Genomic DNA, 68,269 nt, shown 5'->3' on the forward strand with positions numbered 1-68,269 from the left:
TGTGGCAGTAGTAAAAATCTCACAGTGGGAATTTCCTCTCTTTATACCTGCTGCTGTTCACCACCAACCCTGACCGGCTGAAAAAACATCATTTCATAGGAGGTTGCCAAATTTTGCTGATTTTGCTGAAGCAAATTGGCTTATGTAATTTTGATCTCTTTACAAAGCTAAAAATACAAAAAAGGGAATGGAAGGGAGGTGATGAGAGAATCATGTTGAGAGCTTTAAATATATAGAATAGAACTAAGAGCAATACTTGTATTTAGTAGTTGGAAGAACCTTTCGGATCATAAGAAAGAAAGAGAGAGATAAAGATTTAAATTCAATTCTTTTCTTTTCCTATTATGCAGGACTGCAGCATCAACAACCAGCAATTGAGAGAAGAGATACATCATTAAACTTATTTATAGCATTAACTACTTTGCATTCATCCACACAAGTGAAACTGTAAAAAGAAGAAAAAATTATAAAGGGAGTGTGTGGTTCTTTCATTAGCTTGTCTGTAATGTTGGATTGGTCCATAAATTAATGTGTAAAAGAGGACAGGAAAAAAAAGAATTCAAAGCTTTGCCATTGTAATTACAGCTCTTTAAATATCAAAAGACACAAAGAAAGATTCCTTTTGAAAAGAGTACCGATTCTCTTGGCAAGCCACTATTAAATACTTGCATAAATCTACAGTCTGTATCCTGCAAGTTGAGGTGACATTGCTATCATGGCTTACAGGTCTTTTCATGTGACTACTGGTGCACTTCAGTATTATTTATATATTTCAGCAGAACACCTTGATAAGATACCTTCCTTCTGTCAAGGGTCAAGTGCTAAGAAGTAGCAACTGAGAAAGCTAGTGAGAAAAAGGGCCTTGATCAAAGGTCAACTAATTGACTTGGGCTGTTCCAGACACAGACTCTGAACCCAGCCACCCAGGTGAAGTTTCATCACAGATTTACCAGCAGACTATGTGCAAGTACTGTGTCACAGCAGCAGATGTGTGACTGCATCCTTCTGTCTTCCAGCTCACTCAGTATTTGGCCCCAGAAAGCCACCAAAGCTACCAGACAAAATATATTAGTAAAATACCCTCTAATATGCAGAGTGGATTACACAGCATTGCCATTTCTAAACGAAATGCCACAGAGCTCAGCTTTAAGCCTCAATTTGCTCCCTGCTAGGAAATTTTTCTCCACAGTCTCACCAGCAAGTATCTGCCTTTTGAAGGGCACCACAGATAACAGATCTCATGCTTGACACCTGTCAGGATAAACCAGTGTCCTTCGGTCCTATACATTTCACAGATTGAAAACTTCCTCAGGTCCAGTCCCATATGAGAGCAGTAGCTGCAGATATTTTCCAACAAGGCAAAATCCCACACTCTGCGGGGTTTCATAGTCCAAAATAATCATGCACTGCACCTGAAATAATTCAGAAGCAGGTTTTTTATTAAGCTGAGCAACTGCTTCCACAAGGTTGAGGTCAATATGTGTGTGAGCAGCTTCAGCTTCTAAGGGTTTTTCAAGAGGCTCGTTGTTTCCTCAGGCTGCAGCATCACAGCTCTGAGGCTGCCCAGAAGTTGCCCTGTTGATGCTCAATAGGCACAGACAGGTCCCGTGTGGAGCACAGCAGCACTAAGTCTCGGTAATAGCACAACTTGTCTTCTGATTTGACACTTTCAAACAGAACTCAGGACACAGCTCATCAAATACACAACGGAAGGAGAGAGTGCTTTGGTGAAACACAGCAACTTTTCCTCAGCTTCTAGTAACATAGGGCAATGCCCAGAAACGGACACTTTCAAGAAAATTTTTATGAAGTTGGGGAACCTGGGTGCTTGCCTCATCTTGGTCCTCAAGCATGCAGTTAGGGTAAACCAGAAGAAGCACCATCCCTTCTCACTTCCAGGTATATTTTTTTAAAAAGGTAATTCCGCTGCACAGAAGGGAGGGAAGTATAGTGTGACCCAGTTGGTCCCCCAATGGGAATGACCTAGACTACAGGAGGGAAACAGAAAAGGACCACCTTAGCCTTCATTGCTGAGACATGGCAGAAACATAGACCCCAGAAGTAGTGTGGGGCATACCACAGAGAGCTTCTTCCCATACTCAGGTCTTGCAGGTGAAACAGCTAATTACTAAGTGCAACAAATTTACAAAGCCAGCTACCCAGTTTGGGCACTATCTCTGTCAATGGTTCATATTTGAAGAAAACCAGATTTAAGATTCAGTGGGAAGAAAAGCAGCTGCTGTCACGAATGTCCTAACCATCAAAAATGCCCAGTACTTTTTGCATTAACTTGCTTGCTACTGATGGAGAGAAAGTTCAAGAGTAGACCCTCGAGGTACACTGTATTGCCTGCTTCTAAGACTGACTCGACATCGCTTAGTACAACCTATGCACATTCTTCTTTGCAAGCTAACAAGCCAATTAATTATGAAAGGCAACAGGTTTTGGCCTAAAGCCAAATTACAATGGTGTCATTAGTCTCTGCTTTGTAACCAAATCAAGAGTCCTGCCTGGATTACATTCTCCGAACTCTTCAGTTCAATGACACTGTGCTACAGGACTCCAAGTAGGTGCTGAAGTTTACATGCAAATAATCGCAGGCACAATGATAGCAATAATCATCCCATATTTGTAAAGGATTTTTCACCTTTAAGTATCCAGAATCTCTTTGTAAAAATGTGATCTCAAACAAACAAGCCTATCCTGTGCATCTACCACCTGAAGACAGAGACCTCAACTAGGCTAATACACAAACTTTAGCCCGGAGGCTGCCTATCCACCAGCAACTCTCCAACTCCTAATCAGACTGTTCATGCTCTCAGTATTGCCCCCCATCTTTGAATGCCCTTACCTTGGGTTTTGTGCAGATTATCCCTAAGGATTGATTGCTTACGAATTTAATTTCAAGCAATAGTATTTTTAGAAAACAGGGGAAGGCTGTATACATGACAAATATCTTGTTTCAATGAAGATTCTAATTTAAAGTACATTATTTAGACTAAAGAAGCACATCTGTTGGGCATACAATATACATTTTAAAACTATATGTATGCAGGGAGAAAAAACAAAATCGATAAACTCTGAAGCAGAGAAGATTTTAAGCAAAATGGTGATCCCCTAAAGATTTTGCCCAATAAGGTTGCACTTCTACCACAATACTTTTAGGTTTCCCTCCTGAGGTATCTTCACTTTCCACCTCATTTCATCACACAGCACTGCTGTGCTACCCCCTGGAGTCACTCACTGAATTGCTGAGCAGGCTGAAGAAGCTGCCATGAGTATCCCAATCCATTGATGAGCCATGCATGGCCCAGTGATAAGAGTGAGCTGGCTGCAGCAAGCCAAGCAAATTGCTTTATTCATAAATTGTAAAGGCTCTGTCTGAATTTCATTGAGTATTATTACAAAGCGTCATAGTTTAAGCTAGCAGGATCAATGGCTCATCTAATCTCATTTCTGTATAATGTGAAACAATGGGAATTCACCCTGTGACTTCTGTGTTGCTATTGCCGCTTCTGATAAAATATTATACAAACATATCTGGGAAACCAATAGAAAACACCTGAGATGTCTATCTACGTTAAAGTTTTATTACTTCTGGGATCTCAAAAGGCTTAGGAAACATCACTGAACATTGTTTCATACGTACTCATGAAAGGGTAACAGAATAAAACCAGGTCAAACAACACTGAATATTAAATTCAATGTAAAGTATGTAAAAAAAAAATAAATACAGGAGGTGTTGGAAGAATTATTAAAAGAGAAAGAACAGATAACTGTACTTGTGAATGTGGGTTTTTTGGTGAGATTTTTTTTCGGGTAGTTTGTTGGTTTTTTTAACTGGCACACAAAATCTTTTTACATCCAAGGAAAGACATAATTAATTTCCTTCTTTTTTTTCTGACTAAATTTGGAGCAGCTGAGAGGTTGGTTATTTCTAACCATCTTTAAAAATGGACTTACAATGTTGCCATCTGTTGGCATATGACAGATACAGCATCCCACGATTGCAGACAGCCACAAAGATGCAGAAAATTAAAGGGACAGATGTGAGAAATACATACCCTCATTTGGTTGCAGTGTTCACATCTGTTCTCCTCAAAGATTTTTCAATCATATAAATCTGTCCTTAGAAGCTAGTACCTTGAAATGTTATGGCATTTCTGGTAATCATAAAAAGCATATTCTAGTAGAGTTTACTGCATCACTGGATTCATAAAAAACCAGTTTCCATCAACAGGACACAAAGTACATAGCAACATTACTTATCTGCTTAGCGTCCCTCTCCTTCACAAATCATGAGCAAAAGGGTAGGTGACTATTGCAACTGTGTCAGAATTTCAAGCACACAATTTCAACAGGTATCTGCAGATAGCGTATGTTTACACACCACCTTGAAAGGAAATCAGTGTCTCCTTCTAATAGTCACTGTACCCTGCCCTGTCACTATGAGGATCAGAGATCATCACCCCTATCCTGCTGGTGTAAGGGCATTTCTTATCACTGAAACGGTTGCCTGCCATTGCAAGCACATGTGTGTTCATTTGCAATGTCACTCGTTTCTTTTTACAGTGCTTTTGACAGGCTGGCTGCTAATGCTTCCATCAACTGTAGGGATTTTTCCCTCTCCTTGCTTCCACGTCCCAGCCCCTCTACTCATGTAGCACCAGACCCTCTCCAGCCCCCTGGCTATATTTGATGGTGAGACCTCACCGCTCCTCACAGGCAGGAGATGAAATAACCACAAAACCAGGCAGACAGTTTGTTACTCCTTCCTCTCCTACCTTCACCTTCTACCTGTTCCCCCTCTCTTGCTTTGGATTTGAACTTTGCATATCATTTTCATCCAACAAAGATGAGAAAGCACATTACCCACCCCCCTTATTCTGTTAATTGGAGTGGGGGCTAAGGGTGTCTGCATGTTTGTGAGACACACACACATGCTTCTATGGACAAACTTGCACCTCCTTTTTTATTCACAGGCAGATTTTAATGGGGAATAAAGAAATTATGTTCAAATTCTTATTTCACCTTGGGTGCAGTGAAATAATTTGCACTTTAAGTACAACATACCTCCTTCTCTGTAATACACTACATAAATTCTCTCTCAAAATGGCAGTGCCATCAAAAATTAAAAGGCATAGTACAAAGCAAACAATATTGGAGCTACATAAGCATGCTGATAATTCACGTGAACAGTTTTCAGTATTTACAGAAAGCATTGACTGATACAGTTCGCTGGCCCCATGAGCACTATGTTAAATCATTAAAGCGTGAGTAGCCTTTATTTGTATTGCAATAATATTCTGCATTCCCAGCCTAGAACCCTGGTGTGCTCAGTGCTGTACAAACAACCACCAAATCATGATCTGCATTTGAGCATGATTTTTTTTTTTCCTTTAAAAAACGATTTAATCTTTGACAACTCCTCATTTTTTCTACATATTTTCAGTTATTTTGAAGCATAAATTGACTTGCAGGCTACCAAGTCGAAGTCAGAATTCCTCCACACAAGTCCTGCAACAAACATTGAAATAAGTTGAAAATACTAACTATCACGTATTTCAGAAAGACCAGTAACCTATATAAATTTCACAATACATAAGCAATTACATGCTTGGCTTTAGCTGATAAGAGATATGTGATATGCTGATGAAAGATATGTGGCAACAAGACTGTTTGGTGCCTTTTGCTCCCCAGGAAAATGAGTGTGAAAACGTAATGGAAAAACTTTTCCCCCAAAAAAATTCTTAATTTAAGACCAAAGCAATTTTTTGTAGCAGCTGGTACTTACCACTGTCTCTCTAAACATGATAGAAGTTTAAAAGCAACAACAGAAGTAACGACAGCTTCTTAAGTTTCAGATGCCAGTATGTACTAGGACTAGTGGTTCAATACATCCCTCTGTGGATTGCCCTCGGTTTAAATATTGTGGCCACACAGCAGTGTCATAATTTGTATTGCCATAAGAAGCAAACCCAGGGGATAAAGACAAGACAGCAAAACTAAGTAAAATTAAGGCTATCATGTCTAATGTAGTGTCTCTCAGAAGTATTTTGTCTCATATTTAATTATACTGTCCTGGTTTCAGCTGTGATAATTTTCTTCTTAGTAGCTAGAGTAGTGCTGTGTTTTAGATTCATTATGGTATTTGTATGAGAAGAATGCTGATAATACACTGATGTTTTCAGTTGTTGCTAAGAGATCAAGGACTTTCCAACTCCTTATGTTCTGCCCTTATGCAGTTATACAAGAAGCTGGGAGGGAGCACAACCAGAGCACTGGACACAAATTGTCCAATGAAATACTCCATATCATGTAATGTCATGCTCACTATATAAAGGAGGGTTAGCCAGGAAGGAGGGGGCATTCACTCTTGCTTCCAGGATTGCAATTGCAGGACCTTGGTATCTTGGGATTGCTAGCTGGGAACAGGCTGGGTATCAGGTGGTGGGTGGTAAACAATTGCATTGTGCACTACCTGTCTGTACTTTTTATTATTGTTATTGTTTTATTCTATTTTAATTATTAAACTAGTTTTATCTCAACCTATGAGTCTCACTTTACCTTTCCATTTTTCTACATCATTCCCTGGGCAGGGGAAGGTGAGCAAACGGCTGCATAGTGTTTGGCTGTCGGCCAGATAAATTATATTTATATCTTACTACAATTCAGTCAGAAAATGGGGATAGCCTAGGATATATTACAGAGAAATGTGCACTTGCAATATGTGAATTTTTCAAGCACCTTTTCCTTGCAGATAGAATCAAACATATCACCTGTGTCATCTTCTACAGAAGGTAAAAAGAATACTAGTCATCTCAGTCACCTCCTACTTGAATTCATTGATAACACCACTCACTGCTTCCCTCCCTACATAGCCAATCATTTTTCCAGTTCCTAAAATCATCTTCTTGCAAATATATGATCACACTCATTCAGTGCTTACCTCACTGACTTTCTGCTGAAATTCTTGTTCCCTCATTTAAACATCTTCATTAATTTCCCCTCTCTGGTTGCTTTATTCTTTTCTTTTGCCTCTTTCTGCACTCCTGGTAATAAATTCAAAAGTTCATCTACAGAATGAAAATTTATCCACTATTTTCATGTTTTCATCCATACCAATAATTCTGTGCAAGATCTCCCATTTGAGTCAATTACTTATTCAACAGCCTGCCTCTCAAATTCCTTCTCAAGTGAAGTTTTTTTTCACAATTAACTCTAGGACTATGATACTACATGTTTGTTTTCTTCACTCAAACACCTAGCTGTGGTAGAGATTAGTATCAGCTAAATTTAGCCAACAGAACAAAAAGCCTACACTGGAAGTCTAGATGCAGTACTGCAGTAGGCTAGAGACTAGTCATTTTAAACTTCTTTACACAACAAAAATTAAAAAGCCTCTGGGAGTTATTTCTATATTCTTAAGACCCAAGTCATGACTGGAGACAACCTGCCTCTTTCCCTCCATCAACTAGGAAGAAAATTCCTGACACAGGTGTAGTGAAGTTGAGCTGACAAATTCAAGAGCTTTTGAGAAATGCTTGGTGCACTTAAGAAATAAGGTGTTATATAAAAGAGAGTCATCATGATATCAGACCTCAGCTGCACTACAAAGATGAGCAGAAGCAACAACTGAATTTATGAAGCACCCTATTCTGTCAGTCTTGTGTCTCACTTACTGTGTCAGGGGCATAAGCAGAGAAACACTCGAATTTCTGAATCCTGAAAAGCCTCAAGCACAAAAAAAGTACTGTGATGCCTGGCACTTGCAAAATTAAAACAGTTCTGGCCTTGCAATTTTAATATTTTTAATTAACATCCAAAAAAAAAAAAATCAATAAACTTTTAGACTGCAGGTATATTTAGGTTTAGAAAGCAGCTGAGCTGAGTAGGGGGTTTCAATGTGAGGCCAAAATACTTTCTGGCATCTGTATGTTGACAGGCATGACTGATCACCAGAGCACACTAGGGAAATGAGAACTTCCCTCCAGTCCTGAACTGGAGAAAGCTGTGGAATCAGGATCACATCACAGGAGATGAATGCAAGACCCATACCCACTCATACAAACAAGGAGTTAGCAGCATATTATATCACCTTCCAATAAAGTCACTCCTGATAAATGCAACGATGCATCCTTAGAAATCAAAAGTTATCAAAACAGGTTGATTTCAAATCCTGCGTCATGATGTAAACAGATTTTTTTTTTTAAAGACAATTTATGAATCAGACAATATTTGCCTGGCCATTTCTAAAAGTAAAAACACTTAAAGGTGTTCAATGATCCTGTGTTACTAGGGAAAGGCTGTGTAATAAGTATTTCTGTTTTTTGTATTAGCATCCATTTTCACTAATGCCCAAGATGGTATCATTTCACACACTAGAAAGTAATTGCCGAAAACATGCTTTCAAGAATGTTTTTCTTGTATCAATTGATCAGAAAATGCTGATGAGATTAATCAATTTATGCAGACCAAGGAGAAATATGTTCATAATCCCCTCGCAGCTGGAAGAAACTTAGTACACAACAAGCCTGCAAAGAGTTGTAGCAAGACCCTTTAATTTTTTTTGATGGTTATTTTCAAACACCCCTACAACACTGCCATCTGCTGGCAAACAGAAAATACAAGTTTTAGTTTGGGTTTTTTTTTTAAAAAAAAAAAAAAAAAAAAAAAAAAAAAAGAGTAGTGTTTAATCCCGAAGTTATAAGGCTGGAAAAGGAAGCACAGCTGGAAATAAAGGACTTGCAGGGTCCAAGGATGCAGCAAAGAACCTGCCTTCACCATATTGCTGGAGACACCCCAAGCTTAGAAAGCACATCACCTTCTGCCAGAGGCATCAGCAGCACTGAGAAATATTACTGCTCCCTCTTTAAAAGTATTCTCCTTACCATAAGAAAAATCAAGTCTTAAATATTCCTTCATCAAAGGCAACGACAAAGCTCCTATTGACTATTACCGGAGCTACAGGTGACATTTAAACAGCACTGACCTGTTGGATAATACTTTTTTTTTTCTTTTTTTTTTTTTTTTTTTTAATGGTTAAGATAGGCAATCCAAAGAAGAAACTCAAAGTACAATGCAAAGTCAATACATCACAACACCTACTTCCTCTCTAGTCAGTTTAGGTTTTCCATGGAATGCAGAGGAGTCTCTGGTGACAGGCACAGCAATACATGACAAAGACCTTAACAGACTTTCCTGATAGCTTTTTCAGTGCTAAAGTGCCACATAATTTACACAAAACATTTATAGTGCAAGTGCTTTATGATTTGCCCTGGCCAAAGGGTGTGTCAGTTGATCAACAGAGATTGAAACACCAGCAGTGAGCTTTTCTATACATTTCTTTCAGATTAACAGACAAGAAGGAAAAACATTCAGTTCTGAAAACCCAGTTATTGCCCCCAAAACAGAGCATCCTTCACAGCTCTAGAACAGATTAGAATTTAACAATTAAAAAATTAGGGTTTAGATAGGATAGAAAATTATTAATAATAATAATTATTATTATTATTCTTGTTAGCAAACAATTTAAGGCCAACTCTGTGACTCTCTTTTGGGAAGGGATGTAGATTTTGTGATTTAATGAGTCTTTGGGATTTTTCAATAAAACAAGATTGTACCTTAGGAAACAAACAACCACCCCAAAACTTTTAATCTGTAAAATGACACATCTACATTATTCATATCATAACAGGATCTAGGAGACTTGGTCATGGACCAGGACACCTTTTAGTAGCAAAACAATATAAAAACCTTTAGAAACAAACAAACAAAAAAATCCTTGCCTTACCACGCAGGGTTTCTAAGGTAACAGAAGAAGAAATACAATGAAGTCACAAATGGTGATTCCATCCATCAGCTGGCCAGTGATTCATCTGATAGCAATGTCAAGAAGTTTCTCTGAGCTGCCTTGGGTTCACATCACAGAATGCAGCAAGTTGTCCCCATGCCTTGCCATGGACAGTAGACACTACTTATGGATGATTACTGTAAACTAGGAAGCTGTATGAAAATCAGCTGAACCACAGCTTATGTCAGGGGAAGTACAAGGAGGTGAGATGCTGCTGGTCAGCATCAGCCTTTTTGGACACATGACCTAACAATCCTTATAAAGGCACAGAGAAGATGAAGATTTTGAAGAAGGGTACAAAGTTGGTAGCATGAAAAAGAATGATGGTATTTATATGAAAAAATAAAACATAGAAAGAAATTGGCATCTTAGGCTATTTCAGAGGAAGAAATTGGCATATTCACAGTGGAAGAAAGAAGGTGGGTAGGCTGGGAAGGAACTGTGAAATGAAGCTTGTGTCTGATGTGCTGAAGTAGTGATGGAGTCTAAGAAATGTCCTGAAAAAAGAAGTCTTTTCAGCTGTGTCTTGCATATTTGAATAGAGTGAGGCTGCAGCTCCCGTGCCCAGATAGATCTTATAATAACTGACATAGAAAATTAGAAAAATTTTACCTGTGTAATCGGACTGAATAGACTACCTCTCTCAGAAATACCAGAAAAATCTGCAACAATTGGCAGTAATGCAAAAGAGGCAAAGATGACAGCCAAAAATATACCTTCTTTTATAGGTCTGAATGAAGTAAGAAAGCAAAGTTGCCTTCAGAGATAAAAAAAGGAGTGTGGATGTGTGAATATATAACAGAAAGGAAATTTTGTCTTCTTTTAATATATTACATGTTTGCCTTATATGTGTGTTTGTGTGTGTGTATAAAATAAAACATGTTTGCTTTTATACAAATATAAAGGGTATAAATAGAGACCCTTTGGGGACAAGTTAATGACCGGGCATTCTGGGCATTCCTGATGAGATATCACAAAGATGGAATGAAGGGGGTTTTTTGAGTGGGAAGAAGGTAGTTTGACAATGGAGAGTAAGATTGCGAGTGTAGAAATAATTGTAACCTCTGACAAACACAATTCAACTAAGACACCATTTAAAAAAAAAAAAAAAACAAAAAAAAAGGAGAGAGAATAGAGGAATAAAAGTTAAAAACAGACTGAATTTCCAAATTACATGAAGTTAAAGTCAGTATTATCACTGCTAAGAACTAGAAATAAATCATCAGGCGCTCATGAGAGTCAGTTACAGTGAGTAAAAGGGAAAGAAGCAAAATAGAAAATGTCCTAGTACAGAACTGAAAAATAAAAAGCAAAACCAATAGCAGGTAGAACTTTCAGTGATCTTGGAGGAGCAAAAGTGAGAAAAAACCCCAAGAGCTGAAATCAATACTGATAGATTGACAGTCATAGAGCTAGCAAGGGAGACATACCTGATGAGCTTTGCTAGAGAAGATAGTGTGATGGCTGGAAAGAGGAAATGAAGCAGTGAAGACAGAGGGCAGTTTGCTAAAGAGTAAGTTAGGTGAATGATCTCTCAAGGGAGGTTTGAAACAAGATTGTAGATCAAACTAAAATGTAAGAGAAAGAAAGCATGCAGCCAATAGAATGGGTATTTGGTATGGAAATTAAATCTGAAATATTAATTCCCATTCAAGTCAGAGGAAAGCATATCTGCGGCTTAGTTTTTTGGCCTATGATCTAGGCAGTCTCAAGAAATCAAACCATCTCTTTGTCCAGGAGCCTAGCCTCCATGATCAAATATTAAAGCAGGTGTGTTATGGAATATAACTATATAGAAGGAGCATCAGAGAGAAGTAAACAAGCAATATGGCCTTGAGCAGAGATCTTGCAAATGAGGGAAGAAAAATATCAGTATTTTCTTTCAGTTCGGGTCTGGAGTCAATCCTGAATTTGAATTAAGTGTCAAGATCAAACATGAGTGTAGCTAATTATTTAAAGATATGATGCTTTGGAGGAAAGCCTTGTTTTTTTGGTAATTTGTGACTTTTAATCTTTTTTTTTTATTACACTTTCTTTTGAATAATATTTTAAGCAGTGCATCCTCTAAAGTTCCCATGAGCTCAAATTCGAGTGTGGTAAATAACATGCTTTAGAACTCAGAAATAATCTTCCAGACTCCAAATACTACAAACCTGAAAATGTTGGAATACTTTTTCCTCCTTTGTTCAGTTTTTTTTTTCCTTCTGATAACCTTGGGGAACCATTTTGGATGTAACAGAAAATACTGTATCTCACTTGTTGTTGACTCATGCCCCTAAGCTCTATGCCCAATAGTAAAACAAGCACAAAATTACACTTTGTATTTTGAAAGTGTAATAAATGCTACAAATGTTTATTTAAGTATAATTTTTCCTAATTTCCTTATCAGTGTCAGAGAAAGTGTAGCTTTTTTGGTTAATTATTTATTTCTAATGCAGTTCAGAAGGATTAGCTCACTCTTCAAACTGTAAAGCACTGACATTCCCATTCAGAACATGGCTAACCTAAGGCTAAAACAGTTGAGTAATAATGTGACATCAAATCTAATATAGAAACTGCATCTCATGATGCTTGAGCTTCTACTCTGTCCATTGGACTATATAAGCTCACATCAAATGCAATAGACTGCGGCCCTTCCATCCCACTTTTCAAATAGTGCTTTACTATTCTAGTAAAATGTCCCTGGATCAAGCATTTAGAAAGCAGACATCCCAACTGCACATCAGTATTCTTTTTCAAGTAAGTAACATGAGACATCAATCACACATATGATAACAGTAAGTAACATCTGATGCATGATAAACAATAGTAACTGGTTTAAGACCTATTATTTGTAGTTAGAGAAAGTAAACAAATTTCTGAAAGCAGAAAGTCTCATAGTGTGTTTGGCCAATAGGAAAATCTTTTAACTTAGATGAGAACTTTATTTCCTGCTCTTTTTTTTTTTATATATATATATCTATCTATCTACAAATGGTCATAAAATGATCCAGTTTTTTGAAACTCAAGACTTCTCTGAAGACAGAATGAATCAAATTAAATCAAACTTGACTATAACCAAATATTTCAATACTGAAACTAGTAGCAGCCTCTGGGAAAAGTAAACAAACCCAAACTTCATGTAACTGCATCTGGAATTGAGGTAGCATTCAGCCTTATAGAATCACAGAATGGTTTGGTTTGGAAGGGACCTTAAAAATCATCTAGTTCCATGCCATGAGCAGGGAGACCTTCCACTAGTCCAGGTTGCCCAAAGCCCCATCCAACCTGGCCTTCTTTAATAACATTAAAGTTGAAGAACATTGAAGATCACACAGCCAAAGTCTCCAAGAAATCTAGCAGTAGGCATTATCAACCTTTGATGCCACTGGCACAGGTGACATATCTCAGCCTTTCTGAGGCACAACACAGGTCTCCAAGCACAAGAGCAACCTTTATTTTGGATATGAAGACCTAGCTCAAGGTGTACCTCAAGGAGCTAAAAGCACACACTAGCTCAATATCTAGAACAGTGACCATGGTTTATGGACCACAGACTTGTTCCATGACGGACCACACCCCAGACTGGACTGACGCTTTAACCACTTAACACCAGCCAGTATTATTCTGAAGATAGCTGCAAGTTGGTTTCTTCAGTTCTTTGGTTTTGCGCTTTAAAAAAAAAAAAAAAAAAAAAAAAAAAAAAAAAAGCAAGCAGCTTTGTTAATAAGCAGCTAAATTGTCAAAGTTTGTTTCCAACCTGATGATCTCAGGAGTCCACATCTACCCAGAGGAATAAAAGTGCCAACAAGATGAGTTGTTTATCTCTGGGCCCCAATGGCAGAATACAGCTATGAAGGTCAGACATTACATTTGCAAGAAGTGACAGAATTTCAGTATCAACTCCATCATTTTAGCAGCCATAACTGAAAACTATCTAGACATGTGAACAGCAATAAGGAAGCACAATTACATATGGGAAGATGAAGGTCATTGTAGCGTATAATACTGCGTCGTCTATATTACTACACGACAGCTGGAACCTAACAAGGTCAACCTGTCACCAAAAAAAACCCCAACCCAACTTAAAGTAATTACGATGGACAGACATGCCAGAGCACCCCAGGTTTTATTTGATGCTCTTTCTAGGAATTAAGAATGGCATGATTACTCTCCAGAGAAAAAAAGGAATGATATCAACAAAACTACTGAAGTAAAAAGAACGGTTAATTCTACTGTTGTATACTGAAAACCTGTGTATTAACCCAAATGTTGCCTAGATAACTCCTCAACCTTCCTTTCCCAGCATTTATGTTTTCTTCAAAGACTTTTTTTGTATACTTCTATGCTTTAAATTAATTGCAATTTCTTACAACTTTAGATTATTGGATTTCTTCATTTTCAGCTCAGGAGCTGTTCCAAATCAACTGTAAAAATCCACAGACAACAAATGATGGCCATAATTTTTCTAAGAGGAAGATGATAACATGGCCAACTATGCACCAGCAACAGGTAACTGGAATGAATACATGAGGAGAAGAAAGAGTGAAAACAAACCACAAAGATGGTGTGAAGGTTGTTTTAGCTGAAAGCACACTCTCTTGCCATAGGAAAATAAGAAATAAAAACAAAAGAAAAATTAAAATAAGAAAATTAAAGAAAAAAGACTTCTCTCCTTTTGCATACCTCATTTTATTCTGAAAATTTTCTGATGTTTAAAACATCAAGGAGATTAGGAATATCTGTAACTTGACTTGTAAAAGGTGTTGGTGACCTTCTGAAAAATAAAATACACTCCTTATATGATACTTGAAGTTCAGGCATTATACATCATACAAAAAATCAATAATCTCAATTAAAGAATTAGCTGGTATAACAGGATTTTAAATATAATTACTACACAGAATGTAAATTTTAATTTTGATTCTAACAGGGTATTAAACTGCAGTTAAAGAAATTGTAATTTCTTTGACCTAATGTCCCAGACCTCTGTGCCCATCTGAATGAACAGCAGTGGAAAATCTGTTAAGGCAGATAAACTGTTGCCATTAGATTTCAGAAGGAGCAGTCTTTAAAAGGACAGAAGCTTACTGCTCCTTCCTTGCTGTCCAATGCAAAATTCCATCAAATTACAGCTGTGACAGAGTTACTGAACTAAAAAAAAAAAAAAAACCCAAACCAAACAAGTAGAACACGCATTCTGCTCAGCTCTAAATTTTGATAAACCTAGTTCTCAAGAGTTTAGATGTTAATTCAATCTTTCAAAAAAATTCAAAAGCAAGAATAAGTCCATGTGTTGATGCTCAGATTTCAGAGCAAATATCCAAACACAGGCAAAGCATAAGAAATTGTTTTTAAGTCAGTGCAAGTACTTACAGCAACCTGGGACTCTATGAATGTCAGGAATCTTGATTTTAATTGCCTGTGTTTTGTTTACAGAGCTTTGTGAGTACAGATGGAAGCATCATTTCTTGTTTAGAACAAAGACTAATAGATTAATTAGAACAATAAGAATTTCTATAATTTCTGTTTAAAGAAAGCAATCCTCATTTTTGGGTACAGAAATATTGCAGGATCTTACCTAACAGCACACATCTCATTAATTGTATTGGAATCCTGTTGGAAAGTATGAATTTCTTCCCTTCCCCAGTGATTTGTTAACAGAGATGTCAGAGCTGGACTTCTGGATTATTTTGACTGCACATGACTAATGCCCACTTTAGAATCTCTTCATGTGAGAGTGTGTGAAGTTAATTTAGATGCACTCATTACAAAAGATACTACAACACGCAACATCACATTTGCACTTCTCAGATAAGGCATCGCAGACATCAGCGTTGAACCAAGCACTCAGCTTCCCCTCATCACAGTTTTCTACATGCACGTCTTTTACAAGGGGGACTTTCGTTCCTAACAGTTTCACAAGACAACACCTCAGTTTGTTCACTTTTCTTGGGTCTGGGCAGTCACCAGCACTACCAGATACAAGCGCAGTGCAGTTATGTTGCTTATCTTTTACAACTGAAAACCATTTTGGTGTCTTCCTCCATTACTTTATGTTAATTCTTACATTAACCCTCTGGTTCACACTACAGCCAGAAATCCCTTGTTCTGCTTCTTCCAAATATAATACCACACAGCTGAGCACAGATAACCCCATGATCTACCCATTTAACTTTGGGTAAAAATCACTCTCAGGTGATCCAGAAGAGTCTTAGGTCCTAAGTATAACAGTACCTGATGTTTGTGTTCATCCCTCTTGCTATTTTTCTATTCCTGAAAAACTTTCTAAAGTAAATTTGGAGCTAAATCTATCCTCAAACCACAAGGATTCAAGGAGCTTCTTTTTGAGCAGCAGTTTAGTACATAGTTAATAATACCCAAAATTCACAGAGGATGCAGACCTCCTCTTTAAAATAAGTCTGGTTACCACCTTCTTGCAGGCCTTTTACCTCAGTTAGCAGCAACCAGACAAGTTAACTTTATCCCTTCTAGGGAGGAGGTTTGCTGCAGCTCAGGAACTGGCATAAGCAGGCCCCTGAATGCCGATACAGGCCCTCCCCCAAATGCAAATGCAACACATCACAACATCACAGAGGCACCATAAGAACAACTCAGGGACAGTCTAAGGAATATCAGACACCAGAAAGCAGAAGAGGACTAAGACAACACAATTGCCATTTAAAAATTCTCCTCTTTCCACACCACCTCTGCAGCAGCTCTTGAAGGAGTACATACCACATCTCATCTACTGCACAAGGGCTTTTCATGGATCTGGAAGTCACATACAGCAGATTTGGTTATACAGTGCACTCCAAGGAGTTTACCCTTCAGCAGCTTACTTTCCCATATAACTTTCTGTGTTTTAAACCACTGCTAGAGCTGACATACAGAGGTTGATCACTGCACAGAAGTGGTAGAGTCAGCAAATTTGTCTCTCCCTTACAATAACTTCAGCTCTATAGGTAGTCTAGAAGTAGAAATGTTAGCATGAAAGTAACATTGAGCTGTCTGGCAGCAATCAGGGATTCTGGCATGTCCATGAGGTCTCGCTTTCATATGCATTTAAACTCTAGACTCTCAATTTTGTGTGTGTATATACAAGCCTAGGCTTTCTAAACTCAAAACATAGATGTTGGACCTGAATGCATTTTTATTTCCCATTAAACCTTTTTCCACTGATGTCTAACTGATCTTCAGTTAAATCTATTATTGAGGAAACACTTTAATTTTTGCTGAACTCTGAACTGACTTCAAAGATCTGACAGATCTATACAGATTTCTGTGCACTGGAACAATGACTATAAACCATTAAGGGACACTGATGTTTCCACTCTTCATATACAAACACTGAAAAGCTCCAGTGCCCGTTGATAACAAGGCAGATCAGCATGCTGTCTGCCCACACTGGCAAATGTTAAAAAATAAATAAATTGTCAAAGTCCATTCCAACATCCATGTTGGTTGACAAACATTCAGTAGCTCTAGAAGGTACCCCAGGGCAATTGTGAAGATAGGATGGCAAGAAAAGCACAGAAGTCTTCCCTCACTAAGACACTAGTAGTGTTCAAACATTGAATCAGCGTTGTATCTTAGATGTTTTCACACACAAAAAAAACCCCAACCAAACCACTGTGAAGAATAGTATCTGCTTTTGAGACTGATGTGCATTCAGGGTATAACTAAGCAGGAGTCATCATGAAGAGTATACATGATGCTGTTATTCAAAACTAGAGAACAGGTATTGCATGATAGTGGAGTCCTGACACAAACAAAATTAAATAAGTGTCCTAAACACTACCATTCTAGGCAAACATTATCATCTAGCTCTAGTTTAAAGGAACTAAGACGCCTGGAGTAAAATCTCAACTGGCTTCGATCTGCTCTAGGCAGATAACTTCATCTTCCCACCTCTGCTTTCTCCTCCTCTGCCACAGTTTATGCTTCACTGTTTGATTCAGGGAGCACATGCCTCAGTATGTTTGTGGAGATGGCACGTAGCACGATGAACTGGCTTATTTTTGTGTGTGTGGTTTCTAGCAGGTAGTAAGAAAAGTCAATAATAAGAATTTAAATGCCTTTTTCTTCTGACCTGTTTGCCTCAGCCTGTCTGTTAATAAGTTCTTCTGAAAACATGGAAACACATTTTGTGAACACAAAGCTTGCTTTTGGAAACTTAACATTCTTGCAAAGCCCACACAGCTCCAGGCACTGTGCAAACATATGGGAATATATAGACTGAAGTAAATACAAAGCAGTAGAAAGAAATATCGGTAGAGATAAAAATGAGGCCAGTAATACATACAGGTTAAAAATAACACAGGTTTATAGTACAGATTTTAATAAACAATATTGCGCATTCTTGTAGCCACTACATGCATGTGACAAACTAATGTCATTGATTGTTCCACAGTCATGTTCTCAGAATGTCTTTACAAAGCTGCTCAAAATGCTAATATAATCAAATATCTGGAGCATCCCAAGTGACACTGGTGTAAAATGTATTGAACTAACATGAATTCCACCCCCCTCCAAATTCTCATCTGTCTAGTCAGTTAAATGTGAAGGGAAAAAAAGATCCTACAACTTGAAAATCCGAGGGTTTTTTTCCTTTGAAAGAGAAGCAAACAAACCAAATCTCAATGGCACCCTCTGCTGTTATGTCTTAGAATTTTCATTATATTTGTAATTTAATTTTTTTTTTTCCCTCTGCCCCAGTCGGCAAATATCGGGTATTTTCACAGTGTTCCAGCTCTGAAGACTCAGAGACCTTTCCCAAAAGTAAATTCCTAAAAGTGCAGTTAAATACCTGCTTATCAAGGCTGGAACAGTAGTAGCCCCTCATGTTTGCACAGCAGCTACACAGAGTATCAGGCAAAAATGTTTATGAATAGTTTATCATCCTTGCCATCAGCTTTGAGGGCAAGCTGGATTTAACAGCAGAGATATGGATTTTGTTTCTAAAGAAGCCAGATCACTTTGCATGAACCAACTGTATCAAAGCGAAACAAAATTTTAAAAGCTATGGGAACTGTCCTAGACATTTCTAGAACACATTTCTCCTAAAACAAAAAATACTCCACAACCAATTAAACACGCTGGAGAGCTAAACTACTTCTGGCAAGCATTTTGCCTCACTCTTTGCCAGCCCCAGGAGACAGGTGATGGAAGTGATTGAGCACCTGGAGCAGGTGAGTAGCAAAGAAGGACTATCAAAGTGTCTTGCCAAACAGCTGACAAGGACTTGTCTGCCTCTCAGTATCATGATAGGAAGCTGAGCAACAAATACTCCATGGGAGAACTAATTACAAGCCACAGGAGTCAACAGGTCCCTCAAAAGAAGTAGACCCCAAAAATTCTCCCACACTTAAAAGGAAAGAATAAAGAACTCTGGAAGATGTCATTTATTCCCAGCAACATGTAAAAAGGGAGGGCAATAAATCTCAAGAGTTTTCTGCAACATTCAGAAGTGTATGTTTAAGAAGAAAGCAAAATACTTGAGTACTTCAGTTTCCTAGACAGTCTGTGACAACCACCTCCCCAGGCACATGACATTCAGAGGGAGGCAACCCCAGGAGGGACTCGCTTGGCAAGCACAGCGCTTCCCCACAAGTGGTGCTCCCACCACCTTGGCCACCAGGCAGTGAGTGGCACATGCTGCCAGGTGATAGATTTCCTTAATGCTTCCCTAAAGTATATTTGGTGCCTGAGGTTAACAGAATGACTGCAGCAAATATTTCCATACCAGTCACAGAATTTGCCCTGATTGCTTCTGTCTTCCTTCCACTCTGAACCCAATACCTTCCAAACTGGGAGCTATATTTACTGCTCGCACACTGTAACATTTGACAGTCTTATGGTTCTAAATTAAGCAGCTTCTGTCATGCCCAGGACCAGTTGTAATCCTTCTCTGTCAGGTCTCGGCATCAGACTTCTTGGTGCATTTGTGACACCTTGTCTAAACCATGCTTATATGTACACACAAATAGTCAGTGGTAGTCTCACTCATCTGGTAGTGAAACTGAGATCACTGGATGTTCCATGCTATACTTGCTCCACTTTTCATTTTGTGTGCATTTGAACTGGTGGAAAAAAGTCTTTCTCCCCAAACTGCTAAGGTAGCTGCAGGCTAATATGGCCTAAAGGTTATACCCAGCTGCATCTATCTCAATCACCTTTCTCCAGGAAACATGTTAAAAAACCTGTCAATGTTTCAACTCTTCCCATATTCTTGGCAGAGCAAAACCATCCTCTGGATTTCAACTTTTCCTTTTACTTTTTCCCAGTACATTTTTACCATTACGGTAGGCTAATTCACCTACAGGAAGCAAGTCTATTTTATTCTTTGTAAAGCAATACAAACACTCTGATTTATGTACTAACAACCTCTTAGCATGAAATGGCTTTGCTCTCTTGTTTTACTAGGCTGGGCTGATGCATTAAATTCTACACATCCAAATATCAATAATAGTTCTAACATCCCATATTTAGCTTTGAGATGGACCGTTCTAATCTGACAAAAAAATCTTAAAGAGCTTTTGAAATATTTAAAGTGAAACATGCCCAGATAATATTAAGATAGCTCCACATTTAAACTCTCCCAAATGCCTTCAGCTTACAGTCATGGCTCTTTGCTATAAAAGCTCATATCTGGTAAATTTAAGTCTGGTCTCATTTACCTGGATTGCAAGCACAAATTACTTAATCACCATATTAGAGGTAGATACTATATAGAGGTATCAGTGGAAAAAGCCAACTAGAACGTCCAAAAAAGTTAAAGCATGATTCCTCATAAGGCACCTTGTGTCATCAAATACATAGATGTAACAGAGTGATCTGCACATTTACTTACCCCCTGGATTAAATCTTTTGACACTTATGTTTGTAAGAAGTTATACCTTTATTTCCTCCAGTTTAGTCCAACTGCTGCACACTTTCTGGCCTACTAGTAGGACTTGCCTGACTGGCAAGTTTGGAAGGAGCAATATTCATACAAGAATTGCTGATATTACAAAGCCAAAAAAATATTTGGCAAACTTACACCTGCCCCTTCAACATATCTGATGCTGGAAAGCAAGGGGGTAGAAGAGGAATACAATTAGTTAATACAAGCAGTTAGCAAGCCAATCCTCTGTGCTTTTTTAGACAGGAGAGGGAACACAGCCTCCCAAAGCTCCTCTTGTATCTATTCCAAACTCTGCCTACAGAGCTGGAATAATTATCCTGACTTGGGATCAACTGAGTGTCAGAAAGTCTGAAACAGAAGTAGTTCATGAAACTTATCTTTACAGTACTTGCATGCTCAATTATTTCATTCCCTAACCCCTGCTAGATCAAGAAGTGCCCACAACTGACATGAAATGAAGGCATGAAGATTAAAGGATGTTTGCTGTTCAAAAGAAAGTCTGAGGTGCCAAAACAGTACCAAAAAAAAAACAAAAAAAAAAAAAAAAAAAAAATCGAACCCTGTCCCTTCCTTTTCTATAATGCTATTAATCAGTGAATTAAGCCAGAAAATTGTGGATACCAAATCTTTACATCTCACCACGCTGCAGATGCACTTGCTATCCCACGTAAGTATCAAATGAGAAGTTCATTTTGTTTGCTGGCCCAGTGAAGGTAGGTAGACTCTTGTACATTTGAACTGATCCTGCTCCAAACTCACCAGACGTGATCCAGCTGTGAGTCAGAAGCCAGCAGCAGGCCGGGGTGCTGCTGAGCTAGTCGGTCTGGCTGAGGGCAATCCAAGTAGCAAAGCTCATCGCTGTGGCCCAGAACCATGCTGATGACACCGCTCTGCAGAAGAGGGCAGGCAGGCAGCAGAGGTGCAGAACAAAGTTGACAACTAGATGAGCACTTGCACAGATAACAACCTATGACCACAATGTATTAAAAGGACCTTTTCAATCCTAGCTCTCACTCTCTCATAAACAATAAATTAACTTGGGTAAAGACATCTTTATACCAGCTTTAGAATAATCTGAGCTCTGTGTAAATTACAGTATATTTGAAATTCAATCTCTTACAAAAGGGTTCTACCTCTGTAAAGAAGGCTGAATACTCAGGTCAGTCTGTAGAATGTAAGAGATAATATCCAACAGCATCTCACTCCAGTTCTGGAAAGAGAAACTAGATTTCTAAGCACCACTTATTTATTTCCTCCATCAATTACACTCCAGTTACAAAGGATCCAACTTTCACCTGGGAACAGGTTTTCCTCTGCTAATTCCCACGGGCCCTGACATGAGCATGAGCGAAGAAATCAACAGGAAAGAGCAAAACCAAGCCAGTAACTAACCCAACATCAAGCACATTTTGTCTTTGTACAGGGACAGAAGCACTTGATTCAGTGGGAGTGCAGCACCTGCCCCCATCTAACTCCTATATTTAGTTCTCCTGTAGGTTGCTTTAGTATGCTTCCTCTGGAATACTGAACACATTTAAAGATGGAAACTTCAACCAAATGCTCTTCAAAGGTAACTAATTGCTGGAGCTCTGAAGTGTTTTTCCAAGGGAAAATGGGAGTGCAGAAAGTCTGTGCAGTCCTTACAGACACATTAGTAACTGAAACTTTCCAACTGCATTTGTCATGTGCAGTATAGACTTCATTTTGTAAAGTAAATGCCATTTTGCCTGTAGAATAACATTGTTCATCATCTTGATAATTTTTTTATTTGGTTAAACAAAGAAAATCCATGTTTAACAAGTCCTTCTGAAAAAGTTCTCATGAACCCTTTTGTTCTTGGCTGTCAAATGAGTTATATTTCTACAGCAGTTATAAGAATTTTTTTTTAAAATTGATGTTTTGCTATGGAATTCTACTTTTTCTAAGTCTATTAAAAGTTGCAATGAGCTATTTATTATATAACTCAAAAATCATAAAGCAACTGAACTAATTCATTGAAATAAAAATCCAGAAGGGTCCTGATTTATGAAGTCCCAGCTAGCTGGAGACTAGAAGAGCACACCAGAGGCATCTTATGCTTTCCTTGCTCTTACACGGTTCTTTGTGTTCACAATTGGTGGTGGTCAGAGGCAAGGTATCAGATGAGCCAGATCTTAGGTCTAACTGGCACATCCACTCTTGTGACACAATTTGTGGGAAGATTTTGGTTCTAAAATATCTGCAAAGGGCTGAGTTGAAATTTCAAAATATTTTTGCAATTAACTTATTGTACTTGTTAAAACTTAGGACTGAAGTATCTTTTTGTATTTTCTGGATCTCAATTCAGGCAATAAAATGAAATTTGGTTTTATTTACATATGTATTTTTAGGATTTTTTTTGAGCACAATGTTATGAATAGTAAGACACATGAATGTGTAAAGTACTTCGATTTAGAATCAGGAAAAAAACTTAACCGAGTGCAATTTAATACACCGTTTTTATATCCCATATTTGGTTTAGAGTTAGTGGGGTAAAAGACTCCTATGCATTTTTGGGGGGTTACATTGCAGTAAGATTTTAATTTGATCTGTATTGGGTGTTAGCCTTGGTAACGTTACTGACCAAGGACTCTGGGCTAGACTGTGAAGCTTTGTGCTTAAAAAGGACATGGACCCAGAACTTTTCACAGTATCACAGCATCCCATATAGATTGTGAAAATCACAAAATTGGATCCAAATCAGCCAACAGTGAGCCTTTTATTATTAGTGATGCAAGCTAGATGACGGGAAGGCTAAAACAGTCTAAAATCTCTCCTACCAAATTTTATACTCATTAGTCTCCCTTAAGACACAGCACTTCTGTTCTTGTCTTTGAAGATCTGCAGAGAGCTCATCCTTCTTCAACTTTTATAGGCAGACTGGTGCGTAAATTACTTACCAACCTGGATGTTTCCCTCTTGACTTCCCTCCTCAGGCAACAGTGATTCAAGGCCAAGCTCTTACCTTTAGCAGAAAGTTGCAACCACTCAAGAACTGCAGCCATCCTGGGAGCAGGCACCCACGCTTTCAACTCTTTCCTCCTACCTGTGTGATTAAATACCTGTGCTAGTTTTTTTCTCCCACTACAAACCAATAATAAGACTGAAAAATCCCCAACTACTATCAACAAATTTATTTCAAGATCCCTTTACATCCATTTCTACAGGTTCTCTATCCACGATTCATCCTGTACCTCCCTGACTAAAGCCTTCTCAGTCCCTAATAGTCCTCTGCCTTCAGTGTCCTTTCCCTAGTTTCCATGTATCCTATTGCTACTGATTTCTATTTAACCCTTTTCCCACTACACACACACAAAAAAAGTACTGTATTTGCTGTCAGCACATTCTTCCCTCAACTTTCCCTGTTTCCTCCGTGTGTCTTAATTACAAGCTTTCAAGTCTAGGGACATCCGTTTGTGAAGAGTCTAGTGCAAGTCTCACCCTTTGTGTGTCCTTCAACTCCCCTGTAGAAAATGTCATTTATTATAATAGGATTATTACATTATCAGTTAAATATAGCTGAGTTGATGCCTGCTGATGGTTGACTAGGTAAAAATATAAGAATGACTGCATTACATTTGTGCATTCTAGTTGGAGATCTATTTCTCTAAAACATACAGGAGAAATTTGCACATACTGATGTTTGCAGAAATAAACATTTTAAATACCACATTCAAGATTACCTTTGAACTGCCAAATTAGTAACAATTTCTCTTTCTCCCGCAGGATTTTGATACCAGGATTTAAGAAAAATTAACTAGCTTGTTTAAACAAATCTTACCACACCGAATGGCTTAAAAGTATAGCATAGTAAGTAGCTTTTCTGTTCTGTACACCTCATCACACTATTGTCCCAATGCTTCATTAAATCATTAATTCCCAATCCATACCCATAGGGTGGTTTTCTGCCCTGTTCATGCATCAGTTGAAAGAGAAATACCCTGCAGCAGAGATGGTCTCATTTGGGGTCTCTTCTGGTAAGTCACTGCCTCAGTGGTAGCTTCTGAGGAGCCCAATTATTTAAAAAAGCAGCTCATTTAATCCGATATTTGATAGATGTAGCTCTGTTTCACGTCTCTTTTCAGATACTCATCTTGATAAGTCAGTTGCATTATCTTCCAGGGTCACCCAGGTAGCAGCACCTCAGACTGACGCTTCTTTTGCACACTCTTTCACAAGTTGGTAGATTGCCTCTAAACTCCCAAACTTCAAGATAAGATTAATTTGCTCAAATGTCTGCTGTACATAAACTTTTTCCTGCACTGCTTGTAGATCTTTCTGGGGAAACAGAGGATGGAGTAGGAGGGAAGGACTGAGAAGTAGTTGAAAATTAATTTCTCCCAACTGAAAAACAGCTTTTTATTCTTTGTTATCATTAGAACTGTGAGTTTAAGATCAGCAAACTCCTTCAATTATTAAAAAAAGCAACAAAAAACCCAATACAAACTTAGCTTCATACTGAACCAACATATAAATGCATAGCTAAACAGAGTACATCTGGGCAGCGTTTCCTCAATTTCCCTTTACCTTAAGCTTTGTTGGTGTGTTTGCTCCCTGCAGGTGGAACTATCACACAATCCCATCTGTTTCTCATTTTCTTGAAAGATTTCCCATTATCCTTCCCACTTGTTCCAACCGAATAAATCAACAGCTCGTTGCTCTTTTACATGCCACAGGTATGATTAATTGAATTGCAAGGAATGGGAGGAAAACATCAAAAGAAAAAGAAGGTAGAAAGTCAAAGCGTCCTTTCAAGTGAATTTTCTGTTGCAGAGAAAGGAGGTAACCTCACTGAATGAGATTCAAGTTACTCAATAGTCACAATCTTACTCTTAGATCTAAAGAAAGACACTGAGAAACTCAATCATGGTGCAATGCTGCAAAAAAGCTGTGTCTCAGAAGAGACTTCTTCATTCTACTTAAAAGTCTTGAACACCATTAAGACAGATTTGGCACAGAAAGCTAACTAGAACTTGCAAGAGAGTTAAACAGTGGAAGTGTTCAAAACACAGTTTGTAAGGAAACCTTCAGGGTTGTGGGGTTTTTTAAAATCTGATTTAGAACTTAATCGTATTTCACTATCTTGTCATTTAAACAGTATGAGGATAAAAAATGATGCAACTTATCAGTATAGCCTGCTCCAAAGACTAACAATTTTGCACAGAAATAAACTAGTAGAGTGAATAACTTCTTCAGATAAGCAACTTAAAATAAGCAAGACTAGAAAAAGCACTGACCATGAAATCAGCTGGGGAAGTCTGGTAAACAGCAACAATCACTTGGGGCAGGAGAATGGCCTATGCATTGCACACAACTAACCTTCGAAGCCTTGGTAAATTATATGGGTTATTTGAAGGAAGTGTGAAATAGGGAACCTTATACTGGAGGGCAAGGTAACTCTAAGGCTCTAAACTCATGTAAAGCCCAGAGCAAAATCATAACGTTAAGAGAAAAGTGGAAGAGATTGATATGAGATAAATGGCGGGGAGGGGGGCACAGGGGACAGCACCACAACAACAAAAAAAATACCCCAAGCAGATCAAATTAGGAGTTCAACTGAATTATGTGAACACACTTAGTTTTCATTCTTTGCTCAAAATTCAGCATCCGAAAAGCTACACTGAAGTGTGAGTGAAGAATCAACCTCACAGCAGTCTTGTCTCTTTAACATCCTTTGTTTTGTACAACAGTTAGTTCTCTTTGATGTTCCAGCATTTCATCTGCTTCCCAGGACAAGTATTCCTGTCTCGACCCTTGACGTTCCGTTTTCCAAAAAATCATCAGTACTCACTAGCAATCCAAAGAGCAGATATGATAGTTATTTATTAACATTTAAAATAAGCATAGATTTCAGGAACTAATAACTTCTCCGAATTGTTCTGCATGTGGTACTCTTGAAATTGAAGAAGATCAATACAACTGAAAGACCAGGCATTATCATAAAAATATGAAGTTGAACGGAATACAGTTCAAGTTAATAGCAATTAAGTTACATTAACTTGAAGAAATTAAATACAGTTTTACACATTTTCTGATGAAGCACCACACTCACAAGACCCAGTGAAGCATCTCATGAGAACGAAGCTGCAAACCAGTTAAGCAATTGGAAACAAACTGGCAGCCAATTTAAGTTAAAAAAAAATAGTAAGAATTTACTAGCAGTGTCTTCCAGAGAACTAGCAGAAGAGAGATAGACTTAATATCCAATGTATTCCAGTCACACAGCACAAACATCTGAATTTTAACCAATTTAACAATTCTGTATTCCTAGAAAAACAGATCTCAGCCCTCCATTTTACATCACTGCTAATCTGAACTGATGCAAACACTTGTAAGATTCTTAGGTAATACTGAAGAGCAGCTGCATATATTAATGCTTGCAACATAAAATTTCAGCTTTTTTTAAAAAAAAAACCATCAGATACACGATTACAGTGTATAATGAAAGATCTACAATCTTTTATCTTACCCCTTTGCTGAAATGTAATAGCTTAGTTCAAACTACGCTTAAATCTCCATTTAGCTTGCTCAAAATGCTTAGTTCAGAATTTTTTACTCCTGGACTAAGCATAAAGCAAGGATTTCTTTAACATCTGAGGTTCTTTCAGATGTTTGCAGAACAGGAAAGAAAGGATGCACAAATTCTGAGTTCAAGATTAAACTGTAATGCTTCACATACGAGGGCACAAATCAAGACAGCTTGTTCATCTGAAAGCCCAAAAGCTCAAAATATAGTCATCAGTCTAGAGTATCTTGTTTCATTTTACATGAACATCCACTTCATTCTCAAGATGCACATAAACTTGTGCAGGCAAATGAAATGTAACAGTATCTCTGAGTGGATGAAATTCAAAACAAACAAAAAAACATTTCTCAAATGTTACAAACTGATTTTATAGGCAAAGGAAGATGACGTGCGTATGCACACAGAATATGCAAACATAAACTCTCACTGTTAACACATCGGTTATCACCACCACTAAAATTCAGAACACTTAAAAGTGGACCCTTGTATTTAAATAACTGTATGCCCTTTAAAATTCTAATGAAATCATGTCCCTTTCCACCTTTTAAACAAAAATGCTGCAGAATTTTAAAAAATGGCATACACCACATGGGAGACTGAATTAATCCAGTTAAAGCGGGATTTCTCTATTTACATTGCGGCAAACAGGCTGAGACAGACTGAGACAAGCTAAATTCAGCCAGAAGATTTCCTCTGTCCAGAGAAGGAAACACGTGAAGTCCAGAACTTTTTCGTAGATTGTGAAAATAGCATCCGACACCAGGCTTCCCTCATTGGCAACCAAAGGAAGCAGCAGACAAAAGACATGACAGTGGAGCCTTCCCAGAAAGGGTAGGGAAGTGGGAAGGAATGCCTACTTAGATGACAGTAAGAAATTCACTGCCTTTTGAATGTCTGACTAAGAACAGACTTCTGGAGGAAGATACTTGAAGACCCACCCATCTGCACTCTGCTTGCAATGTGGTAAAACAGTTTCTTGTGAAATACGTAAGGAAATTGATTGGAGGAGACATCCACCCGATGTCTGACTTCTGTTTGCTGGATTTCCACTTGTGGGAAAGGACAAAGTCAGAAAAGAACAGGTAACACAAACATTATGCATCTCCTTATATAAATAAGTTTTATTATTTGTATTTGGCTTAGAGAATCCTGGACACTGGAAGTATCATTAATGTTTCAGGATTAATATGGGACAAGAAATACTGGCAAAAGCCTGGACTGGATACAAATTTAACTTTGTGAACTGAATGGTCCATATTCATCATATTAAAACGCACTTTATTAAAATATATAAAGTAGAACAGACAGTATAGAACAGATGTTTTCAGGAAAACATGCCAGCTGTACACTAATATTTTAATATTAGGCCAAACTCATTTACTTTAAATTCCTATGATCCATAAAGAAATTCTTTCCTCTCCTATGTTAAACCATGGTGGATGTGTTAGGCTGAAAATAGAATATATAAGGATGTGAACAGGTTACTTTCATGGAAACCTCCAAACTGATTAAATCAGATCAAATGTTCAATTAGCATGCCAAAGAATTCTCATCCAAGTTACCATACTCTAATGCACACGAAAAAACCCACAAAATTTAAACCAACATTTTGCTGCAACTCAATGGAAGATAACTGTCCTCTTAATCTCTCTTAATTTATCAGTAAATGATACAGATCTTTACCTGGCAAAAGAATAAACAAGACACTGAAAATCTGTGTGTATTTCCTCAACAAAATGGTAGGAAAAAAAAATCAGTTCAAATGGCTTTGAAAAGAACGTAAAATCCATTCCTAAAGGGTGATTTGTATTTGAATGCCTAGAATTATTCATTTAAAAAGATCAATGCTACAGAAAATTTGAAGACTGTCCACTGTACTAGAATCAGCTGCAGTATGTAAATATCTTTCTGGTGAAACAGCCACCAATAATTTTCAAAAATTAAGGTAACTGCTACTTACAGAATACAAAACACTGTTGCTTCAACTCAGTTTCAGCTAGGAAAGATGCACTGACACCTGTACACCAAAAGAGTTTATTTAAAACTTATTTTTTGAGAAATATATTTCAAGTGTGTAAATTCTCCTATGAAATAGAAAACAACTTCAAAACAGAACTTCGACTGAACAGTAAAAAATATTTAAGATGCTTCCTCCTAAATATTACATTATTTGTACTTGACTAAGAGCTCAACATTATCTTTTGTTTGGTGCCACAGATTTGTCTGGGACAAGAATCATTTTGGCAAGCACCTTCTGCATCTAAATTTTGCAGAGAGTGCATTATGAAACTGCCAGAGTATCCAAAAAGAAGAAAACAGAGCAAGAGGATGTACAGAAGCAAGTATTTGATAAATTAAGCCTAGAATAGCAAAAGACATGAAGGAGTGAAATTTGTCCAGTTGTGAAAATGGAGTTTTTCCCAATCCAAGTCCCATGTTTTCCTTAAGCCAGCAACCTAAGCATTCAACTGACAGGAGTTAAATCTTGTCAAATTTCTTGTCAAGTCAAATACCAAAAAAGTGGGTAAATCTATGTTAAAGATGCTGATGTTACAAAATCAGGAGACACTCGAGGGTTAGCAAAGCTCATATAACTTGTGTTGGCAGGACAAGCTTTTCAGCAGTAACTTTACTGTATGAATTCTCAGGTCTCTTCAAAGTGGAAAAAGTAGTTCAAAATGGAACACTCGGCATTTCTTTCCTCCAGGTATCACTAAATGTCTGGAATAACATAATATCTCACTGTACATTACCAAAATATTACAATGAAAACAGAATTTACTTTTTTTCTTGGGGATCCTTTCCCAGTTTTAAACATTCTGTTGCATCTCTGGTTCACCAACCCACAGGTGTGTAGTTATAGTGCAGCTAAATGTATTCAACAGGGCGTACCTGCTTCTGAAAACACCAATCTCCTTCCTTCCCCTCCCACCATCTCCCTTCTAAACATCTAACCTCACAGAGAACTGCCCCAACTGTTAAACCAGCAGAAAACATCTTGAACTGGCTCAGTATGGATCACAGGAAAATAAATGTTGACACACAGGAGGAGGCATCAGGAACAGAAATGGGGTTCCACTGACTCCTCCATTAGCAAGTTAGCAAGCAGCCATTACAACAACTTCACTGCATTGAAAAATCAGACCAAAAAAATGTATTTCTACATTTATTTGAGATATTGAGCACCATTCCTTTTCTTTCTGGAGGAAAAGAACTCGTGCATACGGAAGCTGAAGGCTAGAAGTTTCACATGTCCATTAACTAGTACAGCACTCCATAGCTGATTTTACAATGTTATATACTATTTTTACAGTACTTTATATGCACATAAAATTCCTTTTAATTTCAGCTGCACATACTAAACTCCCAGCAGTCAGCAAATCGGTCGCAACATGACTAACACCATCAGCAATGAAACTCTGCTATTTGTAGATTTGCTAACAATCCTGGAACAGTATAAGAACTGTCACAGCTCTCTAAATGCAATCACCTCCTTCTCTCACAATCCTGTCTCATTTTCCAAGCTTTCAAAGTCTGCGACAGAGCAATGAACCCATTTAATACTAAACCTGATTCAATCCAAGAGCAATGCTCATGCTATTAGAATAAAAGAGGCAAAGGGTAAAGCAGGAAATACTAACAAAGCCTGTGAAAATATGAATACTGCAGGGGAAGCAAAGTAAGGTTGCACATGCAATCAATTCCTGAATGCCTGACCCTAACAGTAGCTTTCTTTTAACTGGAAACTTCTGTGCATTTTCGTAAGGTATTTTTGTAACAAAGAAGCAGAAACATGCTGATCCCCTGAAGGATCATCAGAAGGACTACATTCTTTGGACTCACAACATTGACCTTCCCCACTTCAACTGATCAATGACAGTTGGAATAACAGGCAGTAATCCATAAATCAGCCAACAGAGGGAAACAAATAGCTATAAAACCTGTTAGCAAGAAACAGATATGCATGGAAGCAGCAATTTTTGAGCTCAAGCCAAATTTCACAGGGTTTGGGCTCAAAATCTTTATCTCCTAGTCTTCTCTTACAATATGCACTTTGCTTATCCCTCCGTTACCCCACTTGCTATTTGTTACACATATGCATTTAAGTGAGATTGCTTCTTTTCTCCAAAATATGGGAGTGGCTTCCCTTCTGAGCTTCCAGAAAACTGGCAGTAAAAATGAATATTCCTATCTGTTACTCCACGGTCTCAAACAGTATCTTAAATAATATGAAAGATGTGTGTGTACGGAACTTCGTGTTTGCAAGGTTAGAAGACTGCAAGGGGCTTAAGAAGATAAATTAAAATATAGCAGAATAGTCTGTATTCAAAACAAACCTTTGCCACTTAAGCTCCAGAACTTTGATTGCCAGAATCTGTAAATGAAGGACTCGAAACACAATATATAAACATCTGTGTTGGACACTAAGACATGAAACACATTCAAATAATATGTGGTATTGCTATTTTAAGCTATAACATATCTGACTTCTACATTGCTGTTCTAAAAAGAGAAAGCTATCCCTGGAGTTTGGTACAGGCTGTTCAGTATTTTGTACAGTCAACACACCCGCTTAACATTTTTTTTTAATATTCTCTTCCAGCAGATAGAATGTGTTGCTATATAAACTGAAACAAAAGACATAATTTTTAGAAGTTAAAAACTAGTATAGAATTACCCAGTTTAATATATATTCTAAAATTCTTGTTGCATGTTTTTAACAAAAATCACATTAACGTAGTTATGAATATGTCATCTTCATGGATCAAAGTATTTTTTTCAAAATATTTTTGAATAGGGGAAAAAACACCTGGATGTTGGGACAATGAAACAAAAAAATCTGAGAAACAGAGTATATGCTTGCTAAACAAGAATTATGTTTATTTAGCTAGTGAATCACCTAGAGGAGTAAATTTTCACTTTCATGATAGCAATCTGTCAGGCTTGCAAACACCCAGAAATAGGAATTAAAGATTATTTTAAATGTAGTTATAAAGGTCATAAAAAGTCTGATTTAGACTGAGGTACATTTACTCAAAACTGAGATTCATTGAGTGGTAGCAAACAAACAGTTCCTCAGACAAATGCACTTTTTTCAGTATACATGTTACAGAAAAAAAATAAAGAAATGTGCATTAACTGGTGGTGTCCACCAAGCTGCATATTAATATTCTCTTACACCAAACAGTTTGAAACAAGGGAAATGTCATTCTAATATAATTTTATGTTACTTTTCATTTGGCTAAACTGCAGCTTAAAGTTGCTTTGCCATATTAAAAGATTACTACAATAATTTTCACATGAACATTTAGACTTGAGTTTTACTCCAGGACTAAATATGGCATGATTTGCTTTTAATCTGTTGAATAGCTAAAAACTGACAATTAAAAAAACTACAACAAAGAAAAAATTAAGTTGAAGCAATGTGAATCTCACATCATTGAACCACTTCTAATGGTTAAATGTTAGTATTTAACAAATTCAAAGAGTTAATGAATCCTTGCATTCGTTCGGTCTCCTGTGCCTTAGCTAGGATGCATAAATACAAAAGACAGCAGATACTGGTAAAAGCTTCAGGACAGAAAGTGCTTGACGAAGGTACAGTTCTCAAGTGTGTTTGGTGAGAGAGTATAAGGGCAGATGCACTGATGAGAACCATTACAAGAAGAGTCAATTTTGTGTTAAAGTGTTCAAAGATGTCACCTTAAGCAGAAAAAAGCTTTAATAACGTCTTCTTAGACATATTAGGCATTTCCAGAGTCTACATCATTAGTGTTGTAATTCTAGCAGGACATCTCCATATAGTTATTGTTTGTTTCTATTTCTCTCCTGAAAAAAAACAAAAACAAAAAGGAAAATCATGTTAATACACACAGTTTAACATTATCTGTTTTTCTCTCATTAGAGCAGTTGCATTGCTTGCAATTTCTCTAAATCAGGCAACAAGCTTTCAAGGAAAAAGCTTGGCTTTTTTTCAGAAACATGAAATATGTAGTTCAAGTCAACTTCTTAAAAAGAAACACAGAAGTATATGCCAAACTAAAAGGCAAATACATTGCAAAAAACAGCTACCAAAAAGAAAATGTTTTATTACTTTGAAATCACTTATGATAAAATATATCACACAAAGTGAACTGAGTAATGAGACCAAGGGAACTACGAACAGGGCAAGAGGTACGCTAAATCTTTTGCTTAACTTGTCAAAAATACTCTGCATGAATATTTAAATATTCTGCTCTCTATCCATTATATCCCTGAAAATGTAAAGATTATACTCCCAGGTATCTCTTTCAAAGTCCCCTACAGTGAAGTGTTTCAATGTGCTAAAGTGATCAAAAGCTAAAGGAACAAACTGGCCCACTATCTCCTCCTCCATACAAACACATTGCTCAAATGGCAAGAAAAGTAATTAAAGGAAAAGAGCCATCCATACTTTATTTAGAAATTACTTTTAATAACAAAATGCAAAACCAGTGAAGTAGGAATGGCTGGGATAAAACCCCACTTGAATGCAAGTCTGAGTTGCAGTCAAGCACATATTCACTACAAAGCCCTCACATCATTGCGAGATGATGCATTCGGTGTAAAGGAAAGTGTGTAATGTCATCTCTGTAATACAAACAATGACAAATAACTTCGTATGGTTAAGGGCTAAAATATTAATTGCACTGTGTCTCTAATCAGGGACTAACAAATTCTTCCTCTGTATTACAAGTCTAACAGTAAGTAACACTTTCAGTGTTTCATCATCATCCTCCATTTTCTCTACTTTGTTAAACATACACTTCAACATTATGACTACCTTTAGGAAAAAAAACAAGAACAGATGAGTAAACTATATTTCATGGCCTTCATTATCTTCTAGACTGTAAAAAGACACTGTAGTTTGACTCTAAGAAACTAAGAATTTATCTTCAAATACCATTTAGTTTCTTAATACACACAACTGAGTACATTATATAAACATTTTAAAATACCTTAATGGAAGAGAGGTAGATTCCCTCCCTCATTTAAAAAAAAGAGAACAAGAAACTCATTTCCAGTATTTTTATTATTATTGCATTACACAGCATGTTATAAATGGAACATAAACATAGCAGGGAAAACCAAAATAAACCAGGAGGCATCTGAACAATGATTTCAAAAGCACTCTATCAGATACCACGCTGATGCTTCATTATGCTAGAAACTATTTACAAGAAGTGGAAATTGGCATACGAACCCAAATATATTCTCCCAAAAAGGCACTATAATGAAAGAAGAGGTTATTAGAGTACATCTGATGACCTAGTCCTCTCCAAGACAGAGCTCTGAGTTGCTTCAAGATGAACACCAAAAAAGCAAAGCTTGCAGAGTTCTTGGTCACAACCACCAGCTCACGGTCCCAGCAGCTATATAGCTAAGACTGGACATTATCTAGGGCAGAACTTCAGTATACTTAAAGCAAGAGCAATACTTTCACTATTCTGCTAGAAATAATTTTTTCCTAGTTCAGAGACATAACTAATATTTTCATAGTAAGACAGTGTTTTTAAAAGTGAGACTGATAGTATCAACCATTAACACAAATTGATATGCTAACAGTGCACATCTAAGCTGAAAACAGATGACCGCTGGCCTCATGCCTCACTATGCATGTAAGGCATGTAAAAATAGCCTTCTCATGCACATCTCAAATTATTCCTCTGCTACTAGCAGACTTCAATTTAAAGAACTGCACAAAGTGCTGAAAAACACTACTGCAGTATTAAGGAGGAGCCTATGAAATTGTGATGTTAAATAATGAAATACCATTATTTTAACATTTTAAATACTACCTAAATACAAATAAAGTCATTGGTTCCTGCCTATTTGGAAGTATTACATACGTAACCAGAGTCAAACTGTATAAAAACCCTCTCTCTGCATTGTAAAGTGTTGCACAGTGAGCTGACCAACCTTGTGCTTTGTGTAGCTCCCCAACTCAAAATGCATTTAAGTGCATAAAAATTCAACGTAAAACAGGAAAAATATCATGGCTATCTGCTTCCAGTGGATGAACAAAGGAAATGCTACAAATTTTAAGTCCATTTTGAATTCTACAGAGGAAAAAGGCCTCAAAACAACACCAAGCACACTTTTCCTGTAGTCTCAGTTACATATTACTACATTTATATTTAAGTAATTAAAGCAGACATACCAGCTTGACATTTTTCAATGCAAGCGAACAGTATGTTCTGCAGATGTTGGTATCAGTGACATTTGGCACTCTGTACAGCAAAACAGAGAAAACCTGATTTATTCAAGACTTATTACAATCAAAAGCAGACTGAACACCCCCAGCCCCCCAGCACTAAGTCAGATCACACTGCCTTTTCCGTTCTCAAAAAGTATTCCTCTTCTGTTTTTCTGGGTGACTTTTGTTTGGTTGGTTTTGTATAAACGGTGATTACAGAAAAACTAGCAAAAAACTTTATCCCCAGCATGAAAGCAGAGGAAGCTTCCAGCATAACTGACTGGATTACACTACGTTTTTTTGCTTTCACCAAACATCATCTTTATTTCTTACATTCAGATAAGCAAAATCTTTGTCACATCTCTTGCAATGCTCTCAGATAAAAAGTTTTCCCAGTCAATTCAACTTCCCTGTCACGAAAAGGCCAAATTCACTTCAGAACTCACCAGGGTGAGGTTACCCGGCTTTAGGGGGCATTTATGACCAGGATGTGGAAATTAAGTACCATTTGAATTAGAACAACGTGGGAATGTATGGGCTTGTTAAAGGTACCTGCCAGCTGCAGTGAGGGTGAGGAGATTTCACACAGGGAAATATCTTTCTACACAACCTGAGAAAACCAAGTGAAGGTGAACCTAAAAATGCTTGGGCCTCGGAAACATGCATTAATCTAGTGCAAACAAAACTATGGAATTAACTTGGTCTGAACTGCAAGGCTGACTTCCAAATTTCAGTTCTCTAAATTCAGAGCATTAATCAAATGATCCTGTGCTGGAAAGTAACTGCAATGTAATTTATCCTCAGATTTAATGAAATCTCTATGCTAACAAAATTTCAAAATTCAAAGCAACAAAAATGTTTTTCGAACAGATATGAAAGAAACTGCTGATGTGCACACAACACTGACTTCTGGAATTTTATGTCAAAACGGAGGTAAATAAAAACGCCTCATTTTAAGTAGCAAAAATGTAAATAGTAGCCTAACAACAACAACCACCACCTACCACAGTCCTTTGCTGTAATTTTTTTTCCAAGATCCCACACACTGAGGCTGAAGGTGAGGGAAGGGTAGACCTGAAAGAAGGACTTTTGCTTTGCAGTCTCAAGTGCAAGCATTTCAAGGTGTCCATTTTGAAAGCTATCTAGGATTGCAAACTTGCACAGGCAAATTGCAGAGTCCCATGTCCCATCCCATCCCCGTCCCTCCTCCAGCACAACCAAGCATAATTGCAAAAAAACACCTAGTGTTTTGCTAAAACTTTGGCATCTTACTGCAATGTTTAAAAAGTTCATGCCTGAGCTGTCTGCTTTGCCCCTCTCCCAAGAGGTAGTATTTTCACAGCAGCTTCGGTAGGGAAGGTGTAGCACATCTTAGTTGCTTCACTGCAAACTGCAATTTAATCTTCGACTTAAAATCCCTGCTTATCTGCAATGTAAGCTAACATGTCAGACTGCATTCTATGAAGTGCAGTGGAGGCACACATCTCTGCCAGCTCTGCTGTGTGGGCAGAAACACCTGGCAGCGGCAGAACAGACAGCTGTAGAGGTGGTGAGAAGAAACCACATAGCAAAGTTCATGAAATCTCATTTACTAATGGCATCAACCATAATCTGCGGGTTATTGCACCCCAGTGTACCATTACAGCTATGACAGCATAAACACTGACCTTAGAGCTTGAGAACCATGATGAAAAACAGATTACTGAGAAAACAGAAAAATGCTAGCAATAATTTACTCCATTTATGACATTGGCTGTTAACATGAAGTACATTACCAAAACTCTAGAATGGTGTAAAATAAAGGTTCTTTTTAACTTCTCACCCTTGATTTACAAACTAGAGAGGGTGAATCTCCTGAAGACACGAGGTTACTTCAAAATCAGATAAAAACATTTAAATATATTTTCTGAGAAACAGTTCTGGGACTTCTGGCAAGATGGGAGGGAAGGATCTCTAGAAGTCTCATATCAGCCTTGAAATCTTTCCTGCAGATATACCATACCCTCCCTAAACACTCATTTTCTTCTATTCCTTATCCCAACATGAAAACTACAAGGTACAAATTAAAAATCAAAGTCAGCATAGGAAGTCAAACAAGGTTTTACAACTCTAGATCAGCTCTTTCTCCTGGTAAGCCTTACGAATTAATACTCATCTGAAACACTGCTGCTGCATATTGTTTGAAATCCACACAGTAGATGAGGCTTTCAAGCATATAAATATTAAGAAAGACTGAAAAGCTACTAGACCTCTAATTTATTTATTCTTCCTATTAGTTTTGACGGCATTTTACTTATTTCTATCTCTGAAACACAGCAATAGTAAAAATTTGAGCAATTACAATAAGAAGGTAAATAAATTTAAATTTGAGGAGATACATGAGCTGTTACTGGAACAGACCACATTATTATGGTAACAATAAAGGCAATAAGAACTTAATCCACATCTGACATTCCACAGCACACAAAATAATAGGGTACAAGCATTCAGAAGGCAGAGGTGGGAAAAGAAACCTAACTACTTTAAAATACCATATGATAACACACAAGGAATGGCTCTGCAGAAACCAAGCTTGAACTCCCTAAGGCAGAAAAGCCCTTCCAGTCTTTATTCCCCAGGTGGATACTTTCAGTGATAGATTGGCCAATTCTAACTACAAGTAGTGCGTGCTTCCTTTCAGTGCTGTACATTGTTACACATTGTAATATCAGATTTTAATTAGCTACAAGACAGCTATTTCAGCAAGTTCATTAAAAAGTTAAAAAAATCTAGCTTCTAGATCCTCATTATTGTTTGGAAACAATGCTCACAGTACAACATCAGCTTTTGAAGACTGACAACAGATAGCTTTAACTACATCTATGGAAATTGCATTCAGTGATGTTCACTGTCCCAGCAAGAGGAGCAGAAAGATGACTCTGACACCTCAATTTTTCTCAGATACCCATGGGCAACAACAAGATCTTATTTAATTGCTCTGCTAAGGAATCTATAGCAGTCTTGGAAGGGAAATGACATCCAAGGCAGGGCCAACAAAATACACTGGAGAATAATTTTGCAGATAATTTTTCTTTTAGCCTCATCACTATTTGCATGTGTAACTCAAATTCCAGTCTGCCATGAGGAAACGTGAACCTATTTTATCTTGGTTTCTCATGACATTGTATATGAAAGTGCAATGAACATGCAAGTTTACATTTATTTTTTCACAACTGACTATAATCCCTAGGTACAGAAGCAAAACAATACTATAGATAAGCAATTAAGTACTCTACCAGACCTCTGAAAAGGTGCTTACAAAGCACTGGGATCAAACAGCTTATCTGATACGAATTCTTGTAACATATCATTTCAAGTAGATTAATCTGAAGGTTAAAGTAAATCAATTTTGATTCAAAACTTAAACAATCCTAGATCAACTGAATCTACAGAAACAGCTTTATTAGATAGGCAAGATCTATATGGTTTGAAAGTGCCACCTTTTTCCAGCAAAGCACTGTCAGCAATTTTCACTCCAGTGTCTGCTACCTAGCCCACCTGTGGTATGAAACAATGAAGCAAGGATGAAGTACTGTGTGGAGAGTCACACAGGTTGTGACTTCCTTGCAACATGCAGGCATATTTCTTCCCTGCAAACTGCAGGAAAAGCACCAGTGTTCTACTCAATTTTTTCTTAATAAAGTTGTGTAATCTGAGGAGATGTAAAAGCAAGCAGAAGGCTGCCACATGAATTTTAACGATTATTCATGTATACTTAAGATTCTGCTTTTGCTCCAAAATAAGAGATTTAGAATTACTCCTTTGCTTTAAAAACCACAACTTAAAAGACACGGCATTTAGAAAAGGTAGATCTGTCACATATCCAGCTCAGCTCAAGTTCAAAGTCTTGTCTTAGGCTGCTACCTTCACATTTAAGAACATTAAAGAATTAGATTCTTTGACTATGACTGGTCTCTGGAGCATTAAGGTAAACCATTTGGTTGATATTCCTAGCTTTTCCAACAGGGGTCCCTATTTTACAGGAGAAATTGGCTCTTTCAAGTCCCTGAATCAGAGAATTTAAATCCACTCTTAGAAAGGTCTCCATGGGCTTGATTTTGCAGGTAGAAATTTCAAAACCAAAAGAAAAAAAGCAACAAGATCCATGCAAGTGTTGAGATGAACTAAGATCACCTGTGAGTTTAATTACATTACACCTCTTTCCTTCAACAGTACAGTACTGTATTTTTCCTATTGCACCGTCTTTTCCCTTACTAGAGAAAGGCAGGCCACATCACTACTCACTCTTACATAGTCACTCTATATGATAGTGTATTTTAACGTCCAGATCTCTCCATACTATCCCCATCCTGTAATAAATTCTAATTCTAAACCCTCCCTCTGAAGGGAAACAACTGACTGCATCAAGCGCACAGAAACCAGGCACATTTGAAATCCATGTGTCCTTAACAAGAGAACTTTCAAGTAATTTTTAAGTGTTTCCAAAAGACTGAAGATGCAAAAGCAAATGAAGACATGGTAAATAAGCACACTATCATGGGATGAAAATTTGGGATCAGTATGTCAAAAATTATTCTAGCTCCAAATAATTCTCTTCTCCCAAGACCCGGGCACATATTCATCTCATGATTATCAAGAGAGCAAAACCGTATTTTCTGTTTCTACTTTCTGACCATATTGGTTTTTCTTAAAACAGATGTGAGATGTGGAATATCACTTTCATTTATGAAGATGAAACTGTAGATAAACATCAACTTCAAGGAAATTGCAAAATAATTGCCACTGAAACATCATCAAAAGCATACAAGAAATACACAAGTTTCTCAGAAGATACTACACAACCCATTTCATTTACTGTTTTGGACATCCCTAAGATGTAAATAAATAAACTTCAAAAAGTTGTCTGGTACAACTATCATTTAACTACATTAAAAATGTTGGTCAACTGTCTTCCTTGACTTGTACAAGGACTGTGGATGTTTCTATATCTGACTTTGACACTCTAACTTATTAGTTGATGGTTGGGAGGTAAGGGAAGGAAGACGTGTCTACAGCTCACTCTTAATGGATGTTTTCTCACTACCCTCTGTCTCTCAGATATTTTTAAGAAATATCAAATCAAGCAGAAAGTCAGCAATGTCCTGGAGGGGAAAGGAGCACTGCTTAACACTGCAGCCTGATTATGACACAATTATTAGAGAAACAGAAGTTACATTAGTATCAGAATGAGGGTAGAGAAATTAAATTACTCCTTTCAACAACCAGAAAGCTTTAGCTGTGTCATCATTCCTACTACAAGACATGCAGTACAACAGGAGAAAACTAACATTTTAAATGCTTAATTTACCTACCATTTAAAGGCTTCCTGAAAAGTAAAAATTCCAAATGCAAATTACACAAACACAAATATATACTAAATTCCTGTATCTTCTCTCACAGATACAAATTAATTATTTTTCTGAACAACCTCACTAAGAAAACCATCTAAAGCATTCTACAGTTATGTAGAACCATGATTTTTTTTTTCCATTATAGGCTACAAAAGTAGAATTCTGCACTAAAAAAGCACCAAACATGTCCTAGGACAACAGGTAATTGTAGATTAGCAAACCACTACCTGAGAGTGGAGAAGGTGTAATCTTCCAAAACCAGCATTTTTAAACAGAACCATATTTCATTTTGATTTCACGTATATACTGATCAGGCACATAACTACTAATACAGATTTTCTTTTTGAGTACTTTGTTTTCCTATCATTATTACATGCTCTTAAATGACATATTTTAAGACTTCTGTTCCATTTTTTTTTACATCTTATGGCTACTGCTTTCTGTTGAAAGACAATCAAACACATTTTTAAATAACCTGCACACAAATATTCACATTTACACCACAAAGCAGTAGTTCAAACTAAGGACTAATGCAGTTTCAGATTATTTAAATATACTACTGAGAGAACTCATGAAAAACATCACAGATTTCTCTGCTCCTTTGGTGAAATTTCACAGCACTTGTACGTTTAGAATAGGACACTGGAATCTGAGCCATAAGGAAAGTGTGAATGATTACTGCACAAATTTGTTTCCAACTCCAGCTGCAGATACCTTACCCACACCAGAGTCACATCAAACAGTAGTAGACACTGGAGTTCTAATATTTATGCTTAAATAGACTATTCATAGTCATTTGCAAGTAACTTTTATCAAATGGCAAAGATATTGAAGTATCACGTTAATCACAGACTATTCATTGCACTTTTATAAGTATACTGCCATATTTTAATAAAACATACATCTAGGTCATATTGGAAATTAATTATTGATCCCCCTGAGTTGTTAAGATTAAACTTTTACAACCAATTATTTTAAAATAAGTTAGTTGGAATGATGAACAGTTATAAAGTAAATTAAATCCATAAATCATATGCTGTTTACTATGTTTAGATCACTGGTTGTATGAAGGTCTGTTACCACCTATGCAACAACAAAACATTAACTGAACTTTAAGGAGCTTGTAAGTGACTACTGCTGCTTGATGTATTTTTTATTAACAGCAGTAAGCACATTTTTTATGACCAAAACACTGGAAACAAAGTGACTGCCACAGAAAATGGGCATGAACTTAATTTACACGGTTCCACTGGCAGTAGAAAGCACATGAATTTAAATACAGCTTCATAAAGACCTAGCTGGCACTAGGTAATAAAGGATTACTCAATTAACCATAAACCAGAGCTTACAATACTAATTGTTGCATTTCCAAACTACTCTTGAATCACAGAGTTAACAATTCTATGTTTACAATTTAAAGACAGAGTGTTTGTATACTGTGTGGTAAAAGAAATCTAGAGGTTTAAAATCAACACTCATTCCTAAAAGAATGATAAGGATGATCTCTCAGTAGCTGTCATTAATTTAATTTGGACTTCCTATATTTAAGTACATATTCATTTGCTTAAGGCATATCTCAAAATGATCTACAAAGAGAAAACCTCACAACTAGATCTGCAGCTCTAAAGTAATTTTTTATAATTTGTCATAAAACCAATTTGTGCAATGCTGCAAAAGAAACAACTACTACACAAGTAGGTTGACAAGTGTCTTCCCTCAATATTGTGAAAGCTAACTTAGAAATGCAGAGTTTAGTACTTGAGTCATACAGATACTGTATGTTTCCCTGAAGATATTAAAGGAAACAGCAGTGTTACTTTATTACATAAATATACATTATCAGCCATCTAGTTAGAGACCTACTAAATGCTGAATTTAGTACCTTGAATTTTAAGTTTAGCATACAGAGAAACACTACCAATCACCTATGTTCCCCCTCTTAATTACATTTCATGGCTTTCATCCGTTACTAAGGGAACAAAACCCCAAATAAAATAAAACACACTATCTTCCTCAGATGCTAGGGCATCTCTGAATTACAACTCCTTTGGTAACTTTTTTCACAAAAGTAGATACTTTTAGAAGCAAAACAGGTATTTGTGGAGTGTCCTAAAACATCAAAAATTAAGAAAATACTAAAGCATGAAGATTAGAGAAACATGATAATCTTAGTCCTTCTGAAACATTAACAAAATCACAATGAAGTTGTACTAAAGCCTGGAAAAGTCAATGTTTTCCTCTTACATTGAATATTAGTTAAGAGCATGGCCTGTCCTCCCATCATCAAGACATCATGGAAGTAACAAAATACTGATTTAGGGCATATTCCGTTTTCTTTTTAGAAAAAAAAATTTAAAAGCCATTACACACCCAACTGGGATATTCATCTTCCCTCCAAACAGTGAAGAACTTCCAATGTGACAACATATTGCATAGCTGTGCAATAAAACTACAAAAGTGATTTTGAGTATGCACTGGTCTACAGGAGATACAACATGTCTGTTGAACGATTAAGAATGTACAAGAGAGGTGGAACCACTGCAGTGCTAGAAACCTAAGAGAATTGTGGCAGCTTCAAAAGAAGTAAACAAATTTGGGACTTCACATCCCACAAAGCCTCTAATTAGCATAAACCCTAGACTTTTGGGTTTTTTTATTCAGTAGGTGGTGTGAGAGGATGAATAGAAAGCACTACCACCACCTGCACTGACGGAAACTCCCATTTCTGAATACTTGCACATCATCTAACTGGTACAATAGTTCCTGGAATGTTTCTAGCCATGAGACAAATCATGTATTTGCAATTACTAGCAAGCCTGGAAAGAAAATAAATAAAGCAAAAGTAAATATTATGGCCAATGGTGAACATAGGTGTTATTAGTAAGGACAGTACACAGAAGACAAAGTAGACAAGTACTATAAAACAGGTGCCTTTTCCCTTGTCTGGTTTTCTGAAATACTTCCAAAACTAAAGGTTTCTCTACTGATTTATCACAGGTATACTTTTCTTCACAGAAATCAACTACACATTACTTCTTTTTTTTCAGGAAATGTGCTATCACAAATGTCCAAAAAATTATTCCGACACTGTACAAGTCGTCACTATATCACTTCTATGTTTCATAATTGTACAAAAGACAAATTGAATCAAGGGGAAAACCTGCTTTTCACAGTAATCATGCTGTTAACATTTCATTAAAGCAGAACTTGAAATGAAATGTGCTATTAAATAAAGCCCCTCCTGTAATATCGGGTCCTTTTTGTGACATCCAGAAAACGTAAAAATCTAAACTAGAAAACTTCAGTTATGGATAATACATTCAATTCAGTTTTTGTTTACTTTGAAAGGTAAAATATGTCAGAAGTCCACTTACGCAGGCCTGTATAAGTATTGTGGTTAAACACATGCCTGTATTAACAAGTTACAAGAACTTAAATCTTTTCATTAAGAGCCAGTTATATCAAGTACAGACACCCTGGGTAAAAAGCAACACCTTCTGATTCAGTACTTGCACACAGAAATTCCAGTTGTATGAAAGACAAGGCTTCAAAAAATGGAAAAAACAGAAGAGGTATTATAATGACAATGATTTCTTACCCTACGCATGGCTTCCTCCTCCTCTTGACGCTTCTCATAATGTGCAAAGTCATCAAAGATTGAGGTGGTATGCTTGAAAGTAGCAATTATTTTAAGCACTTGCTTGGCTTTTTCTAGGGGTACCTCTTGAGTGTCCCTCGAGTTGGTAACTGGTTTGTTGTCATTGTTTTCCAAACGAATATGCCGCAGTTGGTTATTGGGAACGTCTTTGACAAAGATCCATTTGACATCAAACTTCCCCTTCCACTTATCCTGAGACCAGACACCAGCATATGCATTGTAGTCCACAACAGACTTCATCTCAGCCACTCCACAAAAGTGTCCACTGCCATTCACACTGAAGAGTAAATAGAGTGGGCCTTTTCCATTCAGGGAACGGTAAGCAGCATCCAAGCGCTTATTACCATGTTCAGTACTACACCAGATAGAGTACTTAATGGAGCGATGAATATCGTCCTCTGAATAACTTTTGATTATAAACACACGTCCATTCTTCAGATTCCAATCAAAGTCTTTGGGATTGTAGTTGTTTATGGCCTTTAGTTTCTCCAGCACTGGGTGCACTTCCACACCAGAAGGTGAGGAGCTAACAGATACAACACCTAAACCGAAGTTCTCACTACCAGCTCCATTGTTCTGGCTGAAGCCCACACCCCTATTACGAGGAGCTACCCAGCGGTTTTGCAGCTGCTGTTGCTGCAACTGGTGAGGCTGGGCCTGCTGCTGAGGTCCTTGTTGCTGTTGTGGTTGCTGTGGCTGAGGCTGCTGTTGAGGCAGTTGGCTTTGCACCAGTGGTGGTGGTTGAATTAATGGCTGAGGCTGCTGGATTATAGTCTGAGGAGGCAGTACTGGTTGGGCTGGGGGTGCTTTCACCACTGACCCTTTGTCATCCCAAGTTCCAATATTCATGTTGTGTTTTATAGGTGGTGGTGGTACAGCAGGTCCCCCAATGCCCACATTACCTTTAGGCTTGAGTTTCGGCTGAGGTTTAGCAGGTTTCCTTGCAATGGCAGCCCATGAGGTTGGTTTAGGTGCTGAACTGCTAACTGGGGGCACGCTGTTTGCTGCAATGCTTGTCATACCTGTACTGCTCAGAGCTGAACCTACAGTTTTTGTTACAGCAGCCGTCATATCTCCACCAATTTTCAGTCCAGTCATGCCTTGCTCAATGCTGCTAATCCCAGGCACCTTGCTCAGAGTATCACTGCCAAATCCAGCCTGTCCATCTGCTATGGCTCTCCCAAGAGAACTAGGTGGATAGCCATAGCTGCTGCTGTAAGCAGAGCTTTGTGTTGATTGTCCCTGAGATCCACTTGTCCCCCATGTAGAGAAGTCTGCATTCCCAGGAAAAAAATTAAATCCGTGCTGCCCGAGAAATGGAGGGGTATTTCCTAATGCCCCAGGTTGACTAAATACACCATCGGGTATGTAATGGTGCTCACCATTACTCATCTGTCCATAAGTTGTCAAGTATGGCATTGGAGGGTCGCCTGCAGTTGACCACGCTGCTTCACCTAAAGAATATGGAAATCCAATGGATGGAGCATAATAACTAGGCATATATGGGTCTGACATTGGTGGATAGCTGTTATTCTGCAAAAAAATGAAACAAAAATCAGCAATACAGATAACTAGGCTCAGGGGAAAAAACCCACAAAAAACAACAACCTGTAATATAGTCCAAAACATTTTTAAGGATCATATGAATGCATTTGTAACTTCCACAATTCCTCCCAGTGTAACAGATGAACAAGATATCTGTTAGATATGGCCATTTGTTCCTCAAGAGACCTTTTCAAAGCACTAAAAAGCCCCATTTTTTATAGTATTATCTTTATTTTCAGTTACTGAGCTAGGCTTAAAATTCCTCCGTGTCAATAGTATCAAGAAAATAATATGCTAGTTTAAAAAACAAGTTCTAAGAACTGTAGTTTCCTAAATACAGAAAAATACCTGCAACTGTGATTTAAAGTTTTGGTATTCTCAGTTTTTCTTGTCAAATTTCTCCCTCCTAATTGGAGACACCTGCCAGAATATTATAGTGAAAAGGATGCAAGGATGACTCCTTCCACAAGGAAAAACAATTGAACTGTAACATTTCCACGCTATTGAATGGGCACTAAGTACAATCTGTGGTCTAATAGAACAAAGTTAGCTAGCTAAATTCAAATTCTACTCCCAAGGCTCCTGGGAAATCAGGAAATTTACTTTTTGAGAAGATAATGTCTCAAACACATTTGAAGGACTACCCCCATATGACTGATGTTTAGGGGAGAAAAAACTTGCATATTATCACCCTCCAGCCGATGCCTCCTTAATGCTGTATTATTTGAAAAAACTAGGAAGGCAAGCAAAATTCTCAAAGCCTTCTAATAATTTGCACTTTCTCCCTCTCTCAGGACCACTACAACATAGAAACTTAGCTTAATGAATATTAACTTTTGACTACAGAGACAATTCACGGCTCTGAAAACAAGTCATTGACTTCCTTGTAGAAGAGTTGTACCAAGCTGTAGTAATACTAAACTTCAACCTATTATGCTATGAACTGTGAGCTACTTCTACCAACTTTAAAGGAAATCATGTCCAAGTAGTTAATATTTTCACGGAGCCAATAAAACCGTTGTTTTGAACTGCATTCAACAGATGATGATTTAATTGTAAATTTAAAGTGTGGGGTTCTGTTTTGGGTTTTGCATTTGTTTTTTTCCTCAAGCTTCTTGTAACCGTATCTTTCTGAAGTCAGAGCACAAGCACCAGAGCAAGAGATATCAGAGCATGCTTTTTAACAGAATCTTTTCCAAAATTATTAAAAAGACTTTAGCTGTTCAAGATACCATATGATAAGACAAGATACGATACAAAACTATATTTCAGGCAATTAAGTAATGCTAAGAAATATAATCCAAAAATTAATTAAATCTGGAAGTCAGCTGAACTCCAAAATTAACTTCAAGATAGTAAACAATGTTCACTTACCTGATTTGTCTGACTACTTAGATATGGCTCAAAATCATCATCATTTACTGCATCCTTTTGATGAATCGAACCGTTTTGTACTGAAACTAAAAATAAATTTGTATTAGGGATACTCTCTAAGATATATGTTGCACTTTTAATCTAGGTAACACTTCTTAATTGCCTGTACATTGAAGTACTTGTGCTTGTGCTTTGTTGGGACTGAACATATTGTTGAGAACCACTTTGTTAAATTTAAAGAAAATAGCTCATTCTATTGATAATCCCAATCAGATCTCAGGAGATGCCTGAAAATACAGCAACCAGAGCAGACCACTCCTGACTATTCTTTCCTGGGGTCCACAGACAGAGGAAAGATTACAGGCACACCTTATTTGCACATGCAGTAAATCCAGCATTTCCAGAAGTACCAGACCAAGCGCAAATGTGCAGAGCAACCAGATCAGACCTATTCAGTAGGTTCAGGGAAAGTTGCAACATACAGCTTTACCCTGCCAGGAGGAAAGTCAGTTACCCACCAAGACAACCATGAAGGACACCACTATTCAGCTGTTTAATTCTGTATTTCCTACATAAACATTATACTGTACTGCACTAGTGCTATCTCTGAAGCTCAGAGGGTACAAAGCAAAACAGAAACAAGAGCTAAAGTCCCCAAGGGTGATTACAATCCTTTCCCAACACATGTGCCACTATATGCTGGAATCTCTTCCTACCTGCTCTTCTTGGCCTCTTATTACCTTTACTTTCATCCAAGGCATTACACCTACCTGGGATTTTCCAGCTGCTCAAATTACTTGAAGTGTCTCTCCACCCTCCCCCAGGCTACTATTCAAACAAAGTCAAATTGCACAAATTTCTACTAAGTTTCATTGTTTCCCATGGTGAAAAGCAGAACAGGGACTTAAACCACCAATTTGTAATTTTAAAATTTGAAGATGAAGACCTCTTCTCAAGAATAAACTACTGCTTTTCCGAATGCATTTTTTTTTTTTGTTATTTATCAAATAGGTTCAGTGAAAAAAAAACACCCCACAACCAAGTTTTACAGTGATCAGCAAGGTGCACTAAGAAAGAGTAACAGCAGAAATTACAACAAAACAGATTTTCTGACAGCTGGAGATACTGAGTTCGGAGCTCACTTCGTGGTTTGCCTCTTAGCAAAAGCTTCTGAAAAGTATATACAAACCATGTAACTAAACCTTCAACTTGTTGAAGGTAGTGTCTAAGAGTGGGTTTCTTCTGTTTCATTGGAGGGGTTTTTTTGCCACTCAAAGTTCACATGGCAAACCACATGGTGCCTGGACCAAGTCACTTCAATTTATTTTTTTTTCACATTTGACTAACACCTCTAAACCAAACTGCATTCAGGGAATGAAACTAGCTGAAAAAAATTACAAAGGAATAGATACAATTACATGGAATAACCAAAATTCTGGAAAAACTTAAGAATTTCAGACAGCAGTAAAGAGAGATGAAAATTAATAATTTAACAGAGAACGGAAGATTTTTTTTCAAACCAAGTATTTGGTAAGAAAGAAAGCAACTCACGTCTTTGCTATCTTCCTGGAGTTTTAAAACTCAGAACTGTTGACACTTCAGTTATTACAATATTCAATGCATTTGTATACTAGCTACAGCCAAGTATGACCAGTAATGGTGAGCACAATGGATTTTAAAACTCGACAGAGTATTTCTACATTAAATACCAAATTTAAATTAACGTTAGGTGTTGATTGACCCCCGCCCCCCCCCCCCCCCCCCCCCCCAAACAATTTCAGGTCACTAATCATCCTGAATTTACACACAATGGTAACATATTAATGACTTAGAATATTATATTCCTCTTTATATTTGGCCCAGTCACACATGGGATGAGCCTGAAAATCTTTTGTCATGTCCACTGCTATGACTTAGGCAAATAGTATTCTGAGTACAATTCTCAAATACAGTTCTGTTATAATGAAAAACATAGATGGAGGCATACAAGTTTCTTAAAAGCATGCAACCACAAATAAAGAAATAAACAGCTGCATGTCAAGACTAGAATCCTATCAAAATTAATCTCCTCATACTGACAGCTAATCTTCATAAAACATGCATCTGCTGTGTTTATTGTTTCAGAGGTATCTAAAGGTCACTTAAAACAGAATTATTTTTGGTCTGCCATTACAACTAACACAGAATATTCTCGTAAATGTATTTTCTTTCTTATTTATTCTGTATTGAGATCTTAAGTCAGTGACACAAAATAGTTGTATACCAACATCTTCCCCAGTAAATATACACATTTTCCAGTGAAATAGCATCACTAGAAGCATGTTTCGTTGGCTTTTCATTCTAACTTTACATAATGTGTTAATAATGAAGAATGTAGCCCCCACACATATTTAACAAGAGCAAACAGATTAAGATGCATGCCTCATTCCCAAAATCTCACATTAAGTGTTCCAACTGAACAGGGCAGTGAAGAATACTAATTGAAACTAATTTACAGTTTCTAAAAATAACTGTATCAATCCCGCCCTGAAAATACCGTATACTTCTGCAAACACTGTGAAAACATATAATGTAATTAGATATTGGGAAGAACCAACTCATAAAATAAAGGAACTTAAAGCTTATACTCTTTTAACTGCTACTGTCCTTTGCATAACCACTTGCAAAATGCACAGATGATGGCCAAAGGCATAAGAATAAAATTTTCATTAGAAGCCACCGTTATACCTTAATTAACATGGAGAATAAATACTAAAAGAAATACAAACATTTCATTTTTGTTTTAAACCTAATGCTTACATTTACGCCTACTACAAATCCAAGAATTATATATATATATATATATATATAAACACAAGTCAGCACTTTCCTATCACAGATGTGATACGCTGGCACAACAAACAAAAGAAAGGTGTGGAGGGGAAAAGGAGTTTCAGGAATGCCATTTCTCTCCCCCCCCCCCACTGTAAGACATCATTTGAATGATGTCAGTACTGATGTTTTATGCCAACTGTAGAGTAGTTGACAATTAGAATAAGAAAACATCCAAGACAGATAATTTACTCATTCAAATCTCTGAAATACCGACATTAATATCCAACACAGCAGGTAGATAGTAGTGTTCTACACACTAGAACTTCAATCCCAGAATTCTGGTCAAGAAAAACAGCACAGTACACCAATTTATAATCAACTAGAATAAAGCATCAAAAACATTTTACTAGACAGCAACAAATCAGCTACCTTCCAGTATAATTTGCAAGCCTAGTATTTTTTGTTTCAATATGAAAAATACTCTATTTCCATGCATACACCCTTTATACTGCACACTCATATTCTCTCATGTACCCTACCAGACATGGACAGTAACCTTTCTACTATGTTCTTTACCATTATTACTCTTACACACAGAACCAACTTCAGATTAGCCTGTTAACTCAATGTTGTGATTTAACTCCAGCCCCTAACTAAGCCCCAGACAGCCGCTTGCTCACACCCCTCATAGTGGGATGGGGAAGAAAACTGGAAGAGTAAAGGTGAGAAAACTCATGGGTTGAGATAAAGGCAATTTAATAAGCAAAAGGCACCTATGCAAGAAAAGCAAAACAAGGAATTAATTCACCACTTCCCATCAGCAGACAGGTGCTCAGCCATCTCCAGGAAAGCAGGGCTCCATCATGCATAACAGTTACTTGGGAAGACAAACATCATCACTCCAGATGTCCCCCCACTTTCTTCTTCTTCCCCCAGCTTTATATGCTGAGCCTGACGTCATATGGCGTGGGGTATCCCTTTGGTCAGTTGGGGTCACCTGTCCCAGCTGTGCCCCCTCCCAACCTCTCGTGCACTCTCAGCCTCGCTGGGGGTATGAGAAGCAGAAAAGGCCTTGACTCTGTGTAAGCACTGATCAGCAGTAACTAAAATATCCCTGTGCTATCAACACTGTTCTCAACACAAATCCAAAACATAGCCTCATACTAGCTACTGTGAAGAAAATTAAGCCTACTCCAGCCAAAACCAGCACATTCAGTATCACATCTTCCCGTGAAGCTCCTTTAAATTAGGACCTATCATGACACCTGAAAAAAACTACTCTCTGCTAGTAAGTGGTCAGTAAGAATTGCTGATACCGACTTAGTTTATCCTCTTGAAAAAGTCTCTAACCCAAAGCCAACTACTCATGCTACACTCTGCTACCACCTTCCATCTCCTAGCCCTTTAATGCTAAATCATAACTTAGTTTCATTAAATAGACATTATACTAAATAATTTAACAGAATGGAGATTATTGTTTTGTTTCAGTAAAGTTTTAGTTTAGGTCACATTCTCACCAAGACAATACATAGTAAGTAACCATTATTTAAAAGGATGTACTCCATAAAAATCCAAGTTCAGAAATGCAAAAATCTCTTCCTTATGTCACAAACTAAGAGATGTGTTTTGATTCTTTCTGCAGCATTTACAGATTACAGCACCAAAAAATATGCTAACATAAATAAGTTAAAGCTGACTCATGCATTTTTACTATTAAACAAGATGCAACGTAACACCCAAATAGAAATGCTTAATACTCCCCCTCCAATTCATATATGCAGAGACTAGTTCAAAACCTACTTGTATGATTCTCTAATAGATGCATCTCAATAACCTCACTAAAACTGATATGTTAATTCAAACAACACGAAGCCACAAACTACTTGCTAAAAGAATCTGGCTTTTCTTCAAGAGCAACACTGAAGGTATAAACAAAAACTATTTCAAACACAAAGAGTTAAAAGCTCCAGTTTAGAAAAAAAAAAAAGGTATAAGTAGTAGAATATAAGAGAACAAGTATTCAAGAATGACCAAGCTTTCTCTGAGAAAGTCTGAGGTGTAAACACAAATTAATTTTTCTCTGAATGCAGAGAAACTAAAATGAACAGGCCAAATTCAACAAGATTCAGAAACGATGTTCCGCCTCTTAAGTGATATATGTAATAAGCAGCAGATAATCTGCACGTAGACAGAGTAATAAAATAAGTACACTGCGGAGAACATTAAATGACCGTTCTCAGAGACCGATTAGATTAGTTCAGATAATGAACAGCGGGAGGCAAAGAGTACATGAGCTCAAAAAAAAAAGTTTCTCATCTGCATGAAGAAATAATAAGCACATTAACAGACAAAGGCAGCTGTGTGCATGTTATTCTATAGCTCAGCTTGCCGAGACCCTAAGAATTAAATGGGCACAAGCATACCAGTTATGCAAAAAGAATTTCTAAATAGAATATTAGTCTTTATATTGAAGATATATTCCAGACCAGAAATAAATTGGAAGATATAATCTGAGATGCTGTTTACGACAGACTTGCCAAGAATTTCAGAGAATACTCAAGTAGTTAGTTCCTTGTTTCTGTGGGAGAGAAGAAACCCCATTGAGTACAGTATTTAAAACTGAGATGCTGACAGAAACATGGAAAAAGTAGAAAAGCTAAAGGCCTACAAACACCAAGAGAATATTCTATACTGATGCTAAAATGAGGAGAAAAGCCCACAAAATTTCTGAGAACAAGGGAGATGGTGTGTTCTGCTCACAGATATGAGTAACTAAATAGTCACGTGGCTGTTGTCTTGCAAGCTAAGGAAGCTGTTCAAAAGATTCTTCCTGATGATTCTAGTACACTGATTCTATTCACTGCACAGAAAGGCCCAAGGTGTACTGTTAAAGAGATTACAGTAGCATATCACAAAGTCAGCTAAAAAGAAATAGCTATGTTGTCATCCAACTTCTGACATTAATCTTCATTTGCAAAATAAAACATTTTAAATTGATGTACTGCTGTGACATAGTAAAAACACTGGGAAATAACATTTTGGCACACAATCTCCTGTCATCTTGCTCCGAAATAAAAGATATGCTATAGCTACGTTCTCTTCCCATGATTGTCTGAAGACACATTAACCTCCATAAATAGCAATATTAAGAGATTTATACAGAAATACAAGGAATCAACTTACCTTTATTTCCCTGTCCTTTAGGTCTCTGTATATAGGAAAGTGGAAAAAAAAAGAAGCAAAACAAGTTCAGTTAGAATCCTCTAATGTTTCCTTTAGGGTAATTCCATTTATTTACCAATTTGGCTCTTTTCAACTTAAATATCAGTTTAAAATATTGTTAAAAACATGCTACTATAGAAATAATATAGTATTTAACATACTAACTAAATAACCTTCAAATTGAAATAATTTCACAAAAAAAAACCATTGAAATAATCTAGTCTTTTAGAGCACACGAAGCTTAAATGGTGTTGAAATCCAGAATAACAAATTAATTGTGAATACCCCCCCCCCAAAGTAAGCAATAAACAAAGCATAGAGTAAAAGAACAAAGGAAGTTAGTAGTTTAAGATTACCGCCAGTATTAGAACTTCATTATTATATGTTATCTTTTAAATTGACTGGTGAGTACTTATCAGAGGTTAACCTACAATGTCTTGCTTTTTAAATATACAAAGGAATATACAGTGATACTGTAAACTGAACTGAGTTGTGTATTCCTCATCTAGGCAATTACATTGAGAAAATGATACAGTATGTGTGAAGCTTCCACACAAGGAAATAATACCTTAAGGAGAACTTTTTTTTTTAGGATTAGTCATTACAAAACCCTGCATCTGTCATGCACTAAGAATCACTGTAACAGTCCAAGTTACAGTATCCTTAACTCCTCTATAGCAAAATAAAATAGCTTAGAAAAACAAATGCTAGTCCATGGAAATCTAATTCAGCTTCACATATGTACAACTAAGCATGAATGGGTCTCCAGGCTCCACTGCTCTATAGCAGTTCTCAGTCCTGAAAAAACCTCAGTATTCAGAGGTTTAAAAGTTTAGGAGGCAACCACCTCCATCTTGCTTTTATGCGCATCTGTCTCAGTTACTGTAAGAGTGCTCCATCTAAAGCTGCAGTGGTTAGTCACCTCCCTCTCCCAAAACTGTGGAGAAAAATCTCTGTAACTTTAAAAACCTCAACTCGTCTTTTGGCATGAATCTAATCCAGACACAAAGGCATGCAGAGACCAACAAGAGACATGCAACTAAAAAAGTTGCGAAGAAGAAGCCTTCGTGGAAGACAGAGCAATGAAAAGCTAAGAGATTACTGAGAAATAAGTGCATAAAAGGAAACTGGAGAGTTTGCACAGAGACAAAAGGAACGAAACATTCATGGCACAGAGAGAAAATATAAGGGGCCAGGGGACTGCAGGGCCAAAACTTTTGGGGAGTGGCAGAGGCCCACGGAGAAAGCGGACACCAAGACAGAATACCTCCTAGCCAGAAAGAAAAGCCAACAGAGGCCCGGTAAAGATAAAAAATAACCTCTAAGCTCCGTGAACAACCAACTAAAAAGCGCAGCACAGAGCACGGAGAGAAACAGAGGAGAACAGCTGGAAGAAGCGGAGACCGCGGTGAAGGAGCAGAAACCAGAGCCGACGGGAAAAGAGGTGGGTGAAGAAAGGCACGAAGAGAAAGGATGCGGTGACGAGCAGCCAGAGAGAACGAGGGCTGCGCAGGGGAGAGGAGACAGAGCTAGGCGCCGCGGGGAGCCCGGCGCCAAGGCGCTCCGGGAGCGGAGAGGAAACGGGAGCCCGGCGGGGCTCGGCCGGGGAGGGCTCGCCTGCGGGTGGGGAACACACAAAGCGGGCAGGCCGGGAGGGGGGGCCGGGCCGGGCGGGCGGGCGGCGGGCCGGGAGCCGCGGGGCTGAGCGACGGCGGGCCCTGCGGGCGGGGAGGCGGAGCGGCCCTGGCGCGGATCAGCGGTTATAAATAGGGGCTGCCGGGCTGGGAAAGGGGCCCGCCATCCCGGACGCCGCCGGCTCCGATTAATCGCCGCTCCCCATGGCGGCGGGGAGAGAATGAGGAAGGAGGCCGCGAACCGCGCCGCCCCGGCGGCGAGGGAAGGTGCAGGTGGCCGCCCGGCCGCCGCCCCCCCTCCCCCGCCGGGGATAACGACAGGCCAGGGAAGAGGAAAGGGCAGGGAGCGAGCGGCCTCTCCCCGGCTCCGCGGCCGGTACCTGGTCGACGCTGGTGGCTGACATTCTTCACGGGGAGCCGCGATCCCCTCGCTCCGCTCCGCCTGGGCCTCGAGTGATTCCGCACGCCGGGGCCGCTCGCCCGCCCGCCCGCCGCGCCGCTCGCCGCCGCCGCCTCCTCCTCCTCCTCCTCCTCCTCCGCCCCACCGCCTGATTGTCGTCGCCGCCGCCGCCGCCGCCTGGGCTCGCTGCCGCCGCCGATCGGGTTTCCGCTGTAAGGAGCCGGCCGGCCGGACGCAGCGCCGCTTCCCCCCCCTGCTCCGGGCTCCGCTTCCCCACAATGGCGGACGGGCTCCGGCTCCCACTTCCGCTCCGCGGCGCCCTGACCTTCCGCTCCCCCTCCGCCGGCGTCGCCACTGACCTTTCCCTTCCCGTCCCCGCCTCCATGTCACGTGAGGGGGGGAACTGCCGCGAGCGCGCGCGCGCGCCCGCCCCCCTCCGCCAGCGACTCCGATGGCGCGGGGGCGGGGCCTGCGGCGCGCGCGCGCGCGCGCTGGGGCGCCGGCGGGAGAAGTCGGTGCCGCCCCCCGGCCCCGTCAGCCACGGAATGCGCATGCGCGGAGGGGGACGGCAGAGGAATGCGCGGGGCGGGGCCAGGAATAACGTTAGTTGCCGGCGCTCCGCCGCGCGCGCGCTGCGGGGCAGGGGGGAGTGGTGTGCGCGGCCGGTCACCGGGCTGGGGCCGGTCGTGCCGTGCGGGGTCCCAGCCCGGCGGTTGTTGCTGCCCGTGGTAGGTGCGGGCCCGCGTAGCCCCCCCCGCTGCCCCGGCCCGCCGTCTCCTCCCTGCGTCCCGCCGCGGGCAGCCACGGCCCTGCTGCCTGTTCCGCGCGGGGTTGTACGCGGTGGCCGCGGGGGGGTCGCTGCTGCCGCACGGCGCGGCGGTCCGCGGCCTGGGGCTGGAGCCTGGGCTGCGTGGGGCCCGCGGCCGGGTGAGCTCGTGGGTAGCGGGATGGCCCCCGTGTAACGTGGAGCCGCCGTCTGCTTACGGCGTCTGAAAGCCTTTGGGACAGGCTTGGTGGGGGAACAAGCAACGGTTAGTTAAATGCGTTTTTTTGTATATAAGTGCTTTTTCCTCTATCGTTTAATGAAGTATACAGGCCTTAATCAGTGTAAACACAAGTTCAGCAATGGTGTAGGGGCTTCCTGTAGCATCCGTCAGTAAAAGCCAAGACCACAACAACAGTGTCACAGGGGAGAATTAAGGATTTATAAACTCGAATCTGAAAAGTCAGCATTGTACTTAACGTGCTGCTTAGAGTTGTGAGGTGAGAATGCCTTAAATCCAATACCACTTGTGTAAACATACCTGTCAAGGCAATAGGAAAGGTACATCCCTCAAGACCTTCAGTTGTACAACCCTTTTGATACCCTGTACACATAATTTTTTCTTCACAAAGTAAGGGGGGTGTGGTTTTTTTAGCAGTTGCAGAAAGTGACCCTGGGAAATAACTGTAAGTAACAGTTCTGGGTGAACGAGTCGGGTTGTAGTGGATAATAATTTTTTACTATTGTCAAAAACTGGATGTTAGTTACCCAAAATTGATGGAGGTAAGACTTAGAGTGGTCGTTTAATCAGTTGTAGTGCAGTCTGTAATTTTGACAACCACCCATTGAGAAACATGCTAGAGGCCAGAGGGAAGCAACAAGGATGATGAAAATTCTGGAAAATGGGTTCTAAACTAAAATATCGAAAGAAGTGGCTTTGGCTGGGCAAGAAGGAGAAGAATGAGGACTAATATGAAGAAAGTCATCAAATATTTTTATGCATAGAAGTGATAATTTCTGTCTGCATTCTTTCAAATGGGACATATCATGGATTTAAACTGCAGCAGGCAAGGTTAAAGTTGATCTTCTCTTATGACACCTGGATGCACTAGTTGACCTTTAGTAGATTTGTGAACTTAACATCGGATAGGACTCCTTTAAAGCAGTGTCAAAGCAAGTAAGACTGCACCTTCATCTCTGTAGCACCACAGTTTCAAAGCAGGGGGAGCCCTTAGATTCAGTCTTTCAAATCATATTTCTTTCCCTTTTTTCCTGTTTTCCGACTCCATAGGCAGCTATGGCACAAGGGGATTCTCACTTCTTGGTGAAGTCATTGCAGTTTACATACAAAAAGTAAAGATTGAGTAGGCAGAGGAAAAGTGAGTCAGAGCACGGGCACTTTGGTGGAAAGTGTGCCCGTATTAGATATTGGTAAAGAGACTAAGCTAGACATTCAGTTCTACCTTTGGTTTGTTGGGGTGGTTTTTTGGTTGGTTGTTTTCCTGGCATCTTCTATCTTTATTTCATTTAACCACAGTGAAATATCTTCAACCCCAGAACACATTTTGGTGCAGTGATGAGAATACTGCCATGAGTAATGTGGGTTCTCGTCTCTTCCAACTGAGGAAATACTTTAGATCTTTATATTTCTCAGGTCACGGGTACTATTGGCCATGGGTTAGTCCCACAAAGTTATATGTTGAATATGGCATAGAGAATTCAAGTTTTGTCTTAGAGGCCTAAATTTGATACTGGAAACGCTCAATAAGAGTCTGCCACATAAGTCCATTAGGGAATCTGGGCCAATGAAACAACAGGCTTTAAACCATCTGGTTCATAGCACCTTGCTGGTTCTCAGGATTGTATCTTGAGACCTAGAAAGTGTACTTTTTTAACCCGCTATCTTTGGAATCATAAAATGATATTAAAGTTGACAGTTTTTTAAATGGTTTTGGCCTTCCTGATTAGACAAGTCTTGAAAGAGCCAAGAGCTTTGAAAACGGACGTCAGGAAAGGAGAACTCAAATTTATTATTTGTTTAAGATCTCATTGGTTTTGACCCAATGCCATTAATTTTATGAGGCTGACAGTTGTTTTTGAATGTTTGGGGTTTTGAATGATGCTTCTTTTATAGAAGTACTGTGTTGCCTTTGAGAAAGCGCTGGCCCCTCCTAGTGACTTAATAGCATCTATTCAAGTTGAATATGAAATGTAATCGTGGAACAAATAAAAGCAGTAGTAATTTTGAATTCAGTTTATAATAATTGCTATGATTTGCGTGACAAAAAGGTTAGTTTTTTTATAGTGTTGGTGTCTGTGCTGGGAAGTGATTCTACATTTTTCCTCCTTATCTGTACTATTAGGAATGTGGCAGTGAAAATTATCCTTAAAGAAAGTGCAAGTTCAGCAGGATTCCAGTCTGCATTGCAAGCTTTACAAAGTCTTAGGCTCAAATGAACCTTTTTGATGGGGAATAATGCAAGCCTCTGAGGACTTGCTGGAATGTTCTGTGGCAATTAGTTCTGTAATATTATAGTTCAAGTTTCTGGCCTTACATGGCTCTAGAGACTTTGGAAGCATATATGGTTCGTTTTTCAAAATGCTTTTAGGCCTTTTTTTTTTTACCCCCCTCTAATTTTGCATCATCTAATAATTACATTCAGGAATATCATTTGTGATCTGAACTGTGATAGTTTGATTCCACCACCCTTTGCCATCAGACTATCACAGTGAAGATTTGCATCATCCATGTGCATGACTTGCAGAGTTGGTGTGGATGGAGCTATGTCTAAGCCACTATGCCGGCAGTGTTCCGAATGGACTTAATTGAACAGGGAGTGCCAACAAACAGTAACATGCCCTTCAGGACTCCAATTCCTTGTGGTTATTTGAAATGCATACCAAACAGATGTGTGCTCATGACCCTGAAAAGGTCTTGGGGCCCTTCTAAAAATGTAGCTCTAGACTATAACAGAGCTCAGGAGGAGGACAATTCCCTTTGTTTAACTGTGAAATCAGTAGGTCCTTATCAGAGTCTTCCTTGTTACATTCAACAAAACATCTTGGATTTTTCCATTAGCTGCTTTCAGGGTAGTGATTGTGCCAGCATAATGGCAAACTTAAAAGGGCAAAATGATGATTGTGTTCACCCTTTTGAGATACATTTATCCCTTTAGCTTCACTGGACAAAACCAGAAGAACATACGTATATTAAAAATTACAAAGACTTTATGGTAATAATTTCTTTGAAAATTACTGAGATTTAAGACATGAGTTCTTAAGCATTCAGAAAATGTAGTGAGGATTCTTATCTTCGTCAGTTCAATGTAAAAAAGACCAAGTCCAGATAACTGTTGTTTGCTCATGCATCTCAGAGGCTGTCACTGGACTGTAAAATAGTGCATTGTCAAGTCTTGGCTACAGATAGAAAAGGTCCCCAAGAATCTTACAAACTGATACAAGACAATAGACAAAGTGTAAATAGCATCATGCTTCTATTTCTCAGTGTAGCCTAACAGCACAAAAAGGTTATGAAAATACTTGTTAAATAAGTAGAAACTTCTGCTTCTACTGCCTCAAAAAATATATGTATAAAAAAAAGTGTCAGTGGATTATAATCTAGCACTGATTATAGACCTCCAAGCAGTAAACTGGACTAGGTGGCCTTCAGATAACCCCACCAACCAACATTTTTATGATTATCTATGATTGAGAGAGTCTGTGAATGGTTCGTGAGACGAAGTCAAAACTCAGGTCTAGGTCACTGCTGAGGAACATGCCTTCCAGAGTGTCCCAGTTATTACCATACCTCCAGCTGTACACTGGCACTGCACCTGTGCCCCCCAGCTCTGGGGTCAAGAGACTGGGACACCCAACTTGATCTGGCATAAAGGATCACACTGGTGAAAGTCCTCATGACATGGCTATAAATGAGTAAAACACAGCTCAACTGCACGTAAATAAACATTTTACCTCTGTGCATGTGAGATTTAATAGTTCTCAGCTATTAAATATAGGAATCTATAAAGATTTTATCATACATAATTTAGTCAGTGATGAGTAAACAACTACTGTGTGAAAGTCAATCCTCTGCTGAAGGCCAGGGCAAGTCCCAGATTCCAGCAAGCATTCTTTTCCAAGGTTTGAATAGTTTTGAATAGTACATTAGTAGCTATGGAACAGAGAATTTCAAAATATGCAACAGGCATTCTGGAAAATACACTGACCATAAAAGAATGATAAAGTTGTATGATATCTTAATGTACTTCTTGGGAATGAGGAAATACAGGCTTGCACTTAGGAAAGAGTCTGGAGGAAAACAGTGTAGGGAAGGACTGCAAAATTGTATGAAAGGACTGTAAATAATCTTAGAATAACATTATAATTGATGGACAATTAAATAGAATGTAATAGATAATAGCTAACACTGTGACAGAGTTAAGCAGCTAAATCGGTGTATGCTGTCTTGAGATTCTGGTGTTTAAACAATGATGATTTCACCTCCCAGATACTTTGATTTTATTTCCTTTGTTATCCAGTGTGTTATTTTTGGTGGGCTCCATTATCTGGGAGCATGAGGTAAGACAGAAACTTTCTACACTGTCAAGCTCTTTTCCAGATATCTGCTACTACATATTTGATAACAGTGTGTGCTAACTACTTGGCTTAAGGAGCATGTAGTCACCTATCGCAGTAGGCTGGGTCCACAACAATGCTTAGTTGCTGACAGATCTTCTCTCATTAGTTCTTCTTATGAAAGGCAGTCTTAAAATAATCCTATTTATTTCTTACATTCTCTTCCTGAAACCCTCTTTCTCCATCAGTCTTTTTTTTTTTTTTTTTTGATCTAAATTTCACTCATATTTTGTGTAAAATGAGTATCTCTTGCTGCCTTTGCTCCTAATGACATAGAGCAATCTCCCTTTTGGTGACCAGCATTGCTCATCATAACTGCATTTTAAAGCTCAGCTATGCCATCATGCTGACTACAGCCTGGGGGTAGGGTAACAACCACACACTGCTAGAGAAGACTAACAGTGGCAATAGTTTATACAGCTGGGGTACTTCTGGCCCACTTCATAGTACTTTTAAGACCATACTTTTCCTAGTTCATTAGAAAACTATATAACACCTAGGAAAACCAACAATTTTCTAATTTTAGAAAAGCAGAAATTCCTGAATGTGGCTTTAAAACACACACACTCGTGCAAGTAGCAACCTCCTTTTCCTGAAGTGCACCGTAGACAGCAGCCCATGGCCTGTTCCCACCCTGTTTCAAGTTATTTCATGTGCCAGACCAGAAAAAGCATGGAACTATTGTACAGACAGTGCTAAAATACATTACTGTTTGTCCGAATATTTTTAGGTGACCTGTAGTAAGAAAAGCTGCACTAGTTCCATTTAGCCTGTGACATTTGTACTCTAGCACAGTTGCTTATGTATTTTGTTCCTGTTTCAAGATTTGGCTTTGATGACCTGCAGGTAAATGTTACATAAAGCTAGCATTTAAGGTGCTAAGCCTCACATGGTAACCTGTCTGCCTGAAAATACACACTGAAGCAATTCTCTTAAGTTTATAATTTTCCTGATGTTTAAGAAAAATTGTCATTAACTGGGTTCTGTAATTATTTCAAAGACAAAGTGTGATTCCCACTTCTGACTTTAGATTCAATAATATCTTTGTAGTTAAAGCAAAGTTTACTATATCAAAGAGACATGATATGCATTTGCTGAAACGGTCACCCATTCCATAAATTTACTTTGGCACTTACTTTGGAAAAAAAAGATTAAATAGGTTATGGAAAGGATACATTATTCTACCACCTTATTAATATTTTTCTGTACAGCCTGGTGGAAAATACCTCTAAACCTTTCTGAAATCATGTTCTGCATGTGACTGCAGCATTTTGACTCCTGCACTCTGACTATTTCATTCAATAAATATTTTTACTGCCTGGCTCTTGTCATGTCACAGGAGTGTCCTATTTTTCTTTTTTCCCCTAAACTGTTTGTTTTTTGGTTTGTTTTTTTTTAGATGGGAGAAGCTCGTGTCTTTTTCACAGGTTTCTGTGGTTTACATTCTTGCTCAAGAAGTCTTGCACGTTTGCTCTTTCCACATCCCATTCCATTAATCTGATTCTTAAACTTGGGAAATTTTTATCAGTTTTATAACCTTACAAAACTTTCTAAAAGCCTACTGTCAGTGATGCTTCCTTTTTTTCCCCCCTAGATACTTTTTGTTATGTAGTTTGTTAGTGGTTAGATTCAGAAGTTGTAGAGCATAATATTGGAGATGTTAGCTGCTAACCAGAAGAGGAACTGGAAGGATCTCTCCAGTGCTAGCTCCAAGCTAGCTTGCTGTGACAGATCCTGTGAAAATTAAAGTAATCCCTCTCCCCAAACCCTGTACCTTTGTCTAGACCCTGAGATCTATACAGGTGTGTCTATGCAAGATGAATCCTCTATTAATGTTCTTAAACCATTTATATAATTATAGGACGTTGTCAGAATTCATTATTTATGTGACTGTTTAATGTCCACACCTACCTAAATCTCCATTGTGCTCCATAAAATTTACTGAAATTTAAACCAGTATGGTATGCTTCCTAATAGAATCAGTATTTTTCAGACTATACTTTTAGATTTTGTATTATTCCTCCACACTTCTTTTTTCCCAAGGAAGTCAAACAAACCCTCACCATGCAAGAGTGTAATAAAGCATTAGGTGAAGAACTGTGTTCCTGAAAGGCATTTGCCTTAAAAATATCTACAATAATTATCTTTTTTTTTGCATTTGTATCATGTTCCTTTGCTATCTAAGAGTATATGCTAATTTTTTATATATCACTTTCATCACATGCATGATTCTGTAGATTATATTGTAATCTTTGTTTATTTAAGAAATATTTTAATGTTCAGAATCACCTTTTTAGAATCAAACTTTTTTTACAATGAACTATGGTAACTCTCTTTGTCTTTGTATGACATGCTGCACATATCTTCTTAAACGTATCTTATCTTCTGGGATGATGGAGTATTGTTAATAAATCCTGATCTGGATACAAGTTTCTGAGTCCTTTGAAGCACCGTTCTGACTGACCAGAAAGGCTACGTTTTTTCTCTGTCTACTTTGAGTGCTATGGTCTCTCACTGATAAAAAAAAAACAGGAAAAAGATGTACATCCATTCTCCCCAAGCAGTGCAAGAGGTTAAATTCAACCCTGGTATCAGTGTACAGTGTCGGTGGAATTGTGTCTATTGACACCAGGCTGAATTTGACCCTCAAAAATATAGAAGCTACAGAAGGCAGCTTTATGATTTATATAATGTATTAGTTCTGCATTCCTAAACCATCATTACAACTTAGCTTTGCAGGCACAAATCCAGACACCCACCCTTTTTATCAGTATGATAATAAAAAGAATTAATCACCAAAGGCTGGTATAATTTTGTTAATTTCTCTGTTTGACTATTTCCTTGACCACATTATGTAGGAGGAGATGTATGAATCAGAACATATAATATTCTGTGTTACTTTAAAATGTTTAATACAAATCTGGAGAAGGAGAAAGTTTTGTTTTCTTTGAAATACATAAGCCCTACACCTACTTTGTCAGCACAGCCACTCAGCATCACCAGGATATAAGTATTTATATAATTAGGAACAAAATAAATATATGTTATTTATTTTTTATATATCTAAATACTTACAAAAGAATATAATGAGCAAATAGGCATTAAAGTGTGATTCCCCTGTTGTTATTTGTAGGAAGAATGCAACTTAAATTCTGTTTTAAAGAAGAGATATCTTGTACCATATGCAGACCAAAATAACCTAGGTAATTTCAAAATAAAATTGTGATGATTAGTACACGGTACTTTTGGTCACTTCCATTCAGTCTACTAAAAGTAACTACATTTCCTTATTAATGACAAATGTCTGTTCTTCATCACTACCTGTAGCTCTGTATTCCTTACAAAAATTGATCTGGTTTCAGTCATTCCTTGCTGTAAAATAGCAGGTTAAATCTAGAGTGTGAATTTAATGTAAAATGGCTGAAAAATCCTTTGAACATACAAAAGTTAGAATTAAGATTTTTTCCCTAAATATAGATTCATTGAATAAATTAAGTATCTAATATAGCTGACTTTAATTATGTGGTGGAACCTGTAATCCATTGACTATTGTGAATTTTTATTTTAACAGCCTCATCAAAGAGATACACAATCCTTTCTACATGTTTATATTTCATTCCAGGCACAGAAGCTGTCCATTTTTTCAAGGCTTTTTATTAACCTGTATGATCAAATGTCTAATCAACTGCTAGGTCAACACCCTTAATTCTAGTCCACTCAAAAGTGTCTCCAGCAGAGAGAGCTCAGGATTACTTTTTCTTGGTTGGTTTCTGCATTCTTTCACTAATTTCTATTTGCCAATGTTTTGATCTTTCAGCCATCAGTAACTACATCTCATAAATGCTTATGCTGATTCTGGCACAACAGTACTTTCTCTCATTCATAACACTTCACAGTATTCTTCCTATTCTATAGTTCAGTTGCCTGATCATGGCCATCTCTATTCCCTAATCTTAACTGTAAGGCCTGCACTGGCTGCCCCCCAATTAGACAAGGCACAAGTACTCAGGTGCTCAACGTTTGGTCCCAGCCCTGAGTCAAGCAAACTCAGTTTACTTTAGTTGGACAACCCATCACTTTAAAGATCTCAATATTTTAATATTTTCAGTCAAATCTCAGTTTCATGCAACAATAAGTCTGAAGTCTTCCTGAAGAATGCTCTTCATAGGTAATATTTAATGTATGAATTATATATGTTATGATGCAGTGCTCAGATCAAACAAATAAGTAACCATCCTTCCATACTTAAATGAACAAAGACAGTAAAAGTATTAATAAACTTACTGCATTGATTCATGTATTATTTTTATTTTAGGAAATTGCTCAGATAGTAGGCCTATCAAGTGTTTCTAAGCATTATATACTACATTTTAAAAATTTTATGTTTACATAATTATATAGCCACATTTTACTGACCAGTGAACAAGATTATAAGTACCTTCTTTCTTTGGTTAGTTCTTTGCCATTATTAAAATCATGACATGTCAGTCTTTCTCCCTCACTTGTTTTAATTTAAAAGCAGAAGTTGGTTTTCTTTTACTTTGGGAACTCTGATAATTAAAGGACAAATCTCTCCTACTGTTTTGGGCCTAATGAGTTGGGAAGTCAATGTCCTGTGCTGAAGCTCAGTAAGAGCCAAATTTTGTACATGGAACAGCTCGACAGACTAGTATTTTTTCACCTTTATTAATTTAGTGTTTTTCAGAGCTGTTGTGACTTGCTGTTAACAAGGGATCAAATAGCAACATTTAAAGAGAGGAGACTGAGAGCTGCCATTCCTACCTTCAGAAGCGAAAATTGGTTAAGCTTATTGGTCGGGGGTTTTTTTGGTTTATTTTAAATAGATCCACTAGGTGGTGTTTGAAATAAGCTACCCCGGTGTGACTTGCTCAGGGTCACCAAGCCCATCTCAGAAATCTAGGGAAAACTGGAATTTATTGTGGGTGTGAAATATTGAACTGTAATTCATTAGTCAAAACTCCAGCAGGAATATTCTTGGCAACAGGAATAAGAGTGCTATCCAAGTACTTGGGTTCCTCCTTTTCCAAAATAGAGTTTTCTGTTTCAGAAGTAAAACTAAATGTTCACCATTATGGAAATGGTCTCCATTATATATTTCAATGTTTCTTCACTTTTGGTACTGTCAAAATAGATCATTTACCATTAGTATTTTTGGCATTTGAAGAAAAAGTTTATGTGCAGATTCAGAGTGATTTGGATAACTAGTTCTTTAAATATATTAAATGAAGATGAAGCTTGATATTACCCAAGTATTTCATCAGTCCTTAAAGAAGTTTAACTTTCAATGAGAAAGGAAGACTGTTGTGATGTTACTGCCACGTGGCCGGGGAAAGGGGCAGAAAGACATGTATGGCCAGTTATGTAGGTATGAATTGCAGACACTGTGCCAAATTCCTTGTGGAGACCAAGGCTTGTTTTCTCAGGTTATTCCTTAGCCACTTGCTGTGCAATCACTCTTCCTAATGTAAACCAACTTCTTCAGAGCTTTAAAAAAAAGCACAGGCGCTACAGACTTCTCTGTCAGCTAGGCACCAGACAGTTGCTGGATAATTCCCCTAATTATCATTAATGACATAATTATTTGTTCCTGACATTGCTTCTCTATCAAAGATGGTGTTAGTCCTGTCACACACCTGTGCAGGTGGGAGCTCCAGAGCCCCTTCAGCTGCCAGAAGAAGCTGTGACACCTTCAGCCCTTGGGCAACTCTGATTTCCTCTCCCTTGAAGGTGAAATTCTGGTGGTCCAGGCTTCTCTTGGCATGTGGTTTGGAGGGAAGTGCCCCTCAGAAGGCATTTCTCTGTTCTTTGCAGACCACAGGAGAACAAACTCCTCTAACCCATATGGCGAGTGGGGGATAGACAGAGAAGGAGGGGAAGGAAACACGATGAACTTGTTCCTACCCCTTTTGCCTGCCTTTTGGTGTCAGGAAGGTGGCTGAGGGCAGCTGCCTGTTCTGTACCCATGCAGTGCTGACACTCACACAGCCTGTGCAAGTCTTGCTTGAGAAATAGGCCAGCAAAGGTGAGACCCATGAGAGGGTTCTGATTGCCAGGGCAGGTCTAAGATGGCTTCAGGTTTGGGGTGAGGGAGCTGGAGAACTGAAGTGGGGGAGCCTGGTAGGAAAGTGAAGGTAATACTGAGGGCTGGGCAGGAATCAGAAGTGCTGTACTAGCAGCTATTGAGGATTAGGAAATTGAAAATTCAATTGTATTTAATTGAAATGTAACTGTAGGAGTTTCAATAGGGCCAAATGCTGGGTGCTGCACTTGGGCCACAACAACCCCCAGCAGCGCTACAGGCTTGGGGAGGAGTGGCTGGAGAGCTGCCAGTCAGAGAGGACCTGGGGGTGTTGATTGACAGCCGGCTGAACAGGAGCCAGCAGTGTGCCCAGGGGGCCAAGAAGGCCAATGGCATCCTGGCTTGTGTCAGCAGTAGCGTGGCCAGCAGGGACAGGGAAGGGATCTTACCCCTGTACTCGGCACTGGTGAGGCCGCCCCTCGATTCCTGTGTTCAGTTTTGGGCCCCTCACTACAAAAAGGACATTGAATGACTCGAGCGTGTCCAGAGAAGGGCAACGAAGCTGGTGCAGGGTCTGGAGCACAGGTCGTATGGGGAGCGGCTGATGGAACTGGGGGTGTTTAGTCTGGAGAAGAGGAGGCTGAGGGGAGACCTCATCGCCCTCTACAGGTACCTGAAAGGAGGTTGCAGAGAGCTGGGGATGAGTCTCTTTAACCAAGTAATAAGTGATAAGACAAGAGGAAATGGCCTCAAGTTGCACCAGGAAGGTTTAGACTGGATGTGAGGAAGGATTTCTTTACAGAACGGGTTGTTAGGCGTTGGAATGGGCTGCCCAGGGAGGTGGTGGAGTCCCCATCCCTAGAGGCGTTTAAGAGTTGGGTTTACAAAGCGCTGAGGGATATGGTGTAGTTGGGAACTGTCAGTGTTAGGTTAATGGTTGGACTGGGTGATCTTCAAGGTCTTTTCCAACCTAGATGATTCTAAAAAACCAAAATTCTAAAAATTTCTTCCCTTCCCATGATTTGCTAACAGAGATGTCAGAACTGGACTTCTGGATTATTTTGACTGCACATAACTAATGCCCACTTTAGAATCTCTTCATGTGAGAGCGTGTGAAGTTAATTTAGATGCACTCATTACAAAAGATACTACAACACGCAATATCACATCTGCACTTCTCAGATAAGGCATCACAGATATCAATGTTGAACTAAGCACTCAGCTTTCCCTCATCACAATGTTCTACATGGACGTCTTTTACAAGGGGGACTTTCACTCCTAACAGTTTTGCAGGACA

At 38.4% G+C, this 68,269-nt stretch overlaps 1 protein-coding gene across 1 annotated transcript; it reads right to left on the bottom strand.

The window, feature by feature from the left end:
* Positions 1-26,567: 26,567 nt before the first annotated feature.
* Positions 26,568-55,923, bottom strand: YTHDF3 (YTH N6-methyladenosine RNA binding protein F3). The gene is made up of 5 exons (XM_074898901.1): positions 55,515-55,923; positions 53,462-53,486; positions 47,465-47,550; positions 44,486-46,078; positions 26,568-33,111 (listed from the first exon to the last, which is right to left on the bottom strand). The coding sequence occupies exons 1-5, from the start codon at positions 55,536-55,538 to the stop codon at positions 33,088-33,090; spliced, it is 1,752 nt and encodes a 583-aa protein (XP_074755002.1). The 5' UTR covers positions 55,539-55,923; the 3' UTR covers positions 26,568-33,087.
* Between the last annotated feature and the right edge of the window lie 12,346 nt (positions 55,924-68,269).

Source organism: Athene noctua, chromosome 2, assembly GCF_965140245.1.
Source record: "Athene noctua chromosome 2, bAthNoc1.hap1.1, whole genome shotgun sequence".
Taxonomy (NCBI): Eukaryota; Metazoa; Chordata; class Aves; order Strigiformes; family Strigidae; genus Athene; species Athene noctua.

Bases quoted from the DNA above. Each gene is read 5' to 3' on its own strand.
- YTHDF3 (XM_074898901.1), bottom strand. From the start codon at position 55,538: ATGTCAGCCACCAGCGTCGACCAG. The intron at 47,551-53,461 runs GTAAGTTGATTC...ATTTATTTTTAG, and splicing joins TAAAGGACAGGGAAATAAAG to TTTCAGTACAAAACGGTTCG. The intron at 46,079-47,464 runs GTAAGTGAACAT...ATTTTTTTGCAG, and splicing joins TAAGTAGTCAGACAAATCAG to AATAACAGCTATCCACCAAT.